The sequence below is a fragment of the Hordeum vulgare genome, chromosome 6H, assembly GCF_904849725.1.
Source record: "Hordeum vulgare subsp. vulgare chromosome 6H, MorexV3_pseudomolecules_assembly, whole genome shotgun sequence".
Classification (NCBI taxonomy): Eukaryota; Viridiplantae; Streptophyta; class Magnoliopsida; order Poales; family Poaceae; genus Hordeum; species Hordeum vulgare.
Window position 1 is genome coordinate 289,428,246 of NC_058523.1, and position 72,089 is coordinate 289,500,334.

Sequence of the window (72,089 nt, forward strand, 5' to 3'; positions counted from 1 at the left end):
GGAAGAGGTTTAGTCGACAAATCTGCAATATTAAGTTCTGTATGTACTTTGCAAATGTTTATGTTCTCCTCCTTGATATAATCACGAATGGAATTGAAGCGGCGATTTATGTGTCTGGTCCGTTTGTGAAACCTTGGTTACTTGGCTAGAGCAATGCCACCAATGTTGTCACAAAACAGGGTCACTGGATCTAGTGTATTGAGAACAACTCCAAGATCCGTGATAAATTGCTTCATCTATAAACCTTCCTTCGCTGCTTCTGAAGGAGCTATGTACTCCACTTCACATGTAGAATCAATTACGACGCTTTGCTTTGAACTACACCAGCTTATCACTCCACCATTCAGAATAAAATACGTATCCGGATTGAGACTTAGAGTCATCCGGATTAGTGTCAAAGCTAGTATCGATGTAACCCTTTACGATGAGCTCTTGATCACCTTCATAGACGAGAAACATTTCCTTAGTCCTTTTCACGTACTTAAGGAAACTCTTGACCATTGTCCAGTGTTCCACTCCAGGATCACTTTGGAACATTCTGGCCATACTTATGGAAAGGCTCACATCTCGTGTTGTACACATCATCGCATACACGATAGAGCCTATGGCTGAAGCCCAGGGGATGACACTCATCTTGTCTCTATCCTCTGTAGTCACTAGGCATTAAGTCTTACTTACCTTCACACCTTGCAGGACATACAAGAACCCCTTCTTAGACTAATCCATTTTGAACTTCTTTCAAAACCTTATAAAGGTATGTGCTTTGTGAAAGTCCTATCAAGCGTCTCAATATATCTCTATAGATATTGACGCCTAATATGTAAGCAGCTTCTCCAAGGTCTTTCATTGAAAACTCTTGTTCAAGTATATCTTCATGCTTTCCAAATGTTCTATATTGTTTTCAATCAGCAATATATCATCCACATATAATATTAGAAACACTATAGAGCTCCACCCACTTTCTTGTAAATACAAGCTTCTCCATAAACTTGTATAAACCCAAATGCTATGATCACCTCAATAAAGTGAAGATTCCAACTCCGAGATGCTTGCACGAGTCTAGGAATGGATCACTGGAGCTGGCATACTTTGTCAGCATTCTCTAGATCGACAAAACATTCAGGTTCCATCGTATACACCTCTTCCTTAAGCAATCAGTTAAGGAATGCTATTTTGACATCCATTTGCCAGATTTCATAATTGAGAAATGCAATTATTGCTAACATGATTCTGACGGACTTAAGCATCGCTACGGGTGAGAAAGTCTCGTCGTAGTCAACTCCTTGAACTTTTGAAAACCCCTTTACCACAAGTCGAGATTTATATATGGTGACATTACTGTAAGTGTTAGTCTTCGTCTTAAAGATCCATTTGTTCTTAATAGCCTTTTGACCATCACGTAATACTTCCAAAGTCCACACTTTGTTTTCTTACATGGATCCCATATCGAATTTCATGACCTCTAACCATTTTTTGGAATTCGGGCACACCATATCTTCTCCCTACCTCATAGGTTCATCGTTGTCCAACAGCATGACCTCGAAGTCAGAGTTACGATATCACTCAGGAGTAGTACATGTTCTTGTCGACCTACGACGTTTGATAGTATATTGATTTGAAGCTTCATGATCACCATCATTTGTTTCCTCTTCAACTAATGTAGGTGCCACAAGAACATCTTCATGTGCTGTTCTACATTTTGGTTGAAGTGACGGTTCAATAACCTCATCAAGTTCTATCTTCCCTCCCACTCAATTCTCTCTCGAGAAAGGACGCATTCTTAGCAACAAACACTTTGCCCTCAGATCTGAAATAGAAGGTATACGCAACTATTTATTTTGGGAATCCTATGAAGATGCATTTATCTGCTTTGGGTTTGAGCTTATCAGTTTGGAGCCTGTTGACATAAGCCTCGCATCCCAATACTTTGAGAAACAACAACTTAGGTTTCTTACCAAACCGTAATTCGTATAGTGTCCTCTCAAAGGATTTAGATGGATCCCTATTTAAAGTGAATTAACTGTCTGTAATGCCTAACCCCAAAATGATAGTGGCAAATTTGTAAGAGACGCCAGATAACGCACCATATCCAATAAGGTACGATTACGACATTCATACACACCATTAAACTCTTGTTTTCCAGGTGGCGTGAGCTGTGAAACAATTCAACACTGTTTTAAGTGCATGCCAAACTCATAACTCAGATATTCTCCTCCTTGATCAAATCGTAGGAACTTAATCTTCTGGTTACGATGATTGTCAACTTCACTCTGAAATTGCTCCAACTTCTCAAACGTTTCAGATTTGTGTTTCATCATGTAAATATATCCACCACGCGCCTCAACACTTGTTGGACCGCACACATCAGTATGTATGATATCCAACTATTCACTTGCCCGTTCCATTGAACCGGAAAATAGGGTTTTTGTTATCTTGCCCATGAGGGTGGTTTGCACGTGTCAAGTGATTTAAAATCAAGTGACACCAAAAGTCCATTAGCATGGAGCTTATTCATGCGTTTTACACCAATATGACCTAAGAAAAAGTGCCACAAGAAAGTGGTACTATCATTATTAACTCTACATCTTTTGCCATCAACGTTATAAATATGTGTATCATCACTATCGAGATTCATCAAGAATAAACCATGAACATTTGGTGCATAACCATAAAAGATATTACTCATATAAATAGAACAACCATAATAATCTGATTTAAATGAGTAGCCGTCTCGCATTAAACACGATCCAGATATAATGTTCATTCTCAATGCAGGCACCTAATAACAATTATTTAGGTCCGTAACTCATCTCGATGGTAACCGAAGAGCGAGCGTGCCGACAACGATCACATCAACCTTGGAACCATTTCCCACACAGATCATCACTTTGTACTTTGCCAGCCTCCGGTAATTCCGTAGTACCTGTTTTGAGTTACAAATATGAGCAACCGAACCGGTAAAAAATACCCAGGCACTACTGCGAGAGCTAGTATGGTACACATAAATAACATGTATATCAAACATACCTTTGTTGACATTTGCACCATTCTTCTCGAAAAGATACTTGGGGCAATTATGCTTCCATTGGCCAATTCCCTTGCAATAGAAGCACTCAGTCTCAGGCTTGGATCCAACCTTGGGTTTCTTCATGCGAGCAGAAACTGCTTTGTCATTCTTTTTGAAGTTTCCCGTCTTTCCTTTACCCTTTTTGAAACTAGTGGTTTTATTCACCATCAACACTTGGTGCTACTTCTTGATTTCTACTTCCGCGACTTCCAGTATCGCGAATAACTCGAAGATGGGCTCGTTCATCCCTTGCATATTATAGTTTATCATGAACCTCTTGTAGCTAGGTGGCAGTGGCTAAAGAACTCTATCAGTTATAGTACCTAGACATTCTGAGTATGTGCTCACTTATAGGACTGTTCTCCTCCATCTTGTAGGCAAAGAATTTATCGAAGGTCTCATACCTGTCGATCCTGTCATTTTCTTGAAAAACAAAGTTCAACTCCGGGAACATCTCATATGTTCCACGACATTCAAAACTCCTTCGCGACGGTTCACACTTGGGGAGAACACAATTTTATCTTTAAATTTTACTGAGGGATCATCTTATAATGCTAGCGTCGTCCTAATCAAAATAATATGCATAAAAGGAATAACTTAACATGCAAATCATATAAGTGACATGAAATGGCAATCATCATGTTGTGCTTTTGATATCCATCTAGAAAGCAATTGCATGATCTCCATCGTCACCCGCATGACACCATTATCTCCATCATCATGTCGTCATGTGGTTTTTGCGCCAACTATGTTTCTACTACTATTGCTAACTCATACCGATAAAGTAAAGCAAAAAAGGCACAAATAAATTAGATACAACCCTATGGCTCCTACCATATGCCGTACTCAGCGACTTGCAAGTCGTGATAATCTATACAAAACAAGATCATCTCATACATCACATATATCACATATATCACATCATGTCTTTGGACATATGGCTGTTGGAAATATGCCCTAGAGGCAACAATAAATTAGTTATTATTATATTTCCTTGTTCATGATAATTGTTTATTATCCATGCTATAATTTTATTGATTGGAAACTCAAATACATGTATGGATACATAGACACCACACTGTCCCGAGTGAGCCTCTAAGGACTAGCTCGTTGATCAAAGATTGTCAAGGTTTCCTGACCATAGACCTGAGTTGTCATTTGATAATGGGATCACATCACTAGGAGAATGACGTGATCGACAAGACCCAAACTATAAACGTAGCATATGATCATGTAAGTTTACTACTACTGTTTTCTGCATGTCAAGTATCTTTTTATATGACCATGAGATCATGCAACTCCCGGGCACCGTAGGAACGCCTTGTGTGTATCAAACGTCACAATGTAACTGGGAGACTATAAAGGTGCTCTACAGGTATCTTCAAAGGTGTATGTTGGGTTGGCATCAATCGAGACTGGGATTTTTCACTCCGTATGATGGAGAGGTATCTCTAGGGCCCACTCGATAATACAACATCACAATGAGCTTGCAAGCAATGTGACTAAGGAGTTAGTCACGGGATCTTGTATTATGGAACGAGTAAAGAGACTTACCGGTAACGAGACTGAACTAGGTAAGTTTATACCAACGACCAAATCTCGGGAAAGTAGCATACCGAAGGGCAAAGTGAACATCATACAGGATTGATTGCATCCTTGACACCGTGGTTCCAAAAATGAAGATCTTCGTAGAATGTGTCGGAACCAATATGGACATCCAGTTCCCGCTATTGGTTATTGACCGGAGAGTTTCTCGGTCATGTCTGCATAGTTCTCGAACCCGCAGGTTCTGCACACTTAAGGTTCTGTGACATTTCAGTATAGCACGAGGAGCTCCAGAATGGCCTAGAGGTAAAGATTGATATATGGGAAATTCTGTGTTGGTCACCGGAAAAATCTCGGGCGTCACCGGTAGCGTACCGGGGGTCCACCGGAAGGGGTCACCAGCCCCGGAGGGGCCACATAGGCTGAGAGGGATGTGCACCAGCCCCTGGTGGGCTGGGTGTGCTACCTCTTGAGCTTGCGTTGGTTTTTCCCTTGAAGAGGAAAGGGTGATGCAACACAGTAGCAGTAAGTATTTCCCTCAGTTTGAGAACCAAGGTATCAATCCAGTAGGAGTATCAAGCCAAGTCTCCAAAGTACCTACGGAAAAACAACAAACTTGCACCCAACGCTACAAAGGGGTTGTCAATCCCTTCACGGTTAAATGCAAGGTGAGATCTGAAGGCGGAAAGTGCAACAAAGTAAAAGTGTAGGGCTGAAAATATGATGTGAAGTAGACCCGGGGGCCATAGTGTTCACTACAGGCTTCTCTCAAGATAACAAATATTACGGTGGGTGAACGAATTACTATCGAGCAATTGATAGAACCGCGCAAAGTCATGACGATATCTAAGGCAATGATCATACATATAGGCATCACGTCCGAGACAAGTAGACCGATACTTTCTACATCTACTACTATTACTCCACACATCGACCGCTATCCAGCATGGATCTAGTGTATTGAGTTCATGACAAACAGAGTAATGCTTTAAGCAAGATGAATTCATGTAATAGATATAAACCCCATATTTGTACCCTTGATGGTACCAACACGATGCGTGCCTCGCTATCCCTTCTGTCACTTGGGGGAGTTCACCGCACGGTATGAACCCAAAACCAAGCACTTCTCGCATTGCAAGAACTGTAGATCAAGTTGGCCAAACAAAACCCACAACTTGAAGAGAATTATAAGGATATGAAATCAAGCATATAAGAGATCAGAAGAAACTCAAATAAGATTCATAGATAATCTGATGAAAAATCCACAATTCATCGGATCTCAACAAACACACCGCAAAAGAGGATTACATCAGATAGATCTCCATGAAGATAATGGAGAACTTTGTATTGAAGATCCAAGAGAGAGAAGAAGCCATCTAGCTACTAGCTATGGACCCGAAGGTCTATGGTGAACTACTCACGCATCATCGGAGAGGCAATGGTGTTGATGAAGAAGCCCTCCGTGTCCGACCCCCCCCTCCAGCAGGGCACTACAACGTGCCCCAGATGGGATCTTGCGGAGACAGAAGCTTGCGGCGGCAGAAAAGTATTTTTGTGGCTCTCTCTCTTGGTTTCACATTTTTCGGGGATTTATAAGCGGAAGAAGTAGGGCACAGGAGACCCAGGGGGGGCACAAGCCTGCTAGGCGCCCCCAGGCCGCGACTAGGGGGCTTGCAGCCTCCCCTGGTGCCCTCTGCCTTGGTTTTCAAGTTCCCTGCGTATCGTCTGTTCCAGAAAAAAATATTTTTGGAGGTTTTATCCGTTTGGACGCCGTGTAATATTCTCCTCTGAAAAAGGTCAAAAACACAGAAAAAACAGGAACTGGCACTTGGCACTGAGTTAATAAGTTAGTCCCAAAAATATATAAAAGGCACACAAAACATCCAAAGTTTAACAAGATAATAGCATGAAACCATCAAAAATTATAGATACGTTGGAGACGTATCAAGAATCCCCAAGCTTAACTCCTGCTCGTCCTCGAGTAAGGAAGTGATAAAGACTGAATTTTTGATGTGGAATGCTACCTAGCATATTTTTCCTTTGTAACTTCTTTCATGTGACATGAATGTTCAGATCCGTAAGATTGAAAAAAATAGTTTCCTATTGACATGAAAACAATAATACTTCAAGCAAACTAGCAAGGTAATCATGAACTTTCGAAATAACAAGGCCAAAGAAAGTTATCCCTACAAAATCATATAGTCTGGCTATGCTCCATCATCCCCACACAACAAATTTAAATCATATACAACCCCGGTATTGGCCAAGTAATTGTTTTCACAGTCTTACTTTCTCAAACCTTTTTCAACTGTCACGCAATACATGAGCGTGAGCGATGGATATAGTACTATAGGTGGAATAGAGTGTGGTGGAGGTTGTGAGGCAAAAAGGAGGAGATGGTCATATTGACTCGGTGTATCAAAGGGCTATGGAGATGCCCATCAATACATATCAATGTGGATGAGTAGGGATTACCATGAAATGGATGCACTAAGAGCTATAAGTGTGTGAAAGTTCAAAAGGAGAATTAGTGGGTGTGCATCCAACTTGCTTGCTCACGAAGACCTAGGGCAATTTTGAGGAAGCCCATCATTGGAATATACAAGGCAAGTTACATAATGAAGATTCCCACTAGTATATGGTGGTGACAAAATAGGAGACTCTCAATCATGAAGAACATGGTGCTATTATGAAGCACAAGTGCGGAAAAAGATAGTAGCATCGTCCCTTCTCTCATTTTTTCTCTTTTCTTTTTCTTGTTTGGGCTCTTTGGCCTCTTTCCATATTTTTTTTGTGCGCAACTTTGGCCTCTTTCTTTTATTTCCTCACATGGGACAATGCTCTAATAATGATGATCATCACACTTTTATTTACTCAGATCTCAATGCTTAGAACAATGACGACTCTATAGGAAATGCCTCCGGCAGTGTACCGGGATGTGCAACGATCTAGCTTGGCGATGACGTTGAAACATCTCGCTAGCTATCTTACGATCATGCAATGGCAATATGTAAGTGACGGCACAAGTCGTGAAACGGAACGGTTGGAGTTGCATGGCAATGTATCTCGGATTGGCTATGAAAAGGCCATGATAGGTAGGTATGGTGGCTGTTTTGAGGAAGGTCTATGGTGGTTTTGTGTACCGGCAAAATTTGCGCGGCACTAGAGAGGCTAGCAATGGTGGACGGTGAAAGTGCATCTATACCATGGACTCACATTAGTTATGAAGAACTCACATACTTATTACGAAAGTTTTAATTAGTAATCGAACCAAAGTGCTAAACGCATACTCCTAGGGGAAGGGTTGGTAGGTGTTAACCATCGCGAGATCCCGACCGCAACACAAATGATGACAATCAATAAATCAATTATGCTCTGACTTCCTAACATAGTGGCTCACCATACGTGCATGTTACGGGAATCACTAACTTCAACACAAGTATTTCTAGATTCACAACACCCTACTAACAGGACTCTTAATATTACCAAATCCATATCTCAAAACTAATTGAGAGGAATCAAACTTCTCTTTCTAATCAATGCACAAGAATATGGAAGTTTTGTTGTATCCTCTTTGGATGCCTATCATCTTTAGGACTACTTTCATAGCACAAGCCAACTACCAAGTTGCTCAAAGAGAGCACTCTCAAAAAGATATAAGTGAAGATCGAGAGTTCTTATTTCTCCAAAATATGACACCGCCGTTCTCTAAAAGATCTAAGTGAAGCACTTAGAGCAAAGTTATCTAGCTCAAAAGATATAAGTGAAGCACATGTGAGCTAAATTGCCTAACTCAAAAGATATAAGCGAAGCTCAATGAGTATTCTAGCAATTTCACGATGAGTGCATGTCTCTCTCAAAAGGTGTGCAGCAAGGATGATTTTGACACAAAAAAAGAAAAAGACTCCTATAATACACGACGCTCCAAGCAAAACACATATCATGTGGTGAATAAAAATATAGCTCCAAGTAACATTGCCGATGGATTGAAGATGAAAGAGGGGATGCCTTACCGGGGCATCCCCAAGCTTAGGATTTTTTGTGTCCTTGAATTTGGCTTGGGATACCTTGGGCATCCCCAAGCTTGAGATCTTTCCACTCTTTATCTCATCGTCCATGAGAAGATTGCCCAAAACTTGAAAACTTCACAACACAAAACTTAAACAGAAACTCGTGATATCATTAGCACAAGAAAACAAACTACCACCTATTTAGGTGCTGTAGCAAACTTGATTTATATTTATATTGGTGTTAGATTACTTTATTCTCACTTTCCAATGGTTAGTACCCCCTATACTATCCATAGTTCCATCAAAATAAGCAATCAACACAACAAAAACAGAATCTATCAAAAACAGACCAGTCTGTAGCAATCTATATACTTCGTATACTTCTGGTATCTCAAGAATTCTGGAAACATTACGAAAATTTGGGAAATTGGCATATCAACCAGCAGCAAAAAGAATCAACTCAAAAGATCTTTCTGGATAAAAATGACAAATAATTTCGTGAGCGAAAAGTTTCTGTATTTTTCCAGCATGATCAAACAACCATCACCAAAACTAGTCATAAATGTTTTACTTGGCTCAAACACAAAAAGAAACAAAAAAACACAATCATAACATAATTATGATGGTGTGGACGCAAAAAAGCAAAAACCAAGGATAAATTCATTGGGTTGCCTCCCAACAAGCGCTACTGTTTAACACCCTTAGCTAGGCATAAGGCGATAGAATCACGTATCGTCGTCTTTGGTAGTCAAACCATAAGTAGGGTGAACACTCATCATCATAAGGTCTTCATCTCTCTTACTAGATGGTTCACCACTATTTTTATGAACAAAAAAAGACTCGGTGGCCTTATTGTGGGCAAAATTTGGAGTGTTCTGCACAGCGGCAAAAGCGGAACCCAAGTTGGTTATAACATGCTCTAGTTTGCCAATCCTAGCGGAATCATGACCTAGTTTTTCGCTAACTATGGGTTCCCTCTCCTTTAAATTTTTCATAGTCATTCCCACCTTGGATACATACTGAGTGATTTGATTGTGGATCTTTTTATCCAAATTCTCAATGAGTTCAATCGTAGCAACTTTATTTTCAATGATATCCAGCCGACGCATCACATGTTCCAGAGTTAAGGTAGTTCCATTAACCATGACTGGGGGTGAAACTACCAAATTTATTAAAGCACCGTAAGAATCAACGGTATGGCTACCCAAGAAAGTTCCGCCTACGATGGTGTCAAGAACATACCTATTCCAAGGGGAAATACCCACATAAAAGCTGCAAAGCAGGACAGTAGTAGATTGCTTACGAGTAGATCTACTCCGAGCATTGCAAATCCTATACCAAGCATCCTTTAAGTTTTCTTCCTCATTTTGTTTCAAATTTAGAACTTTGTTCTCGGGAGTATCGTTCGAAGCGGTAGGTCAGCCATGAGGACAGGTAGACAATCCCACACAAGCAGGCAGAAAGCAAGCGAAAGGAAAGGGCAAACGAATAAGGCAAATATTTTTGTAAATTCTTGTTTTTCAGAAGTGGGGGAGAGGAAAACGAGAGGCAAAAAAGTAAATGCAAGAGATGAGTTTCTGACGGTTACTTGGATAACCTTCACTTAGAATAATCCCCGGTGCCAGAGATTGACACGTTGGAGGAAGACTATTCTTGACTTGATGCTCCCCGGCAACGGCGCCAGAAAATCTTCTTGCTACCTCTTGAGCTTGCTTTGGTTTTTCCCTTGAAGAGGAAAGGGTGATGCAGCACAGTAGGAGTAAGTATTTCCCTCATTTTAAGAACCAAGGTATCAATCCAGTAGGAGTTTCAAGCCAAGTCTCCAAAGTACCTGCGCAAAAATAGCAAACTTGCACCCAACGCTACAAAGGGGTTGCCAATCCCTTCACGGTTAACTGCAAGGTGGGATCTGAAGGCGGAAAGTGCAACAAAGTAAAAGTGTAGGGCTGAAAATATGATGTGAAGTAGACCCGGGGGCCATAGTGTTCACTAGAGGCTTCTCTCAAGATAGCAAATATTACGGTGCGTGAACGAATTACTTTCGAGCAATTGATAGAACCGCGCAAAATCATGACGATATCTAAGGCAATGATCATACATATAAGCATCACGTCCGAGACAAGTAGACCGATACTTTCTGCATCTACTACTATTACTCCACACATCGACCGCTATCTAGCATGCATCTAGTGTAGTGAGTTCATAACAAACAGAGTAACGCCTTAAGCAAGATGACATGATGTAGAGGGACAAATTCATGCAATAGATATAAACCCCATCTTTTTAACCTTGATGGCAATAGCATGATGCGTGCCTCGCTACTCCTTGTGTCACTGGATGAGGTCACCGCACGGTATGAACCCAAAACCAAGCACTTCTGCCATTGCAAGAACTGTAGATCAGGTTGGCCAAACGAAACCCACAACTCGAAGAGAATTACAAGGATATGAAATCATGCATATAAGAGATCAGAAGAAACTCAAATAAGATTCATAGATAATCTGATCATAAATCCACAATTCAACGGATCTCGACAAACACACCGCAAAAGAGGATTACATCGGATAGATCTCGATGAAGATAATGGAGAACTTTGTATTGAAGATCCAAGAGAGAGAAGAAGCCATCTAGCTACTAACTATGGACCCGAAGGTCTATGGTGAACTACTCACGCATCATCGGAGAGGCAATGGTGTTGATGAAGAAGCCCTCCGTGTCTAAATCCCCCCTCCGACAGGGCACCAGAACGTGCCCAAGATGGGATCTTGCAGAGACAGAAGCTTGCGGCGGTGGAAAAGTATTTTCGTGGCTCTCTCTCGTGGTTTCAGATTTTTCGGGGATTTATAGGCGGAAGAAGTAGGATAGAGGAGCCCCACGGGGCCCACAAGCCTGCTAGGCGCGGGCCCCCTAGGCCGCGGCTAGGGGGCTTGTGGCCTCCACTGGTGCCCTCTGCCTTGGTTCTCAAGTTCCATGCGTATCTTCTGTTCTGGAAAAAATCTTTTCGGAGGTTTTATTCCGTTTGGACGCCGTTTAATATTCTCCTCTGAAAAAGGTCAAAAACAAGGAAAAAACAGGAACTGGCACTTGGCATTGAGTTAATAAGTTAGTCCCAAAAAAGATATAAAAGGCATACAGAACATGCAAAGTTTGAAAAGATAATAGCATGAAACCATCAAAAATTATAGATACGTTGCAGACGTATCAGGGCGCACCTACCACCTAAGGCCCATGCGGCTGGGGCTGGTGGAGGGCCAACCCTAGGGGGCGCCACCCTAACTTGGGGGTCAAGCCGCCCCTCCCTCCTTTGGCCGCCGCCACTAGGGTGGAAACCCTAGGGCGAAACTCCTGTCCCCTTCCCCCTATATATATAGACGGGGAGAGATGGCTGCAAACCAACCAAGGACACGACGCAGACTTGTCTCTCCCATACATCAGTTTTCTCCACTAAGATCGGTTCCGGTTTTGCTTGGCGAAGCCGTGCCGGAACAGCTCCACCAACACCGCAGCCATGTCATCGTGCCGACGGAGAACTCATCTACTTCTCCACCCTCTCTCTTGCTCGATCAAGGAGGTGGAGATCGTCATTGATCTATACATGTGCTGAACGTGGAGGTGTTGTCTGTTCGGCACTAGATCGGGGCGGATCGTGATGGGATCGCGTGACGGATCATGATGAGATCATGGGATGGATCGTGATTGGATCGGGAAGACGTTCGACTACATCAACCACATTATATACGCTTTCGCTTAGCGATCTACAAGGGTATGTAGATGCACTCTCCCATATCGTAGATGTTGATCTCCATAGATTGATCTTGGTGAGCGTAGGAATTTTTTTGTTTCCCGTGTGACGTTCCCTAACAATGGCATCACAACATACCATGCAAAAACAAATTAGACGTCCTTTATTTTCTTGTTCCATGTTTTACGTGGATTCTATGGGCAACTAGCAAGGATCGTTCTTACATACACAAAGCCACAACAGTGATATTCAAGTTGCTATTTAACCTTCCACATGGACCGCCTCTATACAATCCGATTCAACTAAAGTGGGAGAGACAGACACCCGCCAGCCATCTTTATGCAACCATTTTACATGTTAGTCGACGGAACCGGTCTCTCGTACATGGGTGAACAAGGTTGGTCCGAGCCGCTTCATGCCACAATACTGCCGATTCAAAATAAGACTAAGGAAGTAAGCAATCTGTAGGATCGGAAGAATGTCTAGAGGGGGGTGATTAGACTACTTAACAAGATTAATTTTTTGCCTTTTCCCAATTTTACTTGAAAGGCGGCTACAGCAGTTATAGCAAGTCAAGTACGCCCTACACATGCAGTTCTTATAGTATAGCAGCGGAAACTAAACATGCGAGTGTAAAGTAGAGGAGTAAGGTAGTGAGATCAAACACATGAGGTTGACACCGTGATTTTTGGCATGGTTCCAATAGGTGGCGCTATCGTACGTCCATGTTAGTGGAAACTTCAACCCACGGAGGGTAATGGTTGTGAGAGTCCACGGAGGGCTCCACCCACGGAGGGTCCACAAAGAAGCGGCCTTGTCTATCCCACCACGGCTTCCGTGCATGGAGGACTAGACTTACTCACGGTAGTTCTTCACGAAATAGGCGATCTCCTTGACCTTACAAACATCTTGGTTCAACTCCACAACACATAGTAGGAGGCTCCCAAGCAACACCTAACCAATCTAGGAGGCACCACCCTCCAAAAGGTAATACATGGGGTAGATCAATGAACTCCTTGCTCTTGTGCTTCTAAAGATTGTCTCCTCAACACAAATCTCTCTCTCACAGAATATGCATGGGTAGGAGAGGTTGATTTGGTGGAAAGCAGTTTGGGGAGGCTAGAGATCAAGTTTCAAATGATTGGATTGGAATATCTTGGTCTCAACACACGAGTATGTGGTTCTCTCTCGGAAAATGGATATGAAAATGAAGTGTGCTTCTCCTGCAAATGAGAGGTGGGTGAAGGGGTGTATATAAGGAGTAGCCAAAATCCAACCGTTACACACAAAAGTGCAAACTCGATGACACCGAAGTGGACAACTCGGTGGTACCGACTAGTACTAAAAGTGTGAAATTTGAATCTTGGTGAGACCAATATATAGAACTCGGTGGCACCGAAAAGGTGACTAACGGTCAGATGGACAAACTCTGTGGCACCGATACTCAAACTCGGAAATTCCGATTGTGTGTATCTTTGCAATAGAATGTTGGCCACACTGATCTCGGTAGCACCGATGCAGTTTCGGTTGCACCGACTTTGTGGGAATGGCTATGGTTCTGTCTTTGGTGCAAACTCGGTTGGTCTGATGTGGCAATGTTGGTTACACCGAATTTTTGTAGTTGGAAATTGACATAGTGGATATGTGGGAAAAATGACTGAGTGTTTTGCTGGCTAACTTTGAGCATTTGAGCAATGAATTCATTTTACTACCTCGCCCCCTTTTAATAGTACTCGCTTTCCTATGGACTCAAAAGTGATTTCTCACAAATATAAAATGAAGAGTCGTCTAGCTTGAAGCTTGAGCCAATATTATTCCTTTCTTGCATTCAGGGACATCTCCACATAAACCTTAAGCCATAGCATCTTTTGAACTTTTGTGAAATATACTTGGAAAACACATTATTCCAATGATGCATATGTTGTGATCAATTATCAAAACCACCCTAGGGAGAAATTGTGCTTTCACAATATGAACATCAATGAACAAAAAAACTTTGTGTTCTACTCGTGCATGTTATCTACGCATAGACCTAGCTCTGATCCCACTATTGGGGAACGTTGCATGGGAAACAAAAAATTTCCTATGAACACCCAAGATCAACCTATGGAGATCAACACCTACAAGAGGGAGATTGCATCTAGATACCCTTGTATATTGCTAAGCGGAAGCATTAAGAAACGTGATTGATGTAGTCGAACGTCTTCGTGATCCAATCAGGATCCATCCTACGATGGAATCACGACCTGATCAAGTGCCTAGCAGACGACACCTCCGCGTTCAACACACGTACAGCTCGATGACGTATTCACCTCCCTGATACAACAAGAAAATCCAAAGTAATATCTTGAGTTCTCATGCAGCACAATGACATGGTCACGGTGGTGGTGGAGCTGTCTCTCCAGGGCTTCGCTAAGTGTTGCGGTGACACGAACGAGGGAGAAAAACTACAAGACAGAAAGGAGGGTTGCGTCGTTGCTCTTGGGTGCGGCTGCCCTCCCTATCCTCTAGTCACACCCTCTCTTTTGAATATCCTGACTAAATTAATATATCTCAAAAATTAGGACTAGTCAAAATTTTTGTGAGTGCTTGTGATGCTTGATGTGATTGTTGCTGGCTTGCTTGGTTCCTCGTGTTTAAATCACAAAGTTCCTACTACTCTTTAGACTCACATCCATGTCAAAAGTATTTTCCCAATGACCATACCATGTGTATAGGACGAGAAACTAATTTTACCAAATACTATTTTTACCAAAAAGCTTTTATTTGATTTAAGCTTTTGAAAACCCCGTAAGTTGGGATTTGTACTACAAGTCCTCAAATTAGGGAAGGTGGTTTGAACCAAATATTTTATTTCAATTCAATTATCAAAAAGACTTCCCAAAACCACAAGATGGTTAATTTAAAAGCTATTTTTATATTTTATTTAAATACCTTTTTCTGAGGCAAGAAAATGTCTTTTATGAAGGAAAATTATTTTTCTCGCTTTCAAAATATTTGAGAAATGTTAGGGAAACTCGGTGGACATATATACTCCATATATGAGAGTTTCAACACATGGTTATGTTCAAAATATTGTACAAAACCCTTCAAACCCTCTCAGCCTATTTCAAGATTTTGGAATATTTCCATAGGACATATTCTCAATAAATTCGAGTAAAATTCTGGCATGTCACACATGATATATGTGTTGACCTTGCCAAGTTTCATCTCGATCCAAGTTGATTTGATTTCCCTAAATATTCCAAAATCCTATCTGTCCAGATCCAAATTTGAACAAGTCTACATTTCCAACTATCTCCAATTGTGCTAAAATTTTGTGGACATGTTCTGATACTACAATAGTGCATCCACACCAATTGGCGCATCAAGGAGAATAGATGAACTTTTCCAAAACCCCTCAAAACCTTATGTGCTGATTTCTACAATTGGGAAACTTTACGTTCTGAAGTTTCTCCAATTGATCCCAAACTTTTTGGGCATGCTATAATACTCAAACAATGGCACCACACCAAGTGGTGCATTAGTGGGAATTAATTTGCATGGTTTTATCTGCAAAAAGCCATTTCTGCCCATTTCTAGGGTTTTTCATGTCTACATTCGAAACTTTCTCCAACAAATCCCAAATTTGGTATTCTATCTCATTTCACCTATCATGTGATCCTCTTAAGTTTCATAGCAAGTGGAATCAATTTTATAGACCTAACACCCATCAAACACGTTATGCTCGCTTGCCAAATCTATTGCTTTGGCCCCTTCTACTATTCTCCTTGAGCTAAAATTTGTACCACAATATTTGCTAACCCTATTTTACCTTCGGTAACATTTACATGGCCAATGGTAGATTATTGGGTGGTGACTACCTCTCTTTACCTCTCCTTTTTACCATGGCATCCCCTCTTTTACCCTCTCCCAATAATTTTATTCAAACTAATGCACCCACATCTTTCTAGAGCACCTCTAGTATGCTAATTCACTATTTAAAGCAAAGATATGACATGCCCATGTGAAAAATATGAGTAGCCCTTCTGATAAGCAAAGGTATGACATGCCCATGTGAAAAATATGAGTAACCCTTCTGAAACTTGATTTTTGGCAGAAATGTAGCCTTGAACTACAACTGCTAGCTACAAACTCTCCCTGAACTGCAACTTCGCAGTCTTGTAGTCCCTCCATGCCTAAGACCACTAGACAAGGTTTAATTTCAAAAGCCTCCTAGTAATAACACCTATTGCTAGCCCCAAGTTTGCTGCTGCAAACTGAATCCGAGGTGAAACCCAGCCTAACCTGCTCCACTCGGGTCCAAATTGGACCAGTGCTCTCTTGCATGCATGACTTGCATGTTAGACACCTTGTCCTGGCCAAAGGGTGGTCCTAGACAAGCTACAAAGTGCTGACCAGACCGACTACATGCACTAATGGAGCTCTGCGCCTTGTCTTCTTCCGGCACCTCGTGTCTTGCTGGGGTAGCATGTCCCAGCGCGCCATAGGATTCCCCTTGACCGCCCATGCTCCTCCCTGATGCCATCTTACCTCCAAAACATCTGTGACACACATGCTCCACGCGCCAGAGCGCATCCGAGGTGAATCGGAGCTCCCTCAGTTCGCCCTCTGCCTTAAGGCCATTCGCTAGCGCCCCTCTTAGCTTGCTCTCTCCCTCTCTCGCTCCCTTTGACCCCCGGACTAGCCCATAGACCCTCCCGTGCCTTCTGTCCGCCCCAACGGCCAGCATGGCCGCAATCGCAGCGCATCTCCTCGACCTCCCTTCGCCCTAGCACCCCCTTGTGGTCCCTCCTAGCCGCCGCTAACCTCCCCCAGCTCCCCATCTCTCCTCCTCCATGGTCGGGGAACCGTGCCCAGCGCCACCGTCGTCCACCTCTGCCTCGGCCAATGCCACGGTGGACCAGGGTCTCCCCGGTGGTGAAAAACCATTAAGGTGGGTGCGTTAGCCCCCCCTCCCCGCCGAGCCCAACGGTGGCTGGAGTGCCACTAGGACTGACTAGAGCCACCGGGGCAGGCACTAGCACCGGCTCAGCCGGCCTTCCCTGCCTCCTCTATTTTTAGCAGGAGGAGGGGGATGGAGCTGGCGGGAGGGCCCCACTCGTAAGTGGCTCACTTGCCAACCCCCTCTTAAGTGAAGGCTGCTCCCGCCTCTACGGCTTCTCGCGAAAGAGGCGTAGTCGCCCAAATACGCCTACGAGTCTCCTCCCGCATGCTACCATGCAACTGGGCTGGCCCGATTCGCCGCGGCGCTATGCTGCGCCCAACGCGTGGCTTAGGCCATTTGGGTAACTCTCCTTTTCCTTTGTTTCCAGAGAGAGTAATTAATACACAACTACTTTATATGGGCCCCAAATTTAGTGATTCCAATTCCTAGGAACTCCTAAAATCCTTTCCTATCCAAATATATGCTTTGCACATTTTTTCCAAAAATATTTTGTGAAGAGATCTAATGCGAAATTGAATGTGATTTATTCAAACTCCACCTTTGTAAATTCCTGCAGCACTCAAATCAACTTCAAATAGAGTGATTCCAATTTCCAGAGACTTAGCAAATCATGCACTATTTCTGTTGAATTAGTCAACATTTTTCTCTACCATATTTCTGTTGCATCAAATAGATAGCACCTATTTCTATTTATTCCATGTTAGAAAAACCATAGGAAATTCATACCAACTACAAATCCAGTGAAACCACTTCCTAAATGTTTCTAAATTCTTGTCCTATTAAATGAGTGCCTCCACCCATTTTTAGCACAATATTTTATATAGATTCCTTGTGGCCTAGTAAGTTTTCCAGTTCCTCCATCCAAAAATCACTGGTGAACCAAATCTCTTTGATCGAGCTTTAGGATTTTTTCTTAACACTAGAGATGTCCAAGCAAAATAAAACTCCTATTTATAGAGAACTTTTGTTTTCTACTTGTTGTGTGACTTACTGTGGTTGTTTCCCACGATAGTTGACAAAGTAGACGAAGTACTCGAAGATAGACGAGAATCATGAGAAGACCCCCAAGACTTTGCTGAACCAGGTAAGCAACCCTTTGACCATGCTTAAGAAACTTGTATTTGCATGTCATATAGAACCTTAATTATGCATATATTCATGTTCGATCGGAGACCCCCTTGTTGGGTTGTTCCCGAAGAACACCTCATTGAAACTTGAAGTTGGGCATGACCCTACCACCTATGAGGGTTGTGCATGTGGGATGTCGTTAGTTGCTAGTAGTTGATACACAAAAAGGGATGGGAATATGCATGGGGACAAAGAAGGGAATGTTTATAAAGGCTTTTCAAAAACACCGTCGAGTGCCACTAATGCCCAAGGGTGATGGTGTTGAGATGGATGACCACTTGAGAAGGAACTGTTGTACAAAGACAGGTTTTGTGTGCGTGGTTTCAGAAATTTGATTAGGTTTAAGATTTATCAATCATCCCGACCTTACATGTCTGACCGCGATACCCCTATATGGCAACGGGGCGTTGTTGATTACCTTGGTCGATGCTAGCTGAGAGCCCACATTGCTAGTGAAGGGAGTGGCGTGGTCACTCTCGTGACAAGGTCGTGCCAGGTAGGGCGGCCATGCTGTTTTTACAGGTTCCGGGCACACTATTTCATGCCCTCATGGATGGTTCGATCTAGATCGAGGCTCGTATGATGTACATCATGAGGGATGACACCAACGAGTGGACTCTTTATTTAGTGTTGCCAGGGGAAAAGCATTGTTCGGGTGCTTACCTCAGGTATGTTATATACCGCGAGTCGTGGATGACACGGAAGTTCCCCGAGTCTTGTTGGTACAGCGTGCAACCTCTGCAGAGTGTAAAATTATTCAAATAGTCGTGTCCACAGTCAAGGACTGTTGGGTAATCCAGCTTAAACTTCGTCCAGTTGTTTTCGCATACACCAAGTGTGTGTGTGTGAGAGAGGGAGTATGAGAAAAGATGGTAATATGAGAACGGTGATGCTTGAGCTAAGTCAAGTGACTTGGATGATGGTGAACATGGAATGTTCGAGCCTCAGTTGACATTGATATCTATAACCTGTTCACTGGGTTACCGCTATGCCTTGTGATGCATGTCGCCCAAGAATTTGATCATTTTGTTGCACCAGGGAAAACCTACTTTCCGCAAATAACATACTAGTGTTATGTCATACTTTGTGATTGCCGTGTTCTAAACATGAGTTGCTTGTGAGTACATTCAAAGTACTCATTGGACTGCCACTAGTTATTTCATTGACCAGGTAAGAGAGAACATGAGATGGTGAAGAGTGACCTCGTGACGTTCCTACGAGCTAGGACGCTTCCCAGTCAAAATGCATATAGGTTTAAGGTAGATGGCTAGGGTTCACGCTAGCCTCGAAGATTTTTGTTGCCATGTATATGAAGACTTGGCCATACTGGCCATATCCAAGCTAAACGGTATGTATGGATGTAAGACCCTAGTTATCCAGTTTCTTTGTGTTCGGTGAGCATTGATCTCTGGGATCACTAAGCATGTGCATTCGGTGACCATGACTTTTAAGTCGGGTTCCCCACACCTCTAGTATATATAGGGGAAGGGAGGAGGGGTGGCGCCCTAGGGTTTCCCGTTAGGGTGGGGCGATGACCAAGGTGCCTTGGCCTCGAAGGAGAGTGGGGCGGTGGCCACCTCTTGGACAACCCACCTCCTTGTCTGCATGGACATTGGGTGGTAATCCCAACAGGAGCTCATGCGCCACCTCCCATAGCCCATGGGGCCCTCTAGGCCAGGTGGACCCTCCCGCTGGAACCCCAAAACACTTCCGGAGCCTTCGTCACAAAAATCGTTAACTTTCCGAAACTCTCCCGGAACTCAAATACCAACTTCCCATATATCAATCTTTACCTCTGGACCATTCCAAAGCTCCTCGTCATGTTCAGGATCTCATCCGGCACTCCGAACAACCTTCGATCACCAACATAATACCTGAACAATACTATATCGTCACCGGACGTTAAGTGTGCAAACCCTACGAGTTCGAAAACTATGCACACATGACCAAGACAACTCTCCAGCCAATAACCAATAGCGGGACCGTGATGCCCATATATGTTAGTACATATTCTAGAGGATCTATATCGGTCGAACCACGATATCAAGGACTCAGTCAATCTCATATGTAGTTCCCTTTGTCCATCGGTATGTTACTTGGCCGAGATTCGACCGTTGGTATCCCCATACCTAGTTCAATCTCGTTACCATTATGTCTCTTTACTCATTCAGTACTACAAGATCACCGTGACTAACTCTTTACTCAACTTGCTTGCAAGTTTCTTGTGATGTTGTATTACCTAGTGGGCCGAGAGATAACTCTTCATCATACGGAGTGACAAAGCCCAGTGTCGATCCATGCCGACTCAACAGACACCCTTGGAGATACCTGTAGAGCATCTTTATAATCACCCAATTATGTTGTGACGTTTGATACACACAAGGCATTCCTCCGATGTTAGGGAGTTGCACGATCCCATGGTCATAGGAACAGATACATTGACATGCAGAAAGCAATAGGAGTAAACTTGATACGATCAAACGCTAGGCTTATGGTTTGGGAATTTTCCATCACATCATTCTCCTAATTATGTGATCCCGTTATCAAATAACAACTCATTACTATGGCTTGGAAACTTTAACCATCTTTGATCAATGATCTAGTCAAGTAGAGGCTTACTAAGGACACTTTGTTGTCTCTATCCACACATGTATTTGAGTTTCCAATCAATACAATTATATCAGGGATAATAAACGATTATCATGGATAAGGAAATATGATAATAAGCACTTTATTATTGCCTCTAGGGCATATTTCCAACATTATGGCGCACCCACGGGGTGACCACACCCTGTTTCCTTGTCGACTCCTCGTGGGTCCCCCTGACTCGTTTTTATTTTTGTAATTTTATGAAAATTCCAAAACAAAGAGGATATATTTTCTTGGAGTTTTTTTTCTTACCATTTAACGTACTATTCCTTTTTTAGGATTCTAGAGCGTTCTGGAAGGTCTCTCTTATGTGCGCCTCCAGTGTTATCACTTGGATAGTATTAATTTCAACATTAATGGGCGTACCTGAGATATAATGCCGAATTATTTGACCATTTTCCACTCTTAGATTTTTGCCTCTTAAGTTATTGATCTTTATACACCGGTGCGTTACACCTCCTCGACAACATATGTGCCTGCCCATTTGGAGAGGAGTTTATCTGCCAAGAATTTGAAACGAGAATTGTACAAAAGCACTACATCTCCTACATTGAATTCTTGTTTTTGCATTCTCTTATCATGCCATATTTTAACCTTTTTTAAAACAACATGGCATTTTCATAGGCTTTAGTCCTCCATTCATCTAGTGAGCTAATATCAAATAACCACTTTTCAACAGCAAGTTTAATGTCATAATTAATTTCTTTAATTGCCCAATAAGCTTTATGTTCTAACTATAGAGGCAAAAGAGAAGCTTTTCCATAGACCATTTATATGGGGACATCCCCGTGTGAATTTTATAAGCAATTTCTTAGACCAATTTTTGTTGACCTATTGATAGTTTTTTTGCAATATTAGTTTTATTTGTGGGTTGGTAAATTCAACTTGGTGAGTAGACTGAGGATGATAAGGTGATGCAATTATGTGGTTAACATCATATTTAGCTAGGAGTTTACGAAAAGCACCATGATCAAAATGTGAACCACCATCAGTCATTAAATAGAGGTGTTATGATCAGCTAGGGACTCCAAACCTCGGGAATATGATGTATTTAAGCATTTTAATAGGGGTGTTATGATCAACACTACTAGTTGGAATAGCTTCTACCCACTTAGTAACATAATCAACAACAAATAAAATATGAGTATACCCATTAGAGGAAGGAAAAGGTCCCACAAAATAAAAGCCACATACATCAAATGGTTCAATAGCAAGTGAATGGTTCATAGGCATTTCCTGACGCTTACCAATATTGCCAACTCTTTGGCATTCACAACAAGAAAGGACATACTTACTAGAATCTTTAAAAAGAATAGGCTAATAGAAACCGGATTGCAATACATTGTGTGCTGTTCTGTCACTGATATGGTGTCCTCCATAGTTCTCGGAATGGCACTTATGTTTCTTTTCATTCTTAGGTATACAACGCCTAATAACACCATCTACTCCTTCTTTCTAAAGATGTGGGTAATCCCAAAAATAATGTGGTAAATCATAGAAGGTTTTTTTGTTGATAGGTGAAGCTACGCAGAATATATTTGGCAAAAATGTAATCAGCATAATCCGCATACCAAGGAGTACTATGTGAAGTATTTATAACAACAAATTTCTTGTCAGGAAAATTATCATCAATAGGCAGTGGGTCATCATGAACATTTTCCATCCTCGACAAGTTATCTGCTACAGGGTTTTCAACTCCTTTCCTACCGATGATATGCAAGTCAAATTCTAGGAGTAATAGCACCCATCTGATAAGTCTAGGTTTAGCATCTTTCTTCTCCATAATGTAGTTAATAACAGCATGATCATTGTGAATATTTACTTTAGAATGAACAATGAAAGGTCTAAACTTATCACATGAAAATACAACTGCTAAAAAAATCCTTTTTAGTAGTGCCATAATTTCTTTGAGCAGTGTCTACGGTCTTACTATCATAATGAATAACATTCAGTTTCTTGTATACTCTTTGCCCTAGAACAGCACCAACAACATAATCACTAGCATCACGCATAATTTTAAATGGTAGGTTCCAATCAGGTGGTTGAACAATAGGTGCACAAATTAAGGATTTCTTAAGTGTTTTAAAGGCTTCTACACAATCATCATAAAAAAGGAACATCTATTTGGAGAAAATTAGTTAATGTAATGGAAATCTTTGAGAAATCCTTAATGAAATGCCGATAGAAACCAGCATGAGCAAGAAAACATCTTATACCTTTCACTTTTATGCAGTGCATTTTATCTATTACATCAACTTTGGCCTTATCTACCTAAATACCTCGTTCAAAATTTTTAGGCCCAATTAATATACCTTCATTCACCATAAAGTGGCACTTCTCCCAATTCAAGACAAGATTAGTTTCTTCACATCTCTACAAAACTCGACCAAGGTTGCTCAAGCAATCATAAAAAAAAGTTCCGTAAACGGATAAATCATCCATGAAAACCTCAGCAATATTTTCACAAAATTCAGATAATATAGCAGTCATACGTCTTTGAAAGGTAGAAGGCGCATTGCATAGACCAAAAGACATACGCATATAAGCATAAGTTCCAAAAGGGAAACTAAAGATAGTTTTCTCTTGGTCCTCGTTCGATCAAGGTATTTTAGAGAATATAGAATATCCATCAAGAAAGCAAAAGTGTGTGTGCTTGGATAATATTTCTAGAATTTTATCAATAAAAGGCTAGGGTTAATGATCTTTTCTAGTAGCTTTATTCAATTTCCTGAAATCAGTTACCATCCTATAACCAGTTACTAGCCTTTGTGCAATAAGTTCATTTTTATCATTAGGAACAACAATTATAAAACCTTCTTAGAAACACAATGAATAGGATCCCCATCTACTATCAGCAATAGGATAAATTATACCTTCCTCAAGGAGTTTTAGTACAGTTCTTACTACCTCTTTCATCCTAGGATTGAGACAGTATTGGTGATCAACGACTGGTTTTATCATGAGGTTCCATATTAATCTTATGCTCACAAAGAGTGGTACTTATGCCCTTAAGATCATCAATAGTATAACCATTAGCAGCCATGTGCTTCCTTAAATTTCTAAGTAATCTCTTTTATCCATGATGTGAAAAGTTAGCACTGATAATAACACGATATATCTTCTTTTCATCAAGATAAGCATATTTCAAGGTCTCAAGGAAATACTTAAGCTCAAATTTGGGATCTCCTTTGGGTGGAGGAGGATCACCTAAAATTTCAACTGGCAAGTTGTGCTTAAGGATAGGTTGTTGATGAAGGAGTATCCTATTTGTTTCATCCGTTTCATTCAAATGCATATCATTCTCATGGGCTAGAAAATATTATTCTAGTGGATCGGTACGAGATACAACAATAGAAGCAAGACAAATTATTATTTCTCATGTGGATATTTAATAAACTTTGAGAAATTAAACTCATGAGACATATATCCAAAGCTCACTCTGTCCTTCTTGGTAGCACAATTAATTTCAGCACTAACATTATTCAAGAAAGGTCTACCGAATATGGTCAGACAAAAGTTATGTTGTTGTGAACCAAGTACTAAGAAATTGATGACCCTCAAGTATAGGGGGTCAATCGTAGTCCTTTTATAAGTAAGAGTGTCGAACCCAACAAGGAGCGGAAGGACATGACAAGCGATTTTTAGCAAGTTAATTTCCGCAAGCAGTGAAATAGCGGTAACAAGTTGTTTGATAGATAGACGATTGTAACAACTGACAAGTAGCAATAGTAACAATATGTGGAGCAAGGTAGACCAATCATTTTGTGTCAAAGTAAAGGCTAGAACAGTTTCTTTTAATAGGCAAAGCGTTTTTGAGGGCACACGGGAATTTCATCTAGTCACTTTCGTCATGTTGGGTTAATTTGCGTTCGGTATTTTGATAATATGATATGTGGGTGAACCGGTGCTTGGGCACCATTCTTACTTGAACAAACCTCCCAATTATTATTAACACTCCCGCAAGCATCCACAACTATGAGAAATGTATTAAGAAGAACTTCAAACCATAGCATTAAACATAGGGATTCAAATCAGCCCCTTAGGGAGTAGTGCCTAGAGTGGGGTTTAAGTTTGTGTCACTCTCGGAACCCACCCTATATTTACGACTCCACAATACATTCCCTTAGGCCCAAAGATGGTGAAGTGTTATGTAGTCGACCTTCATATAACAACACTAAGGGAATCACACCATTCATATCATGAAAATATCAAACGAATATCAACTTCACATGACTACTTGCAACATGATTTCTCCCGTGGCCTAAAGAAAAAAAGTAACTACTCATAAGTGCTAAACATGTTCATGATCAGAGAGGTATTAAATAGCATATCGGATCTGAACATATGATATTCCACCAAATAAACCATAAAGCAGCAACTACAAGATGTATCAACACTACTAGACACACCCCAGGTACCAATCCGAGGTTCTGGTATAAGATTGAGTACAAGAGATGAACTAGGGTTTTCAGACTTGATGGTGTTGATGAAGATGTTGATGAAAATTGGCCTCCCCAAGATTAGAGGATTGTTGGTGACGACTATGGCCTCGATTTCACCCTCTGGGAGGGAAGTTTCTCAGGCGGAATCACTTCGCGGGAGAGAAAAAGTGCTCGTGCCTAGGTTCCGCCTCGAGACGGTGGGGCTTCGTCCTGAAAGTCCCGAAAGTACCAGAAGATGATTGCCATTGGTGGGCCAGGGGTCCACTAGACATCAGGCCGCGCCAGGGGGGCCTGGCGCGCCCCTGGTGTCTAGTGGACGCTTGGTAGCCCCCCTACGGTAGTTCTTCGCTCGAGTATTTTTTATTTATTCCAAAATAAATCTCCATAAAGTTTGAGCCTAATTGTAGATGTGCAGAATAGGTATCTCTGACGTAGCTTTTCCAGGTCCATAATTCCATCTGCCGGCATTCTCCCACTTGATGTAAACCTTGCATATTATATGAGATAAAGGCATTAGAACTACTCCATCAAGTGAAAAAATGCATAAAAACACTATAAATAACAGTAACAAAACATGATGCAAAATGGACATATCAACTGCCCCATGCTTAGACCTCGCTTGTCCTCAAGTGACAGCCGATAACGAAAATCATGACCACATGCTTTGAGAGAGGTGTTGATAAAAACAACATACGGACATAGCAACGTCATGCTCATTGTTATAACAACAAATAAAGCTTTGTAAAATACTTCATCATATAATTTTCATCATATAACTTGTATCATAAAAGATTTTATAAACAAGTAGGAACTCATCACAACATTGAAGTATGAAGCATAAACCCTATTGAAAACTAACAAACTATGTTTTGAGTCAACTTTGTAACACAATTCATCATACTTTTAGCAAGGGTCACATATCTGAGCTTTTGAGCAAGTCTACATAATCAACCATCATTTAGTCTTCTATGATTGCTAACCCTCAACACATATATAAACCAAAAAGTTTCATCCGGACGCATAGAAAGATAGGGACTTATAGTGTTGCCTCCCAACGTATTAACCTCAAGGGTGATGTCAACAATAATAACTCATAACCACCCACATTCAGTTGGATATATAATTCTAGTTCTTTCCCCACCACATGATGCTTGCCAAAGAGAAGATAAAGGAAGTATAGGAAAATAATTTTATTCTTGCACAAAAGTAAATTCATAAAGGTAAAATATAGGCCCTTCGTAGAGGGATGTAGAGGTTGTCATGCACCTTTTTTGTTGTATGCTAAATCTCTTAGTGCAAAGGAACGTTACATTATAGTTCCCTTTGTGATGGCAACCTTTATTATGAAGTCCACCGCATTTATTATCACCATCAAAAGTTTGTACAACGATTAATTCCCCTTACAATAAATGATTAACCATGTTTAGAAGCAATTTTTTTTGTTTTGTGCATCGATGACAACTTACTTGAAGGATCTTACTCAATCCATAGGTAGGTATCATGGACTCTTGAAACATGGATTTGGGTTTAAGGTTTTGGATGCACAAGTAGTATCTCTACTTCATGCAGAGTTTTTGCTAGGAAAGTTATTGGGAAAGCGCCACAGGTTAGAGGATCTATAACAATATAACTTCTATGTGAATGTGAACAAACATAAATTATTACGTTGTCTTCCTTGTCCAATGTCAACAATTTTGGCATATTATAATTATTGGGGGCTCACAATCATAAAATATGTAAATGATAGTGTATTTGCATGTAAATCTTCTCTTCCCCTTTTAATTGTTTCATGTTTGCATCACTGACCAATGCTATGTTTGTCAACCTTCAACAATTTTTACCACTTATACTTTTCCTTATGTGATGTCACTTCTTACTATAAGATTGGCATATGATATTTTTAATTATTTTCCTTTATTTTGATTGCAGCAAGAAAGTAAAGAAGCAAAACTCAAACTAAACTTTATTATGGAACTCTCACTCGATTACATAGATAGGTAGATATATCACGAAACTAGCACTCAAATAAAAAGATTGAACTAAACTTTTATTTGACTAAATTTCAAAATAGCTAAAGATCAAACTAAGATGGATAAAGAAAATAAGATTGAAGGTGGTATGATACTGGGGCACCCCCCAAGCTTGGAACAAGCGAAGGGGATTTCCCATACCCGTGTACTCAAGTCTCCTTCTTTCGTGGTGAAGATGGAGGTGGTGGTGTGTTTTTCTTCTCCAACTTGCATCTAAGGATGAAATTATCCTCCCTCAGACCCTCATTCTCCAACTACAGCTTTAATATGTTTTAACAAAATGCCACTTTGCTGTCTTGTAAAAAACACGAAGGGATAAATTCGACCTTAGGTTTGTACTTGTTGGGGAGGGTTGACTTCTTGAATTCCACGTGCATATCTTTTGGTTGAGGCAGTGGATCTTCCTCTTCCTCGGACCTATCCCCCCTTTGCTTCCTTCATATCCTTGTCTTCCTCCTCCTCCGTAGTCCAGCCATATTGATCCACCTCTTCGTAGACCTTAGGGTTTGCGAATAAATCAACGATATAGCTCTCTCCCTCCGAATCTTAAGACGACATAATTTCAGATCTGCAAGGAAAAATAGCTCAAAACAAGAAGAGAGCATTTCTCCATGGTACTGGGGTCAAATTGTGAGGATATATATATATATGTATAGTGAATTTTTATACAAGGAAAAATGGGTTCCACAAGAAAACGGAGCCATGAAGGTGCCCGAGGGGCCCACTAGACATCAGGCAGCGCCACGGGGGGCTGGTGCTCCCTCATGTCTAGTGGGCACCTGGGTTGCCTTCCCATGTGTTTCTCAGTTTCCTATTTTTTCTAATATTCCAAAACTGTTGGAAAATATTTTTGCGCATTTTCCTGAGTCCGTTTACTTACTGTATCACATACCTCTTCCTTTTAAGGGTTCTCGAGTATTCTCGTGGGTCTCCCTAGTGTGCTCCTCCGGTGTCATGGTTTGGATAATATTTGTTTCAACATTAATTGGTGTACCTGAGATAAAGTGCTTTATTGTTTGTCCATTGACCACCTTCGGGTTAGTGCCTTCGGGATTATTGATATGAATAGCTCCAGACTTATAAACTTCTACGATGATATATGGTCCTTCCCATTTGGAGAGAATCTTTCCTGCAATAAATCTAACATGAGAATTGTACGATAGAACATATTCACCAACTTCGAATCCTTGCTTTTGGATTCTTTTATCATGCCATCTTTTAACTTTTTCTTTGAAAAGTTTGGCATTTTCATAGGCTTGGGTTCTCCATTCATCTAGGGAGCTAATATCAAATAACCACTTTTCACCAGCAAGCTTGAAATCATAGTTGAGTTCTTTAATTTCCCAATAAGCTTTATGTTCTAACTCACGAGGTAAATGATATGCCTTCCCATAAACCATTTTATAAGGAGACATACCCATAGAATTTTTATAAGTTGTTCTATAGTCCCACAATGCATCGTCTAATGTCTTAGACCAATTGTTTTGGGACCTATTCACAGTCTTTTGCAATATTAATTTTATTTCTCTATTTGTTTATTCTACTTGACCACTAGACTGAGGATGATAGGGAGACACAATTCTAAGGTTAACATCATATCTAGCAACAAACTTACGAAAAACACCATGAATAAATTGTGAACCACCATCATTCATTAAGTATCTAGGGACTCCAAAACATGGGAAAATAAATTCCTTAAGCATCTTAACAGAGGTGTTATGATCATCACTATTGGCTGGAATAGCTTATACCCATTCAGTGACCTAATCAACAACAATCAAAATATGTGTATAGCCATTATACGCTGGAAAATGTCCCATATAATAAAATCACCAAACAACAAATGGTTCAATAACAAGTGAATAATTCATAGGTACTTCCTCGCACTTATATTAGCAATTCTTTGACATTCATGACAAGTAAGCACAAATTTACGAGCATCTTCGCAAAGAGTAGTCGAAAAAATTGAGAGTCTAATACCTTGCATGCAGTTCTATCTCCCGCATGGTGCCCTCCATAATCCTTAGAGTGACACTTCCGAAGGATTTGTACCTATTCATGCTCATCTATATAACGTCTAATAATACCATCTACCCCCTCTTTTTAAAGATGTGGGTTATCCCAAAATTAAAGTTTTAAATCAAAGAAAAAAAATTTCTTTTGTTGATAGGTGAAACTAGGTGGTATGTATTTAGCAAAAATGTAATTAGCATAATCAGCAAACCACGATGTGTTATGAGAAACATTGACCATACCTAGTTGTTCATCACGAAAGCTATCATCACTAGGTAGTTGGTCATGAAGAACATTTTCTAACCTAGACAAGTTATTAGTTACGGGGTTCTCAGATCCTTTCCTATCAATGATACGCAAATCAAATTTTTGTACCAAAAGAACCCACCTGATAAGTCTAGGCTTAGCATCTTTCTTTTCCACAACATATTTAATAATAGCATGATCAGTGTGTAAAATTACTTTGGAATCAACAATGTAAGATCTAAATTTATCACAAGCAAATACAACTGCTAAGAATTCTTTTTCAGTGGTAGCATAATTTGTCCGGGCACTGTCGGGACCCTGATCCTAAGCCATAAACTCTAGCATGTGATATGTCCCAAACATATCTATAATATTTGTTTGTTCCATGATCTTTTGGGTGACATTGTTATATGTTTTGCTACACTTCAATACCTTTTTACACATATTTGGACTAACGTACTAATTAACTCACTGCAGCCAGTGCCAGTTTCTATTTGCTGATGTCTTTTTTGCAGGGACTTTTACCCCAAATTACAAAGCCCCGAAAATCTCGAGAAAAATATATAAAAATCAGCGTGACGGAAGCCTCATGGGCACCAAAGGTTGGCCATAGGGGGGTCAGGCCCTGCCCAGGCGGCCTCCCTCCTGGTCGCGTCACCAGGCCGCCTGGGTGGGTCCCACATCCTCTGGTGCCCTCCTTCGGCCTATATTTACCTCTCCTATAGAAAACCCTATAAACAGATCCAGAATCGTGAATTTCTCCATTGTTCCACCGCCACAACGCTTCCGAGATCGGGAGCGTCAGAAGACCTCTTCCCGGGACCCTGTCGGAGGGAGGATTGACCTCCGGGAGCTTCTCCACCACCATGGACGCTTCCCGGACGTGCCGTGAGTATTCCTCCTTGGACCATGAGTCCATGACTAGTATCTATGTGATGTGTTCTCTCCAATCTTGTGCTTCACTGCTTAGCCCTTGTGAGCTACCCTACATGATCACGGCATCTATGTAAGTTTCCTGCTATTGCTATGCTTGGTTTGCTGGGATCCCATGGATTATGTGATTATGTTCAGATTGTGATGAGTTATATATTTTGTTCTCCTTTTATATTATGTTCTTGAGTAATTCATGCATGTTCTCCGTTGCTCTTTATTGCTTTGGCCGAGTAGTAGATTGTAACTCCAAGAGGGAGCGTTATGCATGATTGTGGGTTCATGCCCCGTGATGTCTCGCTTGAATGACAGAAACATGAGACCAGGGGATGTGATGTTTCCACCAGGGAGAAAACAACGGTGCTTCTGACCATGGTTGCAAGGATTGTTTACCTTACACAAAGTTCGTTAATGCAGTTGTTCGTTGGTTTGAGTTTACACTTTGGGTGGGTCTTGCAACTTAATACCCACGATTTGTTCTAAATATATTTCTCAAGGTGGATGATTAGAGAGTAGATGTTGATGCATAAACGGTCTACTTGTCTTGGCATACTGCCAATTCCTTCTGAGCCCCTAACTTTATTGTAGCATGATTAGCATTGCGGTGTGTTTATAATTCTGTCAATTGCCCTGCTGTAATTTGTGTACCCAACATAGTTGTTTATCGTCTTTTGGGAGAGAGACATCACTAGTGAACATCATGGGACTCTGGTCCATATTACCACCATTGTTTACACCTCCATCATTTACCGCTTTTATTTACTTTTCCGTTGCAACCACTATCACTATTCCTGCTTGTGTTTTGATCCTTTGCAAACTACAAGGCTGGAGAGATTGACAACCTCTCTGAACTCGTTGGGAGCAAAGTTATTTGTTGTGTGTGCAGGTGCACGTCTTCTGCTAGCGCCAGAGAAGTGGACACCTACTTGTTGATCCTCGGAGTCCTCCTAGTTCGATAAACCTTACAGTCCCCGTGTAAGGGAAATATGCTGCTGACTACATCTCAACCATCCACTTGGGGTAACCAACGAGGGGCGAGAAGTATATCCATCAACTCTTCATCAAGCAAATTTTTGGCGCCGTTGCGGGGGACTCTAGTCTTCAAGATAGGGGAGTTGCACACTATCTTTTACCTCTGCTTTTAGTCTTATTAGTTTGCTTTTTTTTTTGCTTTATAGTCTTATACCAAAAACCACAAAAAAATTAGTTGCTTTGTTCTTTCTTGTTGTTGCCGCTATGGGTTCCACTGAGAACACCAAGTTGTGTGACTTCACTAGTACAACAACAATGACTTTATCTGCACTCCTATTGCTGCTCCCGCCACTAAGGCGACCTCCTATGAGATTAAACCTGATTTACTAAACCTTGTTATGAAATATCAATTCTCCGATGCTGGAGATGATGCTGCCTTGTACTTGAATAATTTTGTTGAGCTTTGTGATATGCAAAAGTACAAAGAAGTAGACGGTGATATTGTTAAACTTAAGCTTTTTCCTTTCTCCTTGAGAGGAGGAGCTAAAGTGTGGCTTCAATCTTTGCCTAGAAATAGTATAGATTCTTGGGATAAGTGCAAAGATGTTGTTATTGGGAAGTATTACCCGCCTACTAAGATTATCTAGTTAAGAAGTAACATTATGAACTTTAGGCAGCTGGATAATGAACACGTTGCCCAAGCTTGGGAACAAATGAAATCTCTTGTTAAGAATTGCCCCACACATGGTTTGACTACTCGGATGGTTATCCAAACTTTCTATGCAGGATTGAACTTTACCTCGCGGAATCTGTTGGACTCGGTCGCGGGAGGAACCTTTATGTCAACTATACTTGGTGCTATTACAAAACTATTGGACGAGAAGATGAAAAATTATTCTCAATGGCACACCAAGAGAGCTCCAACAGGTAGGAAGGTAAATTCTGTTGAGGAGATCTCCTCCCTTAATGATAAGGTTGACATGATCATGTATTTACTTACTAAGCAAGCTCCTATTGATCCTCATGATATTCCTTTAAATTCTTTGGTTTCTCAAGAAAGAGAGCAAGTTGATGTTAATTTTATCTATAGGAACAACTTTAGTAATAATGCCTATAGGAGTAATTTTGGTAGCAATCCTAGACCATTTCCATCCAACAACTATGGGAACAACAACACTTATCCTAGCACCAAAAACCCCACTTTATCACTTCTCAAAAATCCTTCAACAAGAGTGTAGAAGAGAAGTTAGAAAAATTAGATAGTCTCTCTTTGAAGGTAGACAACATAGCTCATGATGTAGAGATGCTTAAAATTAGAACTCCCCCTCGAGGAAAGGAAAATCACACCCATGAATGCTATCCAAGTCCAAATTAATGAGAATATTAGAATGCTAGCCAAACTTAAGGATAGATGGGCTAGAGAAAAAGAAGAGGAAGATAGGATTAAGAGCCTTCCTACACACACTACCCTTGCTACTATACAAGTTGTTGAGGATCTCAAAACTGTTAGCACCCATCACATCCCTAGTCCCAATGGACCTATTAATGGTGATGTTAATACCTCAACTTTAGGACAAGAAGGTCCTTTGAACTTAGAGACTACCAAAAGAATGAGCTTAGATGACATCACCACCACTTTAATTAATGGTAGTAATCTCGATTTTGATAATTGTGATCTTTCTGAAGTTATCACTTTTTTTTGCAAAAAAATGGCTAAAGACCCCCACACTAGTACACTCAATATTGCCTTCACCGAGCATATTACCAATGCTCTTATCAAAGCTAGGGAGGAGAATCTCAGGCTAGAGACTTCTATTCCTAGAAAACTAGAAGATGGTTGGGATCGTATGGTCAAGATTAAATTGAATAATATCTCTTGCTTTGCTTTATGTGATGTTGGAGCTAGTGCCTCCGTTATGTGGTGTTCATCTTGTTTATTCTTCCAAAAGGAAACCTTTAGGGAGAATTGATGATGTTCTTATTGTTGTCAATGATAATTATGTTCTTGCTGATTTTCTTGTTATGGACATTGAGTGTGATCCCTCATGTCCAATTATTTTGGGACGTCCTTTTCTCTGCACCGTTGGTGCTATCATTGACATGAAAGAAGGGACCATTATGTTCCAATTCCCCTTAAAAAGGGAATGGAACACTTCCCTCGAAAGAAGATTAAGTTACCTTATAAGTCTGTTACTCGGGCAAGTTATTCTTTTGGAGTTGATAATACTTGAACTTTTTGCATCATCTCAAAGGCATAAAAGAAAGCGCTTGTTGGGAGGAAACCCAATTAGTTTTTACTTTCTGTTTTAGTGGTCTTGATGCTTGTTACTACTGTAGCAACATCGTTGTATCTTTATTTTCAAGCTTTGTGCCTAGTTTTAGCCTCCAATTGCAAGAAAGTTCAAAAGTTGTGACATGCTGTCCAGAAACAGATTCTGTCTGCTTGACAGAACAATTCGCCAAAAATCACCAAATCATATTTTTGATCTAAAGTTTTTTGACAGTATGCTCTATATAATTTTCTTTCTGGCTTCTATTCTGGGTTTTTTGATTTGAGTTGCAATTATTTACTACCTGTTGTTTTGTTTTTCCCAGATTCTGCCATGTTTTATGTATTCATTGTTTTGAAAATCCTAAGATTGCTTTTCCTTTGCAAACACCTTTTAGCAATATTGAGAAACAGTATCTCTTCCTGAAAATCTTTATTTCCAGTAGAGAAAAATATATTTTATTATGGGCACTAACCACTCTAATCAGCTTATGAAGGGAGTTTTCAAGTATGCGATGGAAGATGATAAAAGAAGATACATGAGTGTCAAGAGCTCAAGCTTGGGGATGCCCTCATGCACCCCCAAGAAATATTCAAGGAGACTCAAGCGTATAAGCTTGGGGATGCCCCCGTGCATCCCCTTCTCCATCAACAATCATGAGTTCGTCCTTCTCCATGCTATATTTTTATTACTTCATATGTTATGTGTTATGCTTGGAGCGTCCCGCTATTTTACTTTTTACTTTTTTTTAGTTTTTCTTGCTTTTCATAACAAGTTCGAACCTAGCCTTCTTTGTTTGGGAGAGAAACATGCTCCACTCCACTCTTGAACACACCATAGGTTTTCATGCTTATCTTTGTTGTGTGTTCTTTATCTTTTCATAGCTGCTGTCATGCTTAGCTCTTAGTTTCATATTTATCTTTTAAGAGCTTTTATTTAGGTTTCTTGATACGTCTCCAACGTATCTATAATTTTTGATGGTTTCATGCTATTATCTTGTCATCTTTGGATGTTTTATATGCATGAATATGCTATTTTATATCTTTTTTGGGACTAACCAATTAACTCAGTGCCAAGTGCTAGTTTGTGTTTTTAATGTGTTTTTGACCTTTTTCACAGAAGAATATTAAACGTAGTCCAAACGGAATAAAATCTGCGGGATGATTTTTTCCATAACAGAGGATACGCGGGGGACTTGAGAACCAAGGCAGGAGACCTCGTGGGAGGTCACAAGCCCCCTAGGCGCACCCTAGGGGGGCGCGCATGGCAGGCTTGTGGGCCCCACGTGCCTCCTTTGCCCTACCTCTTTCGCGTATAAATTCTCTAAAATCCCGAAACCAAAGAAGAGAGCCACGAAAGTACTTTTCCGCCGCCGCAAGCTTCTGTCTCCGCAAGATCCCATTTGGGGACCGTTCTGGTGCCCTGCCGGAGGGGAATTCAGACATGTAGGGCATCTTCATCAACACAATTGCCTCTCCGATGATGCGTGAGTAGTTCACCACAGACCTTCGGGTCCATAGCTAGTAGCTGGATGGCTTCTTCTCTCTCTTGGATCTTCAGTACAAAGTTCTACATGATCTTCATGGAGATCTATCCGATGTAACTTTCTTTTGCGGTGTCTTTGTTGAGATCCGATGAATTCTTGATTTACGATCAGATTATCTATGAATATTATATGAGTCTCCTCTGATCTCTTATATGCATGATTTCGTATCCTTGTAATTCTCTTCGAGTTATGGTTTCGTTTGACCAACTTGATCTATAATTCTTGCAATGGGAGAAGTGCTTGGTTTTGGGTTCATACCGTGCGGTGTCCTCACCCAATGACAGAAAGGGTAGCGAGGCATGCATCGTGTTGTTGCCATCAAGGGTAAAAAGATGGGGTTTATATCATATTGCATGAATTTATGCCTCTACATCATGTCATCTTGCTTAAGGCGTTACTCTGTTTGTTATGAACTCTATACACTAGATGCATGCTGGATAGCGGTTGATGTGTGGGGTAATAGTAGTAGATGCAAAAAGTATCAGTCGACTTGTCTCGGACGTGATGCCTATATGTATGATCATTGCCTTAGATATTGTCATGACTTTGCGCGATTCTATAAATTACTCGACAGTAATTCGTTCACCCACTGTAATACTTGCTATCATGAGAGAAGCCTCTAGTGAACACTATGGCCCCCGGGTCTACTTCACATCATATATTCATATCTACAAAATTACTTTGTTGCACTTTTCACCTTCAGTTCTCACCTTGCAAATAATCATGAAGGGATTGACAACCCCTTTTTTCCGTTGGGTGCAAGTTTGTTTGTTTTTGCGCACGTACATTGGTGCCTCATCTTGATACTCCTACTGGATTGATACCTTGGTTCTCAAACTGAGGGAAATACTTATCGCTACTGTGCTGCATCACCCTTTCCTCTTCAAGGGAAAAACCAACAGAAGCTCAGGAGGTAGCATTGCTTTTGGAACTCTCTTGAGTAATCATGCTTATCTTGTTTAGAGAGTTGGCTTGTTGCACTGAGTTGTGTGTCTTGCGTGAGTAGGTAATTCAGGTTGCTATTTAAGTGTAGTAGTAAGTTGCAATAGTTTTGAGGTATTCATTTGAGTAATGTTTGGAATTTTGGTGTCAAGAGCTTGAGCCTATTAGTGATAGGTGTCTTATTTTGGTAAATTCGTGTGTATTTTCAAAAAGTAAAAAAAATAGTTGAGAACTCTAGCTACTAGATGGATCGCTAACCTCTGGTGGGGTTGGAATATATAGAGGACCCTCACATTATCATGGGTCGAGGATGCGCAAGGATAACCAAACCCCCAAACACTCCTCCTTGGGGGTACTTGTTTCTTTGTGAATCTCATGACTAGATGGACAATTACCGATAATAAGTGCATGAGTTCTTCGGACTAATGTGAGTATTCGATTGTTGGCACTTACACCATCCATATTTTGCTAGCCTCTTCGGTACCGTGCATTACCCTTTCTCATCTTGAGAGTTGGTGCATACTTCGCGAGTGCATCCAAACCCTTGGCATGATACACTCTGTCATCATAAGCCTCATTATAACCTTCCTCAAAACATCCACCATACCTACCTATTAAGGCATCTCCATAGCCTTTCTGAGATACATTGCCATGCAACATCCACCATCTCATGACTTGATCTTCATGTCATAGATACTTTTTCTTGATCGAGGAGCCGCATGCTAGTTGGGCCTTGCCCTTATTGTTGGTACATGACGCGCTAGTTTCATTGCATATCCTGCTACACTAGCAGAGGAATACATTTGCATATATCATGATAGTTTCATTTATGTTGAGTACTTCTTATAAAGTGTGAATATCTTCTTTTTATTCTTGTAAAACATAGAGTGTTGCCCTTAAGTGAGGAAAAGATCCCAAAGAGGACAAATTAAAAGATCCCAAAAGAGGACACATGAAAAGATCCCAAAGAGGACAAATGAGAGATAAATAGAAAGAGCCAAAGTGGCCACAAAAAAATAAAAATAAAAGAAAGAGGAAAAATATATAAAAAAGAAATAAAAAAAGAGAAGGGGAAACACTACTATTCCTTTTGAAAGATCCACACTCGTACTCCATTGTTATATTTGTACTCCATAGATATTATCATTGATGCATAACTATGTGGGGACCCTTACACTATAGAACTTGGCTTGATTATTCCAATGATGAGCCTTCTGAAATGAGCTCTAGGTCTTCATGAGCAAGAAAGTTGAATGCACCCCCACTTACTACATTGGAGAGCTTACCTTGGCTCATATGTGCATCCGTTGCATGGCAATTCCTACTCCTCACATCATATATATCATTTGGCTTTCTCTCGCCTATGATTGTCCTCATCGATGTGAGCCTTTCACACCTTTTTTGTTTTCCTTCCCCATCATTATTCTCTTTGCCATCCTAAGTGCCAAGATATCTTGCTTGCACTCATCCATTGCATGAGTGCTCAAAGTCGAAAGGGAGAGGATCATTTTGACTTGTGCCTCACCAGTGGTCTAGGGATGAGTCAAAATAAGATTCCGAAGGAGACCAAGTGTGAAGCTTTAGTAGATTGAGTTCTCAATTAAAATATTTTATGCTCTAAACCCATCTCCCACTTCTTGCACGCAAACACCATTTGGAGACATTCGAGTCACAGACAGCGAGAGCTCTTGCACCTATATGTTCTTACTTTGTTATCTTCAATACTAAATATAGACTCTTGCTTGTTATTGTCTTGACTTGAATTGCATATCTTACTTGCTTTAATTTGAAGTTCCTATATGTGTGTTAGCATGTCACCACATAAATTATTTGTGTTATCATTTACCTACTCGAGGATGAGAAGGAATTAAGCTTGGGGATGTTGATACGTCCTAAACGTATCTATAATTTCTGTTTGATCCATAATCTTTTGGGTGACATTGTTTTAAGTTTTGCTACACTTTCATACCTTTTTACACATATTTGGACTAACCTACTAATTCAGTGCAACCAGTGCCAGTTTCTGTCTAATGATGTCTTTTTTGCACGAACTTTTACCAAAATTTACAGATCCCCAAAAATCCAGAGAAAAATATATAAAAATCATGGTGACGGAAGCTTCACGCGCACCAAAGGTCGGCCGGGCCCTGCCCAGGCGGCCACCGTGCGCGGCCTCCCTCCTGGCCATGCCACCAGGCCACCTAGGTGGGTCCCATGTATTCTGGTGCCCTCCTTGGGCCTATATTTACATCTCCGGTAGAAAACCCTATAAACAGATCCAGAATCGTGAATTTCTCCATTGTTCCACCTCCGGAGCGCTTTCGAGATCAGGAGCGTTAGAAGACCTCTTCCCGGGACCCTGCCGGAGGGAGGATTGACCTTCGGGAGCTTCTCCACCACCATGGACACTTACCGAACGTGCCATGAGTAGTCCTCCTTGGACCACGAGTCCGTGACCAGTAGCTATGTCATGTCTTCTCTTCGATCTTGTGCTTCAATGCTTAGCCCTTGTGAGCTGCCCTACATGATCAAGGCGTCTATGTAATTTTCCTGCTATGGCTATGCTTGGTTCGCTGGGATCGATGGATTATGAGATTATGTTCATATTTTGATGAGTTATGTATTTGGTTCTCCTTTTATATTATGTTCTTGAGTAATTCATGCATGTTCTCCGTTAATCTTTATTGCTTTGGCTGAGTAGTAGATCTTGACTCCAAGAGGGAGCGTTATGCATGATTGTGGGTTCAGGCCCCCTGATGTCTAGCTTGAGTGATTGAAACATGAGACTAGGGGGTGTGCTGTGGCCTCCACGGAGAAAACGATGGTGCTTGTGACCACGATTGCAAGGATAAGGTTAATGCAGTTGTCCGTTCCTTTGAGTTTACACTTAGGGTGGGGCTCGCAACTTAATACGAGCGAGATTATCTAGATAGATATCTCAAGGTAGATAGATATCGCAACTTAATAGGAGCGAGATGTTCTGATTGATAAACGGTTTACTTGTCTTGGCGTACTCCCATTACTTTTGAGCCTCTAACTTTCTTGTAGCATGATTAGCAATGCCGTGCGTTTACAATTCTGTCAATTGCCCAGCTATAATTTGTTTACCCAACAGAGTTGTTTATCGTCTTTTGGGTTAGAGACATCACTAGTGAACATCATGGGACTCTGGTCCATAGTAGCACCATTGTTTACACCTCCATCATTTACCGCTTTTATTTACTTTTCCGTTGTAATCACTATCACTATTCCCACTTGTGTTTTGATCCTTTGCAAACTACAAGGTCGGAGAGATGGACAACCTCTATGAACTCGTTCGTAGCAAAGTTAGTTGTTGTGTTTGCAGGTCAACGTCTTTTGCTAGCGCCAGAGCAGCGGACACCTACTTGTTGATCCTCGGAGTCCCCCTGGTTTGATAAACCTTACAGTCCCCATGTAAGGGAAATCTGCTGTTGACTACATCTCAACCTTCCACTTGGGGTAACCAATGAGGGGCGAGAAATATATCCATCAACTCGTCATCAGCATGTAACACATCACATCACTCTGCGGCCTCACACACCGTAGAATCCACGTCTTCCACCTTACCTTGGCCGGGACCGTTTGCGTCTTTCAGCTCACGTATATGGATGTGTTGCTATCAATTATATGCCAGAGAACCCGGGTCGACATTTCTAGTTATAGACCCAAGTGGCACAACCGTACATGGACATGCATACTAAACCCAGCAATGCTGAGTTCTAGCAAGCAACATGGACTCCATTACACCGTGTGACATTTCACCATGGGGACACACACAGTAGCAAAGAAGGATACATGACGGTCAATCAAGGTGTCTGAAGCAGTAGCAAGCTACCAAGGCTCACTGGAAGCACAAAGGGGCATTTCCCCATAAAGAAGGACACGAAAGGCATACAAATAGATGTCGAATCCCACTCATATAATGAATTTCAAAGCGTACACACAATATGCACGATATGTGTAGATACAACATGGCATCAAAACACAACTCTACGACTCAAGCATTTATTAAGGACTCATACGAGTCAACATAGTGTGATATTACAAACAGGGGTCACATGACCCAATACTAAAGTCATACAAGCATCAAGCAGAACCACAACATGTCTGAGTACACACATCTACTAAAAATGGCCACAGGAGCTTGAAAATCTACAATGACCCTACCAACGGAGCCAGACCTTTGTTTCGGATTTCCAAGTTAACCCGGTGAACATGAAACTTTGCGATAGTGAGAAGAAGTCTCCTCTCTAAAAACATAATTAAGCAAGTGTGAGTGCAAAGGTACTCAACAAGACTTACATAAGAACTATTTACATATGCATCATTTTCAACAAAGGGGTTGTGGATTTTATTGCAGCAAGCCATCTTTGACTTTTCGCTAACATGTACTACGACTACGAGTAGTACCTTTGAGCTGGGATAGCGCACACGAGTCCACATATTCACCAAATCAATACACCACTATGGATCCACTCATGACTCCCTACGAGAATGCCATCCATAGCACATACACTTATCTTGCATATTGTAGAGTATCCATTTCAAGTTGTCTATGTACCACGTAAGTTTCCAAATAGTCCATATACAAGGATGCGGCTATTCAAACAAATTATTTCACCCTATAGGGCTATATTTATTCACACACGCTCTCACCACTTATCACCATATGCACGTCATGCATCTCGGCAACCTTAAAGCGGAAGCACTGGCATGGGCGTCGGCCAGACCGTTAACCACACAAGACCCTAGCCCAGGTTTATCGCCTATTTGACACTAAACCCGCAAGGAAGTTCGTCCGAAGTTTCTGTTACGGCCACAAATGATGTGTACAGGGTTCCCAAGCCCACCTCAACTGATGGTTCTACACTTAGTACACCGGGCCACTGGTGCATATACCGCGCCATAGCCTACCCCTCCAGTCAGCGCTATGCACAGCCAGTAGCAAATCCTACAAACACCAGAAACTAGTTGCAACTCCTGGATAGAGATCAAGGCGATTAATAAGCTGAGAGAGTCAATTAAGGATCCCAATGTGTGGTAGTATCTTGTCATGGATAACATACATAGAACTCAGTTCTTAAGGACGGTCTCTATGAGACAACCCACCATGTACTCCTACATGGCCTGTCATCGCTACCTTTAACAAATCAGATTCACACACTTTTAATCAGAGGAACCGACGTCCTCGTCCCATCAACAATGTTCCAACCTGGAATACGTATTTGCGTCTAGTCCGGCACATATGCCATGCCATGCCACAACGGGCCACATACGCCATGCGCCACATACCCGACCACCTAACCCGCACATGCCCATGTAATAGTGAGGTAGGTTCTCATAAGCACGGAACCTAGTTTCGATGAGCCATATCACAACATAATCCACGAAGTTCTCCAACATGGACTCTCATCACTATCTTGACCAAAATGGGTCAAGCCACTTAAATCTCATCATTAGGACATGATCATTCCAATCCATCACCTACATGTATCAGACCAGGCACGAATCTAAGCATAACAGGCACAATAAGCAAGCATGGATGAGTGAGCACAACAAGAATCAATAAGTTGCTACTCATGCTAAGTGGTTTCAACTATTTACTGTGACAAGGATAGGTCATGCAAAGGAATGGGTTCAACTACTGAGAAAAAGTAACACTTGAATCGTTGTTGTCCTAATGCATTTAAAAGAGAGCAGGAGCGAGAGAGTGGGATTGTATCAGAATGCTCAAGGGGGAGTTGCTTGCCTAATAGTTCTCAAGATAGTACTTCTCTTCATCAGTGTCAATGATCATAACGTCGGAACCATCATCTACCAAGAGGGAACAACACCGACAAACAGAAAAAGAACAACATTTACTTCATGGTAATGCAACACCATGATGCATGATCATGACATGACAATATTATATCAATTGAGCTAATGCATCTATCAACGACATTAAATCAAGTTCATTTGAACCAAAGGTCCAAATTCAAACTTTATATGTGGTTATTTAAATGGCTTTTATTTGATTTGTCCAACACAGAGGACATAAGTTGTTCCAACATGCATGAAAATGCGGTAAACAGATTGCTTGCATTTTTGTAGTAATTTTTCATATATAACGTATTTTCATTGGAGTTATAGATTATTTTCTACGAATTTTAGAATTTTAGGTATTTTCGGGAATTAAATAAATCCAGAATTCAATTATTGCGTCACCTCGTCAACGGGACCATCTTGTGTCAAACCTGATTGGTGGAACCTACACGTCAGTGTCACACTGAATAAAAATGGTTTACTTAATCCTAACCAAAACATTAGGACTGGGGTCCCTAGTGCCCCAGACTTGTGCACGGGCACAAAGAGCCATTGACGGCGAGGTGTTGCGGGATCCAGACAAGATACACCCCCAAGATTACCAAGGCCCCGGCAAGCCTGCCTTGCCGGGAAGATATCCAAGGCCACACCCGTTTAGTGGACGTGATGAACGCACCAAGCACAACACCTCAACGAGCCTATCTCGTCGGGAAGACAACCAAAGTTCACGACAAGCTTCCTTGTCGGGACGGAGATCCAAGGCCCCAGCAAGCTCCCTTGCGGGGATGACGAGGCTAGGCACTGGAGGGCGACCGCCCTTGCCACAGTGCCACTGCCACCCCAAGTTCCAGTGCATTCCGCATACGCCAGCGCGGCTTCTAGGTGTCGAAACACCTGGAGACATGTCTTCACCAGCATAGTGTTGACAATGACAGGACCTACATTTAATGCACCTGACAGCGGTAGATGGATAAGCACCACTCTAGGTTCACTGTGACTTCTTGTGAACCTACCATCGAGCACTATAGGTGGCCCCTTTGCCTATAAAAGGAGGCCCTTAGCTCATTCACAAGGGGGTTAGACTCTTTGGGGATTGGCTAAGAAGACGGTTATCATTAGTCACTGTAACAAACAACGAAACTCTTAATACGATCAAACGAGAAGGATGTAGGGTTTTATGCGGAAGCGGCCTGAACCTGGGTAAAAAGGCTTGCCGGGTGTTCATCGTTAGCTTTGCTCTTGACGTTGTCTTTCCTCGCCCTACGATCACAAGGGCATCACGTTGATTCCCATAGGTGTCGACCTAGCATTGCAGACATCTTTGGCGCACCAGGTAGGGGGCGGCGGAGTTGGGCGTGAATCAAAGCATGCTTAGCACCAGATTCTTCAAAGTTTGGGCGCTACGCCACGTTGCTCCGGAAACGGGATATCGTGGCGGACGCTCTATTCTGCTATGGCTTCCCAAGGCCCGCGCGAGCATGTTTCTACACGCTTGCGACGGGCAGGGAGGCAGAGACTCCAAGGGCAGCGCCGACGGGCCGATGCGTCGCTCGGGGCCGACGCGCAGCTGTCGACGGCATACTCGGCGCATACTCCGGCGGACGCACCTCCGTGGAGCGATGCACATTCGTTGAGGATGCGCCACGCGGTCCCGATGTCCCAGCGTGCACTCCACCGCGGGTGTTGTACCCCTGAGAGCGTCGCATCACCGCCCAAGGACGCGCTCGGAGGCTCTGCAAGCATGACCTAGCAAGAGAGAAGCAAAGGGGTTACACCCTGGCAGGCTCTTTCTCCAAGCGACGGTCACGGACCGTCGGCAAGAAGCCTTTGCCGGAGAAAAGACCGCCGGGCGCGGTGCTTTCCTGCCTGCCGAGGGCTCCGACCCCCAGGCAAAAGATTCAAGCACCTCGCAACCACGGCGTGGACAGATAAGTTTTTAAGCTTAAATATTCAGATTTGAAGTAGATAGATCCTTTGCTTTTTCACTTCGAAAGCTTCCAGTCTTTGTGTGTGGAGTTTGCGCGTACAGGGACCTTCCCAAAGTTCGGTGCACCTTGTCTCCGTTTCAAACTCGTTTAAATGACCTAAACGGCCACATAGCACCTTCAAACAGCTACGAACCTGATCCACAGAGCAAGCGGCTACGTAGCACCCGATTTCTCTCAAGCTGTGCTTGGTGATTTCCATGGTTACACCGAACGCGGCAAGGAGCCTTGCCGGTAGTTGCCAGCAAGCACCCGGATTATGCAAAAACAAATCATACAAATAACAGAATCGGAAAAGGGGAAAACAGTGTTTTCATTCTTTTGAATGGATACAATTGACTTCACTTACAAAAGTGTGGTTATCCTAACCTAATGACTCTGTCTTTTGACGAGTACCGACGTACGTGAAGAAGTGAAGCTAAAAAATATAGAAAGGCTCCCGACCTGCTAAGAGCGCCACCGCCGCTGCCGTCCCCCTCATCACCGCCGGTCGAAGCGGAGCTCCCGATGCCGCTCGAGCGACCTTCGCAGCAGCCGATAAGCACACGTGGAGCCCCCTAAAGCAACATGGTGGGCCGCATCTGGAGCAAGCCCCGGGGAAGGAGGAGGCGTTGGAGTAGTGAAAGTGCGTTATATCGACTAGAGGTGGTGAATAGGAGATTTTTAGAATTTCATTGCTCAGCAAATTCCTTTTGAGGAAATTCCTCACTGATGAATAACTTGCAGCGGAAACAGAAAAGGATCAGGAGTGCAAAGTATTACTACAACAATTTTCTTGATGAGGAATATGAAAAACAGTTTGCACAGTACGCAGGCACAGAGTAAGCAGGCCAGGATTAACTAGCGTGAACAATTTGAAGTTGAGGAAATTCAGAGAAAGTCTTCAACAAATTCTTCAAACAGAGACAATGAAAATATTCAACATACAATATTGAGGAATTGAAAGAGTTGAAGAAATAGAACCCGTATCATAGTGCAGACAATGGTTGATGACCCAGTTCCAACTGCTGTGACAGTCGTACATCTGGTTTGGAGCGGCTTGGTATTGAAAACGAAAGACACACAGTCGAGGGACACATAGTCCCTACCGTATTCTCCTTGAGCTAAGGACACGCAGTCCTCGCCCAACACTCGTGGTACGTCTTCAGGGTAGACTTCCAAACCCTCACAAACTTGGTCACCCGGCGATCCACAATTGACTGCTGGATTGCTCTAGACCATGCCGCCTAACCGTCTGGAGGATACACAGTCCTCAAAGGTAAAAGGCTTCAGTTCCGCACATGAACAAATTCTTCAGTGATTCTCAATCACTTAGTTTTCGGTTTGTGGTTTGGTGTTTGGGGTATTTCCTCAGTGAAGATTTACTCTCGAAGACTCTGTGGAATTTTGGTTGCTATAAATGACAAGTGTCAGTTCTCGCATCCCGACATGAGTTGTGGGGGGCGGCTATTTATAGCCTGGGAGCATCCCGACATGAGTTGACATAAATGCCCTGAAGTATTATGACCATTGGTGTGGATAAGATCGGCGAGGTGGCGCAGATTGCGGCAACGGGCGGGACTCTCAACTGTGAGAGTCCTCATGTTTCCCATATTCCTCACTTGAGGCTTTTGTAGGTTTAGGCTTGGGTTGAGCATCATGAGGAAATTCATTCCGTAGTGTTACCTTGACCCCCTTTAACAGTACTGTGTTCCTATGACTCAAGAGTGAAGGAAATGAAACAAAAAGAATAAATCTTCAATTTCAAAGTCTTCGGATTGATTTTCATCACGACACACCGAGTTCCTCATCTTTAGTATCTTCATGAGGAATATAAATTTCATCGCAATTTCTTCGCGATCCAAATCTTTAGCATAAGACCAATTGCTTCAGCCTAAGATATACATTTTTAGGGGTCGATATTCATCGTATAACTCAAACTCCTCAGCGACTTATAGATCCTTCATACACTCATGAACACATTAGATACTTAACCTATAAGTCTTCAAACCACCAAAATCACTAAGGGCACTAGATGCACTTACAATCTCCCCCTTTTTGGTGGTTGATGACAATTAGGTTAAGTTTTCAACAGGGATAACAATATGAAGTGTAAATACTCAGTTGAGGAATTTGAAAACAAGATACTGAGAGACTCCCCCTGAAGATGTGCACACTTTGAGGAATTTGCTTTTCACAGCAAATGCACACTGATGATTTATATCATGGAGATCTCCCCCTGTATCTTGTAAATCATGCATACATATGACATATAATATGAGGAATTTGAGAATGCATGATGCGAAATGGTATCTGGCGAATTTCAGCATGCGTGCATTAATATTTTGAGGAATAAGCATGCGAAGAAAAACGTTCAAAAGCGTCAGAGTACCATCGCGCTTAAGTTACAACTCATTACACAAACACTTCAGAAGAACCAAGAGTTTGTAACTTAATAAAGTTTATAAGCCCCAAAATTTATCCCGCATGAAGACTAACTCACATTTCTCCCCCTTTGTCATCAAGTGACGAAAAGGGACAAAACTGAGGACTAACGCCCCATCAAGACTTTCACTTCTTGGCTGATGAAGATGCGTGAGTATTCTTGGCGACAGGCTTCTTCCTTCGGCCTGTAGCAGTGTCTTTTGGTTCTTCATAAGATTCTGAAGTGCGAAATGAAGAGAAGGAACTGTCCTCGTGGTCTGGAACTGGAATTGGCTTGAATTTCTTCTTGGGAGGCCATGCCCAGTCGAAGTCCTCAGTAAACTCCAATTCATCAAGTTCTTCTTGAGTCTTCAGATGAGCCAAGGTGGCCTAGGTACAATCAAACACCTCATGAAGATAGTAGTGTTTTTTCTTCACTGCATTCCGAGTCTCGTTGAGGGTTTTCACAATGGCACTGAATTGACGTTATACCCATTTGTGATTGAGATCGACCTTCCGATGAACACTGAGGAGTAGTTCTTTGTTAGTCATTATCCTTGGGGCAACAAGGCTAGGCGGATCCCGAGTTGTAGTGTCATCATATGAAGAATATGCGTCTGGTTTGTGAAACTGGCCATCAAGGGGCCGACTTCCTTCATCAATGACAGATTTTCCTTTTCCTTCAACAGGCTCAAAAGTCTTCTTGATGACTCTGATCAGAGACAGATATCCAATGTGATTGTTGAAATCAGCATGATAGTTGATGCCTGGCCTGCGTGTGATGAATCTCATGATCCACGGAGCATAAATCTTCATGTCGAAGGGCGAGAGAGCATTATCAGCCAGAGTACTCAGGAAGAAGTGGTGAAGGTTTATTGGTATGCCATGGATGAGTTGAAGAGGATATTCTTCATGATGCATACGACATGTTCTTCATCATCATGGCCTTTGATTGGAGCGATGACACTGCATAGGATCATGTAGACAGTTCGTGGTTCATACTTCAAGTCTTGAGGACTTCCATCAGTCTGTTGGGCAACTCCCGTTCATCATAGATCCGCACAACTTGTTCTGAGGGAATTGAAACTAGAAGCACTCGCAGCATTTCAGTGCCAGGAGCTTTGTGATGAGTGTGCTGAGTCATCCAGTCCAGCACCCAAGTGTTAATATCCTTCGGGTATCCAGAGATGTGCAAAGTAGCATAGAACTGAAGAATTATATCACTGTTCCAATCACTTATATCAGTGCAGAGAGGCAGCAGTCCAGCTTCATGAAGAACACTGAGGACTGAGGCAAAGCAAGGAATGTCTTCCATCTCAACATGAGGAATATGCGTGTGCTGAAATATAGTGTTCCTCCCACAGAGCATAGAGGCATAGTAGTTGAGCTGAGTCCTTGTCCAAAACTTCCTGTGCCTGATGCGAAGCTTGTCATATGGATTGTCGCTGATGAAATACATCCGTTCTTTATAGAACGCGTCCTTTTGAAACTTTGGCCTATTCGAAAAAGGCTGATTTTGAACAAAGTTTCGAGTAGAACGCATATGAAGAATTTAATAGACTGGGTTGAGTATAACATAGAGGGGAGTAGGGTCCGATCACATTCACTTAGATGAAAGATCAAATTGAAGGAATAGCTATAAGTGAATGCTTTTGAGGACTTTGAAATCTCAGTCTATATGTATATATATAGGCAAATGAAAATCATCAAGTGTTTTAAAGATTTTGAAGATATTGAAAAACTTGAGGATTTTGTGGCAAAGCATTAGGTTGATGAATTTTAACTTTGAAGAAACAGAAGCTTGAAGATTTTCAAAGTTGGGTGGTGGCATGACCCACCATATAAGAATGATGATTTCAGGCGCCGCATACAATTGTCGTAGGGCTCTGAGAACCAGATTCTTCATTAATTTCCTCATACTACGAGTGATATTCTTCGTGGATTGAAGAAAATCAATTCTTCGTGTGTTGCACATCTAAGTCATCAATTTTGCATAAGTGTTAGGATGTGTGCATGTTTTTAAATTTTTTTTGAAGATTCTAAGATATTTAGCTCACACCTCAACTTGCAAAACCTTTTCTCATCCAAGGGCTTAGTGAAAATATCTGCTAGTTGATCAGGAGTCTTCACATGGTCGATGAGGACATTGCCCTTGAGGACATGGTCCTGAAGAAAATGATGACTAATCTGGATGTGCTTAGTCTTCGACTGTAGTATTGGGTTGTATGCAATCTTGATTGCACTCTCATTATCGCAGTAGAGAGGCACATTCTTCATGTTGATGCTGTAGTCCTTGAGAGGCATAGCAGGATCCAGCAGCAATGTACTCAGCTTCGGCAATGGAGAGAGAAACACAGTTCTGCTTCTTTGAGGATGAGCAGACTAATGATCTTCTAAGGAAATGACAAGTGCCAGAAATTGACTTGCGATCCACACGGTCACCAGCGTAGTCAAAATCAGAATATCCCACGAGATGAAGATTTGAGCCCTTGGGGTACCATAATCCTAGTGTTGGTGTGTGAGCTAAGTATTGAAGAATATGTTTCACAGCCTTATGGTGTGATTCCTTCGGTTTTGCTTGAAACGAGCACACATGCAAACACTAAGCATTATATCTGTCCTAGATGCACACAAATACAATAAAGAGCCAATCATTGAGCGATATACCTGCTGATCGAATTCTTTCCCATTTTCGTTAGTGCAGAGGCGGTCGTTGGTAGGCATGGGAGTCTTGGCGCATTTGCATTCATGCACGTCGAATTTCCTCAGAACATCCTTGAGGTATTTCTCCTGTGATATGAAGATGCCATTGAGTTGTTGACGAATTTGAAGAGCTAAGAAGAATTTCAGCTCCCCCATCAAAGACATCTGATATTCTTCACTCATCATGTAAGAAAATTCATCACTGCAACGTTTGTCGGTATAGCCAAATATGATGTCATCGACAAATATTTGAGACACGAATAGTTCATTGTCATAGGATTTTGTGAAAAGAGTTGGATCAAGTGAACCAGGTTTGAAGCCTTTCTTCATGAGGAATTCCTTGAATGTATCATACCATGCCCGAGGGGCTTGCTTGAGGCCATAGAGTGCCTTTTTGAGTCTGAAGACTTTGTCTAGATTCTTCGGATCCTTAAAACCAGGGGGTTGAGAAACATATAGTTCTTCCTCAAGATTACCATTGAGGAATGCACTTTTCGCATCCATTTGATATAAAGTAATGTTATGATGATTATCATAAGCAAGTAGAATTCGAATAGCTTCAAGTCTAGCAACAGGTGCAAAAGTTTCATCCAAATCAATTCCTTCAACCTGTGTGTAGCCTTGGGCTACAAGTCGTGCCTTATTCCTCACCACTTGACCATCCTCATCTTGCTTGTTTCGGAAAATCCACTTGGTGCCGATGATATTGTGCTTGCGAGGATCTGGTTGTTTGAAGAGCTCCCACACGTCATTTAGCTTGAATTGAAGAAGTTCATCTTGCATGGCTTCAATCCACTCAGGTTCGATGAAAGCCTCAAGAACTTTTGAAGGTTCTGTGATAGACACGAAAGAAGAATGCCCACAAAAGTTAACTAAGTGTGAAGCTTTTGAGCGAGTGAGAGGACCTGGCGCGTTGATGTCATCGAGGATTTTGTCAAGTTCTACTTCATTTGAAATCCTCAGATGAGCTGGTCGACGATTTCGCCTGGGCTGAGGAATTTGTTCTAAAGCAATTTCCTCAGGAGCATCTTCTTGATTTTCATCAGTGTTGGGAGTGATTTCTTCAGCAATTTCCTCAGTAGGAACAATGTCTTCAGTAGCTTTGAACTTGATTGCTTCCTCAGGAGACAGCTTATCTGGATCATAAGGCAATTGCTCTCTTTGCGATCCATTAGTTTCATCGAACCACACATCTACTGTTTGAACAACCTTGTTGTGATAGTTCTTGAAGACTCTGTAGGTGTGCAAGTCTTTTCCGTAACCGAGCATAAAACCCTCATGTGCTTTAGGTGCAAACTTTGATCTATGGTGAGGGTCTCTAATCCAGCATTTTGCACCGAAGACTTTGAAATAACTTACATTGGGTTTCTTGTCAATGAGGGGTTGATATAAAGTTTTCTTGAGGAATTTGTGAAGATATACCCTGTTGATGATATGGCAAGCAGTGTTGATTGCTTCAGGCCAGAAACAACGAGGAGTCTGATATTCTTCAAGCATGGTTCGTGCCATCTAAACTAGAGTCATGTTCTTTCTTTCGACGACACCATTCTGATGAGGAGTATAAGGACCAGATAATTCATGAGTAATACCAAGTTCATCAAGATAATCATCAAGACCTGTGTTTTTGAATTCAGGCCCATTATCAGTCCTGATGTGTTTAATCCTGACGCCGAAGTTCATCAAGGCCCTTGAGGAAAATCGTTTGAAGACTTCCTGCACTTCAGTTTTATACAGAATCATATGTACCCAAGTATATCTAGAATAATCATCAACTATGACAAGCCGTATAAAGATGATGCATTTGTTAGAGTGGCATAATGAGTAGGTCCAAATAGATCCATGTGAAGCAATTCAAATGGACGAGTAGTAGTCATGATAGTCTTCGAGGGGTGTTTGGATCTGGTCATTTTTCCAAACTCACAAGCACTAGAGATGTGGTCCTTGAGGAATTTGACTAATTCGATGCCAATGACATGCTTCTTGTTCGCTAGTGTGTGCAGATTCGTCATGCCTGCATGACCAAGTCTTCGATGCCATAGCCAGCCTTCTGAGGTTTTTGCTAGTAGGCATGTGGCTGGTTGAGGACCTGTGGAAAAATCAACAATATGCAAATCTCATCTCCTTACACCTTCGAAGACTTTGGATCTGTCAGATTCCATGATGACAACACATCTATATTTCCCAAAGATAACAACCATATCAAGATAACCAAGCATTGAGACTGACATGAGGTTAAACCCAAGGTATTCAGCAAGCATGACTTTGTCCATGTGCCTGTCCTTGGAAATAGCCTCTTTGCCAAGTCCCAATACCTTGATTTGACCTTTGTCAGCATAAGTGATTTGCTTCAGTGGTAATGGAGTTAGTGGAATATTCATCAGCAAGCTTTTGTCACCAGTCATGTGGTGTGTGCAGCCACTATCAAGAACCCACTCAGTACTCTTGGGTTTGTCATCATGCAGATGAATTAGTACAGCTTACCATCTCATATGCTTCAGACTTGAAGAATATGATATCAGTTTCAACAGATAGGAATTTCATCATAAACAGGAAATTTGAGGACTTGTGAAATGTTATCATTTCATCAATGTTAACTTGCGTCCAATCAAGCATTTTCCTCAGGTCTCCAGCAAATTCTTCAGATGATGATTTTCATGTGGAGACCTGACCTGCAAAAGTTATTAGTTCAATTTCTTCACCACCCACATCTGAAGGGGTGGTAAAGAGTTCATCATCCTGCGAGCACCATATGAGAAAGGGGGCATTGAAGCTAATGCACTTCTCTTCACAGTAGGGGGTTAGAGTACTCAAATGAATTGGCGGAGAAGTTCTTTGAGGATTTATGAACTGTAAGTGCATCTAGTGCACCTTAGTGATTTTGGTGGTTCGAAGACTTATAGGTTAAGTATCTAATGTGTTTATGAGTGTACACATGATCTATAAGTCACTAAGGATTTTGAGATATTTGCTGAATATCGACCCCTAAAAATGTATATCTTCGGTTGAAGAAATTGGTCTGAAGCTGAAGAATTGTATCGCGAAGAAACGGCGATGAAATTGATATTCCTCATGAAGATATTGAAATTGAGGAATTCGGTGTGTCCTGAAGAAAATCGTTTTGAAGACTTTGAAGCATGAAGATTTACTCTTTCTGTTCTATTTTCTTCACACTTGAGTAATAGGTACACCGTACTGTTAAAGGGGGTCGAAGTTACACTTTGGAATGAATTTCCTCATGATGCTCTACCCAAGCCTAATCCTACCAAAAGCCTCAAGTGAGGAATACGAGTGACATGAGGACTCTCACAGATGAGGGTGCCTACCGTTTCCATAGCCACGCCACATCATTGGTCTTATCCACACCAACGGTCATATTATTTAAGGGCATTAGTGTCAAATCATGTCGGGATGCTCCCAGGCTATAAATAGCCGCCCCGACAACCATTAGCTGGTTGGCTGCTCCGTTAGAAACTAACACTTGTCATAAGAGCAACCCAATTCCTCAGAGTCTTCGAGAGTAATTCATCAGTGAGGAAATGCCCCAAACACCAAACCACAAACCTAGAACCAAGTGATTGAACATCACTGAAGAAGTTGTTCCTGTGTGGGACTGGAGCCTTTTACCTTTGAGGACTGTGCATCCTCCAGACGGTTAGGAGTCATGGTCTAGAGCAATCCAGCAGTCAATTTTGGATCGCCGGGTGACCAAGTCCGTGAGGGTTTGGAAGTCTTCCCTGAAGACTTACCACGAGTGTTGGGCGAGGACTATGTGTTGTAGCCCAAGGAGAACACGGCAGGGACTGTGTGTCCCGGGAGTGTTCGTCCTTCGGTTTTAATACCAAGCCGCTCCAAACCAGATGTACAACTGTCACAACAGTTGGAACTGGGTCATCAACTACTGTCTTCGCTGTGAAACGGGTTCTAATTCCTCAACTCCTTACTTTCCTCAAATTATGTGTTGATGACTTTCACTGTTACTGTTTGAAGAATTTGCTGAATACTTTCTCTAAAATTCCTCAACCCCAAATTCTTCACGCTAGTTAATCTTCATCTGTTTTCTGCATGCCTGCTCACTGTGCAATCTGTTTTCACATTCCTCACTCTGTAAAACTGCTGTTGTGAAACTTTGCACTTCTGATCCTTTACTGTTTCCGCTGTAAGTTAGTCATCAATGAGGAATTTCCTCAAAAGGAATATCCTCAGTGATGAAATTCTGAAAATCTCCTATTTACCCACCCTCTAGTCGATATAACGCACTTTCAATTGGTATCAGAGCAAGGTACTCCCTTGTTCTGTGTGATTTTGGTTTAACCACCTGGGGTTTTAGTTATGTCGACTGCAGGCATGTTTAAGGTTACTGCAGCATGGCCTACTTTCGAAGGAAAGAACTTTCCCTTCTAGAAGAACAAGATGCAAATGCATCTACAAGCTATTGACAATGATCTCTGGTATATTGTGGAACATGGCGTTCCCATCATCTCTGCTAGTATCTCTGCTGTGGATGTGAAGAAATTCAAACACCTTGATTCTCAAGCGAAGAATATCATATGTGGCCATCTGAGCCCAGGCCAGTTTGGAAGAGTGAGTGCTTTGGGCTCTGCAACACTTATCTCGGAGAGACTATGCAAAGTAAATGAAGGAGTATCAACCCAGCGTGACTCTCGTGTTGATATTCTTTGCAATCTCTTCAATCGCTTCAAGAGGCATGACAATGAAAGCTGCCAAGATACTTTTGATCGCCTCACTGACTTACCAAATGAACTGCAAGCACTGAGAGCTCGAGACATTACTGATCACGAAGTTGTGAAGAAACTGCTAAGATCTTTGGATTCTTCATTTGATACTTTAGTACTGATATTCAAGAAAGACCAGACTACGAGATGCTTGATCCAGCTGATATACTCGAAAGACTCAATACTCATGAATTCCAGCTAGAAGAAAAGAAAGATCTATATGGACCAAGCTATTCTAGACCACGTGCACTGAAGGATAGAGCAATTTCCTCATCTGAAGAAGAAGATTCGGATGATAGCATTGGTGACCCTGAAGAATTTGGACAGGAGCTTGCAATGCTCGTGAGGAAATTCCAGAGGTTTACACGATGTGGCCAGTTCGGTAAATCTTCAAGAAGAGACATGAGGAAATCAGAACCTTCATCTGAGGACTACAAGAAAAGAACCTGCCACAAATGCAAGAAATCAGGTCATTACATTGCTGACTGTCCCCGTTGGGGAAAGGAATCAAAGAAGAAGAAATACAAGGATGACAGTTCTGATGACTCGAAGAAGAAGAAGAAATATTCAAAATCCTTAGCTTCAAAGCCCTCATCGCACAAGAAGACTAGTTTCAGAAAGGCTTGGGAACTTATTGGCAAGGAAATGGATTCCGAAGGAGAATCAGAGGAATGTGATGAAGAAGAGGGTTCTGACGAAGACTCAGAATCCGGACAGGCTAGTCTTGCACTGGCAACCACTTTCGTCAGCAAGTCAATCTTCAACCTTGAAGAAGATGATAACACCATCCAAACTAATGACTATGCTGATGACTATGCAAGGTTCAAAGGTACGAAATGATGCTTCCTCCTCTGATTCAAGTGACTGTGAACCTGATGATTATAAAAAACCCAGTTACAACAAACTTGATATCATTGCCACTAAACAACAAACTGCCGTGGAAAAGCTTCAGAAACTGCTAGATAGAAGTGATGATCTGTTGAATGATGAAATTAATCTTACCCAAATCCTCACTGAAGATGTGAAAAGACTTCAGTCTAGATTTGATAATCTTCAAGATCGTTACGATACACTCCTCGCCGATCATGAGAAACTTTCCTATGAATTTCTTCAAAGGAAGCTTGATCTAGAAAAGCTGAGGATTTCTCATGATGATCTTCGTATGGAAAATGATTCATTACTAGCTCAACAGATCAGTGCTGCTCAAGCTGAATTCATTCCTCCATGTCTTAAATGCATTGAACGCGAAACTGTTAATTCTTCACCAGAATCATCAAATGCTTCTATTGATACAAATTCTTCAACTGGACCTGTAGTGTCTATTTCCTCACTTGAGGAAAACACAAATGTTACTGATGAAAATGCAGGGTTGAAGGAATTGTATGTGACATGCATATACAAAAGCGTCAAAGGACATCAAACCCTTTGTGATGTGCTCAAAAAGGAGATCTTGAACAGGAACCCGAGGAAAGAAGGGATTGCCTTTGAGAGGAAATTAAATGCTGATGGATCTTATTGGAAACCTGAGCAGTATCCCAAAACCTCATGGGTTGCTGCTACTGGTGAATTATCCTATTCCTCAAATGAGTCATTTGACTCCAACTATAAAATGTTCAAAAATCAATCTCGTAAAGTATTTGCTCGATATGTTGGAACTAACTGCAAGAATGGTCCTCCCTTGAGGAAAATCTGGGTTCCCAAAGGCTGTCTTGAAAATCTTCAGGTGAATGTCCTCATGACACCACCGATGAAGAATCTGAACCCCAGATCAAATTCCTCAGGAGGACCTAAGTCTTCAAGAGGATCAAAATCCTCAACTGGTCAAAATTATGCTCGTACCCGTGCTAATGCGTCTAACATGCAGGGAAACTACCAGGAATATGACTATGAGCGTTACTCTTCAAATCATTATGTTCATAAATCCTCAAACCAGTTCTCTGCATACTCATATGAGTACTTTAACCCCCTACTGTTAAGACAAGTGCATTAGCTTCAATGCCACCATTCCCATATGGTGCTCGCAGGATGATGAATGCTTTACCACCCCTTCAGATGTGGGTGGTGAAGAAATCGAACTAATCACTTCTGCAGGTCAGGTCTCCAGATGAAAATCATCATCTGAAGAATTTGCTGGAGACCTGAGGAAATGCTTGATAGGACGCAAGCTAATATTGATGAAATAGAAATATTTCACACGTCCTTACAATTCTATTGAGATGAAATTCTTATCTAATGAAATTGATATCATATTCTTCAAATCTGAAGCATATGAGATGGTAAGCTGTACTAATTCATCTGCAGGATGACAAACCCAAGAATACTGAGTGGGTTCTTGATAGTGGCTGCACACATCACATGATTGGTTATAAAAACTTGCTCATGAATATGCCACTAACTCCATCACCTCTGAAGCAAATCACATATGCTGACAAAGGTAAAAGCAAGGTATTGGGACTTGGCAAAGTGGCTATTTCCAAGGATAGGCATATGGACAAAGTAATGCTTGTTGAATCCCTTGGTTTTAACGTCGTGTCAGTCTCGATGCTTTGTGATCTTGATATGATTGTTATCTTTGGTAGATATAGATGTGTAGTCATAATGGAATCTGACAGATCCAAAGTCATTGAAGGTGTAAGAAGAGGGGATTTGTACATTGTTGATTTCTCTACAGGTCCTCAACGAGCCACTTGCTTACTAGCAAAAACCTCAGAAGGATGGCTGTGGCACCGAAGACTAGGTCATGCAGGCATGAGGAATTTGCACATGCTCGCGAAGAAGAAGCATGTCATCGGCATCGATTCAGTCAAATTCCTCAAGGATCATCTCTGCGGTGCATGTGAATCTGGAAAAATGACCAGATCCAAGCATCCCTCGAAGACTATCATGACCACTACACGTGCATTCGAATTGCTTCATATGGATCTATTGGGACCTACTCACTATGCCACACTAACCAATGCAGCATCTTTATATGGCTTCGTCATAGTTGATGATTATTCCAGATATACATGGGTGCATATCATCGTATATAAAACTGAAGTGCAGGAAATCTTCAAACGATTTTCTTCAAGGGCCTCCACGAACTTTGGCATCAAGATCACGCATATCAGTAGTGATAATGGAACAGAGTTCAAAAACACTGGTCTTGATGACTATCTTGATGAACTTGGTATTACTCACGAATTATCTGCTCCTTATACTCCTCAGCAGAACGGTGTCGTTGAAAGGAAGAATAAGACTCTGGTTGAGATGGCAAGAACTATGCTTGAAGAATATTAGACTCCTCGTCGCTTTTTGCCTGAAGCAATCAACACTGCATGCCACATCATCAACAGGGTATATCTTCACAAATTCCTCAAGAAAACCTCATATGAACTCCTCACTAATAAGAAACCCAATGTAAGTTATTTCAAAGTCTTCGGTGCAAAATGTTGGATTGGAGATCCTCACCATAGCTCAAAATTTGCACCTAAGGCACATGGGGATTTTATGCTCGGTTATGGAAAGGACTCGCACACCTACAGAGTCTTCAAAAATTATCACAACAAAGTTGTTGAGACTGTAGATGTGCGGTTCGATGAAACTAATGGCTCGCAAAGAGAGCAATTGCCTTCTGATCCAGATAAGCTGTCTCCTGAGGAAGCAATAAAGCTCAAACCTACTGAAGACATTGTTCCCACTGAGGAAATTGATGAAGAAACGATCCCCAGCACTCATGAAAATCAAGAAGATGCTCCTGAGGAAATTGCACCAGAACCACTTCCTCAGCCGAGACGAAATCCTCAACCAGCTCATCCGAGGATTGCAAATGAAGTAGAACTTGACAAAATCCTCAACGACATCAACGCGCTAGGTCCTCTCACTCGCTCAAAAGCTTCACACTTAGTTAACTTTTGGAGGCATTTTTCCTTTGTATCTATCATAGAACCCTCAAAGGTTGATGATGCTTTCCTGGAACCGAAGTGGATCCAAGCTATGCAAGATGAACTTCTTCAATTCAAGTTGAATGATGTATGGGAGCTCGTCAAACGACCAGATCCTCGCAAGCACAACATCATCGGTACCAAGTGGATTTTCTGAAACAAGCAAGATGAGTACGGTCAAGTGGTGAGGAACAAGGCACGACTAGTAGCCCAAGGCTACACCCAGGTTGAAGGAATAGATTTCGATGAAACTTTTGCACCTATTGCTAGACTTGAAGCTATTCGAATAATACTTGCTTATGCTAATCATCAAAACATCATCTTATATCAAATGGATGTGAAAAGTGCATTCCTCAATGGTAAGCTTGAGGAAGAAGTATATGTTGTTCATCCCCCAGGTTTTGAGGATCCAAAGAATCCAGACAAAGTCTTCATACTCAAAAAGGCGCTCTATGGTCTCAAGCAAGCCTCTCGGCCATGGTATGATACATTGAAGGAATTCCTCATGAAGAAAGGCTTCAAACCTGGTTCACTTGATCCAACTCTTTTCACTAAATCCTATGATAATGAGCTATTTGTGTGCCAAATATATGTCGATGATATCATATTTGGCTGTACTGACAAACGGTATAGTGATGAATTTGCTTACATGATGAGTGAAGAATATCAGATGTCTATGATGGGGGAGCAGAAATTCTTCTTTGGTCTTCAAATTCGTCAACAACGCAATGGAATCTTCATATCACGGGAGAAATACCTCAAGGATGTTCTGAGGAAATTCGACATGCATGAATGCAAAGGTGCCAAGACTCCAATGCCTACAAACGGACATCTCGGCACTGATGAAAATGGTAAAGAATTTGATCTCCACGTATATCGCTCTATGATTGGCTCTTTATTGTATCTATGTGCATCTAGGCCAGATATAATGCTTAGTGTTTGCATGTGTGCACGTTTTCAAGCAAAACCGGAGGAATCACACCATAAGGCTGTGAAGCATATTCTTCGATACTTAGCTCACACACAAACACTAGGATTATGGTATGCCAAGGGCTCCAACCTTCATCTGGTAGGATATTCTGATTCTGACTATGCTGGTCATTGTGTGGATCGCAAGTCAACTTCTGGTACATGTCATTTCCTCGGAAGAGCACTAGTTTGTTGGTCCTCAAAGAAGCAGAACAACATATCACTCTCCACTACCGAAGCTGAGTACATTGCTGCTGGTTCATGCTATGCTCAACTACTATGGATGAAGCAAACCCTCAAGGACTACGGCATCAACATGAAGAATGTGCCTCTCTACTGCGACAATGAGAGTGCAATCAAGATTGCATACAACCCAGTACAACACTCGAAGACTAAGCACATCCAGATTCGTCATCATTTACTTTGGGACCATGTCCTCAAGGGCAATATCCTCATCGACCATGTGAAGGCTGATGATCAACTGGAAGATATCTTCACTAAGCCCTTGGATGAGAAAAGGTTTTGCAAGTTGCGGTGTGAGCTAATTATCTTAGAATCTTCAAATGTTTTGTAAAACATGCACACATCCTAACACTTATGCAAAATTGATGACTTACATGTGCAACACATGATGAATCGATTTTCTTCAACTACTGAAGAATGTCACTCTGAATGTGAAGAAATCAACAAAGAAATTGATTCTCACGGCCCTACGACAATTGTACGCGGCGTCTGTAATCAGCATTCTTATATGGTGGGTCACGCCACCGCCCAACGTGAAATTCCTCAAGTTGATTTTCTTCAATGTTCCATTTCCTCAAAATGTGTTTTTCTTCAAAACAGTTGTTCTTCATTGTGACGATTTATCACAAAATCCTCAAGTTACTCAAATCTTCAAAAACACTTGATGACTTTCGTTTGAATAGATAGACTGTGATTTCTAGTCCTCAACAACATTCACTTATAGCTATTTCTTCAAGTTCATATTTCGTCGAAGTGAATGTGATCGGACCCTACTTTCCCTCTATGCTATTCTGATCCAGTCTATTCAATTCTTCATATGTGTTCTACTTGAAACTTTGTTCAAAATCCTCAATGTGTCCTTGTCAGCTCATGATTATGTAACAAAATCCTCAACTCTTCAAAAATGTTTCTTTAATGCACAGTAACTGAACCCCACTTCCCACGTTCGGATAACCACAATCTCCACTATCTCCACCGCCTTGCTCGGGAGCTACACGTCTCTTGCGGAAACGTAGAGGCAGGGGCTGTTTGGTCCGAATTCTTCGCGCCAACAGTAACTGTCTGGCTATAAATATGTCCTTATCCCCCTCGGCAAACACTTCTTCGCCCCATCGCTCTCCTGCTACAGCAAAAAGCACCGAACCCTAGGGCCACCGCTGGAAGTCTTGTCACCGGCGAAGGAGAGTTTCACTTCCTCAACTTCTCCGTCGCCGGAACCACGCCGGAGTCGGACCATCTTCGTCCGCCGCCGCCGTAGACGTCCTCTGTTGTCGGGTTAGGGCGCATTGGACACGCACCGAAGAGCTTCTCTCTACAACTTTTCTGTGTTCTTCGTGCGCGCCTTCAAGGGTAAATAAAAACCCCACTTTTACAGCAAGTTAGATCTACTATTTTACATCTCCGTTGTGAGATCTGTTTTTCCTCAAGATTCGATATGCACTTGATTCCTCAAACACTGCCTATCACCACACCATTGATGAACTTCACTAAGCATCTAAGATATTCACGAGATTCCTCAATTGTGCGAATTTTCGGATCTGTACAACTCTGGAACCCAAGAACAGTATGCTTAGGAAAATTCCTCAACCACTGGTTAAATTCCTCAACTATCAAACTTTTTCATTTTCTTCAAATCTGAGAACGCATATGACCTCGCCAAATTCTTTGCAACTATACTCTATTCACAGGTACACACATGTCAGCTGATGAATCTCTCGGTTCTCATCACATTAACTCATTTGCAGCGTTTCTTGAAGAATATTTTCAAGTCTCATCAGAATCCTCAAGAATTCAATCTCATCAGCAAAATCCTCAGCTGAAGAAAATGGAGGATGACAGGAAACAGAAGGGAGGGAAGAAACTTGAGAAGAACACAACTTTGGATATCCCTCAGGATATTTACTTGGACTATTGTACACCTGATGAAAATGAAACAATGGCCAAGAGAAAGATTCGGTTTCAGAAGATAGAATGCCGATGGGCTAAGGAATGGAAGGAATACATATTTGTAACTGCCAAGTATGCGAAGAAATTCGCCCTGAAGCCTCCTGGGAACCGGGCCCCACTTGAGGCTCATCAAGTAGCACACTCCTCAAGCCTCAAGACCCTTGATGACTATCCTGATGAAAAGGACAAGCACTTGGCTAAGCTTAAGAAGCACGTAGATGCTGCGGTGAGGAAATTCAATGAATCCTTAGTTGCTGCTTCAACTGCGGCTACTTCCTCTGCCGCCGAGACCTCTGGTTCAGCAATTCCTCAACCAAAGTCTGTGCCGTCAAAAACAAGGGCTCCAAAGCCTCAAGAGAAACAGGCTCAGGCATCAGTTACAAAACCCTCAGCGCCAAAATCCTCAGCGCAAAAATCCTCAAAACCACCACCAAAGCCTCAAGAGAAACTAGAACTGAATCCGGTCATGAAGCCAATGCCCGCTACCTCCAGCTCCTCACTCCCAGCTGCAACCAGCTTGGAGGCAAAGTCTTCACCACCTCCTATGAAGACTCAGATGTCTGCTGAAAGAGCAACTCAACCAAGCCCCAGCAAAATCATCACAGTCCCATCTGCATCAGAGGGTAGTGATGAATATGATGATCAAACCCTGCAAGCTATAATCAGAAACAAGCAGGAGAGGGTAGCTCAAGCGTCTGGTAGCGCCATTCCTCTGGCCTTGGACCCCAAGGTCCTCCTAGACTACATACACATCTGGTATGAGGACCCAAACACTCCGCTTGATGATTTGAAACTTTCCACTAGCATCAGCCATATGGTGGCCACATTCATCAATGAAGCCAAGTGGAAAGAATAGCAAGCCAAGCAGGCCAAGGTTGCTAAGCTTAAAAAGGATAAATTCCTCAAGCAGAATCTCCTCAACTTGACGCCTGATGCACTGGTGTCAACACAGGATGAGTTGAAGACTTTGATAGATAAGTACTCCAAGCTATCTGATCATCAGAGTCTCAAAAGCAGTTTCATCAAATTTGCCACTAAAGCTGTTGATGACTACAACAAGATGGCTGCCCCTCCAGTATCAACTCCTCAGCCTCTGATTGAAGAGCCAGCCGATGAATCTCCTCAAGCTGATGCAACTCCTCAAGCTGAGGAAATACCCCAAGAAAGCCGTGTGGATGTACCGGCTATTGAAGAAATCACCACGGAAAATCTAGCTGAAGAATCTGCTACAGCTGGTGAGACTGCCCCTGACCCAGTTGCTTCATCAAAGCAAGTTGATGACTCTGCTCCAGCTGGTTCCTCATAGCCAGCTTATGAATCTGTCAAGAGAACCCCTTCACCAAAAGCTTCAAAGGTGAAGAAGATGACTCCGTTTGCATCAGACGTGAAGAAAACCAGGGCTGCTGAGAAGGAAGTCAAAAAGAGAAAGGCCTCCTCAGCAGAAGAAGAAACTGAGGCCAAGCGCCTCAAAGAGCTTGAAGATAATGCTCCCTTGGACCCTGTTCTCCTCAACGTTACTCCATCCTAGACCAAGAGAAAGGGACAGAGGAGGAAATGAAGGATGCCGCATCTGAGGAACACACTGACGAAGAAATTCGTATTGACGACCGTCCTCAGCCCTCCATTCCTCAGGAAGACACTTCACAAGGATCAGCTGCACCAGATGATGAAACTGCCTCTGTCACCGAGCCAGCTGAGGAAGAGCAAAGTGAAATTCCTCAAGATGATGAAATTCAAAGTCCTGAGAAAAATCCTCAAGATGAGGAACAGGCTGACCCAACTCCTCCACCTGAGCAAGATCTTCACACTGAGGCTCAGAATGAACCTATTCCTCAGACTGGTGCCCAACCAGATCCCATTCCTCAACATGAAGCACAACATGAGCAAGCTCCTCAGCCTGAAGCCCAAGCTGATGAAATTCCTCACCCTGAGGACAATGTTGAAGAAAATGCACTTGATCAAGACAATGCCTTCGTCGTGCTGAACCCGAGACTACAATTGTTGTCTCCCCTCCTGTTGCTCAGCAAAATCTTCAGCCAATGCAGCGTCAGCCATTCTCCAAGCGTCCAAAGTTTCAAAAGGAGAACTTCTTTGAAGAACGCATGTACTTCATTGGAGAAAATCCCTATGACAAGCCTCAAATCAGACATCTGAAGTTTTGGACGAGGACACATCTGAATTACTATGCCTCTGTGATGTGTGGAAGAAATAAGATATTCCAGCACACGCATATTCCTCATGTTGAACTTGAAGCAATTCCATGCCTGGTCCCAGTCCTCAATGTTCTTCATGAAGCTGGACTGCTACCAATGTGCTCAGACATCTCTGATTGGAATAGTGAGCTCATTCTTCAGTTTTATGCCACTCTTCACATATCTGGCGATCCTGAAGACATTAACACCTGGGTGTTTGACTGAATGACACAAAACACTCACTACAAGGCTCCTGCTACTGAGCTACTGCGTGAATTGTCGGTATCAATTCCCTCAGAGGACGTTGTGAAGCTTTATGGTGAGCGTGAGCTGCCCAACGGGATGATGGAGGTCCTCATGAAGCCTTTAGTTAAAGGGCAACTACCGAGAAAAACCTTCCTCGTCCACGAGCTCAAGTATGAACCAAGATCTGTTTCCAGAAACCTCTGCAGCGTCCTTGCGCTGATCAAAGGCCATGATGATGAAGAAGATGTCATAGGCATCATGAAGAATATCCTCTTCAACATCATCCATGGTATTCCTATCAACATACATGATTTCTTCTTGAGGACTTTGGCCGACAATGCTATGTGTCCATTTGATCACAAGATATATGCCCCATGGATCATGAGATTCATCACGACAAGGACATGCACCAACTTTCACGCTGATTGCAACAACCACGTTGGCTACATGCCTCCTATCAGGGTCAACAAGAAGAGTTTCGAGCCTGTTGAAGGGAAAGGCAAATCTATCACTGATGAAGGCAGTAGGCCCCTTGATGGCCGGTTCAGGGAACCTGAGCCTTATTCTTCATGGGATGATACTGAGAATCACCCACCAAGCCCTGTTGCTCCTCGCGTGATGAATACAAGAGAGCTTCTCCTCAGTCTTCACCAGAAGGTGGATCGCAATCACAAGTGGGTCAAACGCCAGTTCGACGCCATTGTGAAAACCCTCACCGAAAATCAGAACTCTGTGAAGCTTAACCATCACTATCTGCATGAGGTTTTTGCTCGCACCTGGGCTACACTTGCTCATTTGAAGACTCAGACAGAACTTGAAGAATTGGACTTTGAACGACACTTTAACTGGTCGTGGCCTCCCAAGAAGAAGTTCAGGCCAATTCCAGTTCTAGACCTTGAAGACACTTATTTTTCTTCATTCCGTACTGCTGAATCTGATGAAGAACAGCTCGACACTGCCACCGGTCCAAGGAAGAAGACTACTCCCAAGAAGCATCACGCCTCTTCATCAACCGCCAAGAAGTGAAGTCTTCACGGGCGATAGTCCTCAGTTTGTCCCTTTTTGTCACTTGATGAGAAAGGGGGAGAAACTTGAGAGTTAGTCTTCAAGAGGGATATTTTGGGGCTTATGAACTATATGTAGGTTACAAACTCTTGGCTGTTCTGAAGTTTTTTTATGTAATGAGTTGTAACTTAAGCCCGATGGTACTCTGACACTTTTGAACGTTTTTCTTCGCATGCTTATTCCTCAAGTTTTTTTTAATGCACGCATGCTGGAATTCGTCAGATACCATTTTTCATCATCCATCTTCATTTTCTTCATACTATATGTTACATGTATGAAAGATTTACAATACTCAGGGGGAGATCTCCATGATATAAATCATCAATGTGCATTTGCTGTAAAAAGCAAAATCCTCAAGATACACACATCTTCACGGGGAGTCTCTCTGAATCTTGATTTCAAATTCCTCAAATAAGTATTTACACTTCATATTGTTATCCCTGTTGAAGACTTAACCTAATTGTCATCAACCACCAAAAAGGGGGAGATTGTAAGTGCATCTAGTGCCCCTTAGTGATTTTGGTGGTTTGAAAACTTATAGGTTAAGTATCTAATGTGTTTATGAGTGTACACAAGATCTATAAGTCACTGAGGAGTTTGAGATATTTGATGAATATCGACCCCTGAAAATGTATATCTTCGGTTGAAGAAATTGGTCTGAAGCTGAAGAATTGAATCGCGAAGAATCTGCGATGAAATTGATATTCCTCATGAAGCTATTGAAATTGAGGAATTCGGTGTGTCCTGAAGAAAATCATTTTGAAGACTTTGAAGCATGAAGATTTACTCTTTCTGTTCTAGTTTCTTCACACTTGAGTAATAGGAACACCGTACTGTTAAAGGGGGTCGAAGTTACACTTTGGAATGAATGTCCTCATGATGCTCAACCCAAGCCTAATCCTACCAAAAGCCTCAAGTGAGGAATACGAGTGAAACGAGGACTCTGACAGTTGAGGGTTCCTACCATTTCGATAGCCACGCCACATCATTGGTCTTATCCACACCAACGGTCATATCATTTAAGGGCATTAGTGTCAAATCATGTCGGGATGCTCCCAGGCTATAAATAGCCGCCCCCACAACCATTAGCTGGTTGGCTGCTCCGTTAGAAACCGACACTTGTCATAAGAGCAACCCAATTCCTCAGAGTCTTCGAGAGTAATTCATCAGTGAGGAAATACCCCAAACACCAAACCCCAAACCTAGAACCAAGTGATTGAGCATCACTGAAGAAGTTGTTCCTGTGTGGGACTGGAGCCTTTTACCTTTGAGGTCTGTGCATCCTCCAGACAGTTTGGCCTCATGGTCTAGAGCAATCCAACAGTCAATTGTGGATCACCGGGTGACCAAGTCTGTGAGGGTTTGGAAGTCTTCCCTGAAGACTTACCACGAGTGTTCGGCGAGGACTATGTGTTCTTAGCCCAAGGAGAACACGGTAGGGACTGTGTGTCCTGGACTGTGTGTCCCGGGACTGTGTGTCCTTTGGTTTCAATACCAAGCCGCTCCAAACCAGATGTACAACTGTCACAGCAGTTGGAACTGGGTCAACAACTACTATCTTCGCTGTGAAACGGGTTCTAATTCCTCAACTCCTTACTGTCCTCAAATTATGTGTTGATGACTTCCACTTTTACTGTTTGAAGAATTTGCTGAAGACTTTCTCTGAAATTCCTCAACCCCACATTCTTCACGCTAGTTAATCCTCATCTGTTTTCTGCGTGCCTGCTCACTAGGCAATCTGTTTTCACATTCCTCACTCTGTAAAACTGCTGTTGTGAAACTTTGCACTTTTGATCCTTTACTGTTTCCGCTGTAAGTTATTCATCAGTGAGGAATTTCCTCAAAAGGAATTTCCTCAGTGATGAAATTCTAAAAATCTCATATTCACCCCCCTCTAGTCGATATAACGCACTTTCATGAACATAATAATTTGAGGAGTAATGCTCATATTCATATCCCTTGTAATTTCCCTGCATATCAGAAGCATTAGCACGAGTACGAGCATAGTTTTGACCAGTTGAGGATTTTGACCCTCTTGAAGACTTTGGTCCATCTGAGGAATTTAATCTGGGGTTCAGATTTGTCACGGGTGGTGTCATAAGGACATTCACTTGAAGATTTTCCAAATAGCTTTTGGGGACCCAGATTTTCCTCAGGGGTGGTCCATTCTTGCGGTTAGTTCCAACATATCGAGCAAATACTTCACCAGATTGATTTTCGAACAGTTTATAGTTGGAGTCAAATCACTCATCTGAGGAATAGGATAATTCACATGCAAAGCATGTTAGATTGGACGGGTTAACATGAGGCCCTTTAGTAGCAACCCATGAGGTTTTGGGATATTGCTCAAGTTTCCAGTATGATCCATCAGCATTTAGTTTCCTTTCAAAAGCAATTCCTTCTTTCCTCCGGTTCCTGTGCAAAATCAGCTTTTTGAGCACATCGCAAAGGGTTTGATGCCCTTTGAGACTTTTGTACATGCTTGTCACATACAATTCCTTCAGCCCTGCATTTTCATCAGTAACATTTGTGGTTTCCTCAAGTGAGGAATTTGATACCACATGAGCAGTTGAAGAATTTTTAGCAATAGAAGCATTTGATGATTCTAGTGAAGACTTGGCAGTTTCACGTTCTAAGCATTTAAGACATGGTGGAATGAATTCAACCTGAGCGACACTAATATGTTGAGCGAGTAATGAATCATTTTCCATTCGAATATCATCATGAGACATCCTCAACTTCTCAAGATCAAGTTTCCTTTGAAGGAATTCATTAGGAAGTTTCTCATGATCAGCCATGAGTGTACCATGACGATCTTGAAGATTATCAAATCTGGATTGAAGACTTTTCATATCTTCAGTGAGGATTTGGGTAATATTCATTTCATCATTCAACAGGTCATCTCTTCTGTCTAGCAGTTTCGGAAGCTTCTCAAGGGCAGTTTGTTGTTTAGTTGCAATATTAGCAAGTTTACTGAAACTTGGTTTTTTATAATCATCAGGTTCACATTCACTTGAATCAGTGGAGGAAGTGTCATTCGGTACCTTTGAACCTTTTGCCATGAAGCAATAGGATGGAGTGAAGTCATCACAATAGTCATTAGTGTAGATGGAGGTGTCGTGTTCTTCAAGGTTGAAGATTGACCTGCTAACGAATGTGGTAGCCAATGCAAGACTAGCCACACCAGACTCTGAGTCTTCTTCAGAACCCTCCTCTTCATCACATTCCTCAGATTCTGCCTCAGAATCCATTTCCTTGCCAATAAGTGCCCGAGCCTTTCTGAAACTAGTCTTCTTGTGTGATGAGGACTTTGAGGATGAGGATTTTGAAAATTTCTTCTTTTTCTTCGAGTCATCAGAACTTTCATCCTTGTATTTCTTCTTCTTTGATTCCTTCACCCAACAAGGACAATCAGCAATATAGTGACCTGATTTCTTGCATTTGTTGCTGGTTCTTTTCTTGTAGTCCTCAGATGAAGATTCTGACTTCCTCATATCTCTTTTTGAAGATTTACCAAACTGACCACGTCTTGTAAACTTCACGAATTTCCTAACGAGCATTGCAAGCTCGTGTCCAAGTTCTTCAGGATCACCAATGCTGCAGTTTGAGTCTTCTTCTTCAGATGAGGAAATTGCTTTGGCCTCCAGTGCACGAGGTCTAGAATAGCTTGGTCCATATAGATCTCTCTTTTCTTCCTCTTGGAATTCAAGAGTATTGAGTCTTTCGAGTATATCACGAGGATCAAGCATCTTGTAGTCTGATCTTTCTTGAATCATCAGAACCAGTGTATCAAATTATGAATCAAAAGATCTTAGCAGTTTCTTCACAACTTCATGGTCAGTAATGTCTCGAGCTCCCAATGCTTGCAGTTCATTTCAGATGTCAGTGAGGCGATCAAAGGTATCTTGGCAGCTTTCATTGTCAAGCCTCTTGAAGCGATTGAAGAGAGTGCGAAGAACATCAGCACGAGAGTCACGCTGAGTTGATATTCCTCCATTGACTTTGGACAGCCTTTCCTAGATTTGTTTTGCTGAGCCGAAAGCACTCACTCTGCCATACTGAGCTTTGCTCACATGGCCACAGATGATATTCTTCGCTTGAGAATCAAGTTACTTGAATTTCTTCACATCAGCGGTAGAGACGGTAGCAATGATGGAGGGAACACCATGTTCCGCAATATACCAGAGATCATTGTCAATAGCGTGAAGATGCATCTGCATCTTAGTCTTCCAGTAGGGAAAGTCCTTTCCTTCGAAAGTAGGACATCCTTCGGTAACCTTGATCATGCCTGCAGTCGACATAACTAAAACTCGAGGTGGTTAAACCAAAATCACATAGAACATGGGAGTACCTTGCTCTCATACCAATTGAAAGTGTGTTATATTGACTAGACGGGGGGTGAATAGGATATTTTTAGAATTTCATCGCTAAGGAAATTCCTTTTGAGGAAATTCCTCACTGATGAATAACTTGCAGCGGAAACAACCAAGGATCAGGAGTGCAAAGTATTACTACAGCAGTTTTCTTGATGAGGAATATGAAAAACAGTTTGCACAGTACGTAGGCACAAAGTATGCAGATGAGGATTGACTAGCATGAAGAATTTGAGGTTGAGGAAATTCAGAGAAAGTCTTCAGCAAATTCTTCAAACAGAGACAATGAAAGAGTTCAACATACAATATTGAGGAATTGAACGAGTTGAAGAAATAGAACCCGTATCACAGTGAAGACAGTGGTTGATGACCCAGTTCTAACTGCTGTGAAAGTCGTACATCTGGTTTGGAGCGGCTTGGTATTGAAACCAAAAGACACACAGTCTGGGGACACACAGTCCCTACCGTATTCTCCTTGAGCTAAGGACACAGTCCTCGGCGCACAGTTGTGGTATGTCTTCAGGGCAGACTTCCAAACCCTCAGAAACTGTGTCACCCGACGATCCACAATTGAGTGCTGGATTGCTCTAGACCATGACGCCTAACCATCTGGAGGATGCACAATCCTCAAAGGTAAAAGGCTTAAGTTCCACACAGGAACAAATTCTTCAGTGATGCTCAATCACTTGGTTTTTCGTTTGTGGTTTGGTGTTTGGGGTAGTTCCTCACTAATGATTTACTCTCGAAGACTCTGAGGAATTTGGGTTGCTCTAAATGACAAGTGTCAGTTTCTCGCGGAGCAGCCAACTAGCTAATGGTTGTGGGGGCGGCTATTTATAGCTTGGGAGCATCCAGACATGAGTTGACATAAATTCGCTTAAGTATTATGACCATTGGTGTGGATAAGATCGGTGAGGTGGCGCAAATTGCGGCAACGGTCGGGACTCTCAGCTATGAGAGTCCTCATGTCTCTCATATTCCTCACTTGTGGCTTTTGTAGGTTTGGGCTTGGGTTGAGCATCGTGAGGAAATTCATTTCGTAGTGTTACCTTGACCCCCTTTAATAGTACTGTGTTCCTATGACTCAAGAGTGAAGAAAATGAAACCGAAAGAATAAATCTTCACGCTTCAAAGTCTTAGGATTAATTTTCTTCGGGACACACCGAGTTCCTCATCTTCAGTATCTTGATGAGGAATATCAATTTCATCGCAATTTCTTCGCGATCCAAATCTTCAGCATAAGACCAATTTCTTTAGCCGAAGATATACATTTTTAGGGGTCGATATTCATCATATAACTCAAACTCCTCAGCGACTTACATATCATGTGTACACTCATGAACACATTAGATACTTAACCTATAATCTTCCAACCACCAAAATCACTAAGGGCATTAGATGCACTTACAAGTAGCGCTCCGCCTCCCCCGGCCTCGGCCTCCATGACGGCCGCGGCATCTCGCCCTTCATCCGCCACAGGCGCTCGGGCCATTTTCCGCCGCGGCACCCCCCGAAGATGTGCCTTGATTCGAACGGGATCCCCTCGCCGCCCTGACGACCGACGATGGCCAACCCCATCCCCTAACCATGGTTAGGGGCAAGTGCCACCAACAGGCAGTACAAGACTCTGAAGGCCAAGGCCGAGGAGTTGGTGGATCCAGGAGGAGTTGGATGAGCAAAATCCCTAGCAAGCCCTCCCAATTTATAGGATGGGGCGCGGGGGCTAGCCTCCCCTACTCCAGAAGCCACCACCCTCCTCGCCCAATCGCTCGAGCCCACGGGCGAACAGAGAACCGCCCTGCTGCACCAATGCATGCACGTGCGGGCCCAGCCACTACTGCGCCTTTCATGGCCACACTTGCCACATGTCCGTCCATAAAAGTGCATGCCACGCGCGTGGCGGAGGCGTTTCAGGACGCGGAGAGGCCACTCCCGGCATGACCTCCCACTTTGCGCATCCGAGGCGCGGTGTGGGGAAACGCAACCGGCAGCAGACCCAGCCATGAAGGAACATGCACCTCTTTGGGCGTGATGAATGCACCAAGCATAAGACCTCGGTGAGCCTCCCTCACGGGAAGACAACCGAAGCCCCCGGCAAGCTTCCTTGCCGGGACGGAGATCCAAGGCCCAGCAAGCTCCCTTGCCGGGATGACGAGGCTAGGCACTGGAGGGCGACCGCCCTTGCCACAGTGCCACCACCCCCAAAGTTCCAGCGCATTCCGCATGCGCCAGCGCGGCTTCCAGGTGTTTCATGCCTCCACCAGCACAGTGCTGACAAGGACAAGACGTGCATTTAATGCACCTGACAGCGATAGATGGATAAGCACCGCTCTAGGTTCACTGTAACTTCTCGTGAACCTACCATCGAGCATTGTAGGTGACCCCTTGGCCTATAAAAGGAGGCCCTTAGCTCATTCAAAAGAGGTTAGACTCTTTGGGGATTGGCCAAGAAGAGGGTTATCATTAGTCACTTTAACGAACAACGAAACACTTAATACGATCAGAAGAGCAGGACCTAGAGATTTACGCGTAAGCGGCCCGAACCTGGGTAAAAAGGCTTGCCGGGCGTTGATCATTAGCTCTGCTCTTGAAATTGTCTTTCCCCTACCTACGATCACAAGGGTATCATGTTGGTTACCATAGGTGTTGACCTAGCATCACCGACAAAATGACCGCCACATCGGCAGTTGCTGAGGCTATGCCGGCGGCGACCAAAACAACGACGGTTTCATGCGGCAGTTGCGCAATTGCAGCAGTTGGATGTACGAAAACTGCAATGAGGTAGCCCACCCTTGTCGGCAACTAGCTGGAGCGAAAGATGGCATCGGGGCCGCCGGAATCGAAAGTGGTGACTGAACGGGCAGTGGACGTAGCTCGGGCATAGATGAAGTCGACGCCGCAACGCACTAGGGGAGGAGCTAAAGTTTTCGCCACGTTCTTGGTCCCCTCCTGAGAACAAACCACACGCTCAGGTTCGAGCTCCTATGGCCATAGCAATGGA